Genomic DNA, 72,089 nt, shown 5'->3' on the forward strand with positions numbered 1-72,089 from the left:
TGACATGGTGGCATGCAGGCGGACATGGTGCTGGAGAAGGAGATGAGAGTTGTGCATCTTGACCCAGAGGCAACAGGAAGTGGTCTGAGTGTTAGATTGAGCGAAGCTTGAGCAAAGGAGAGCTCAAAGCCCACTCCAAAGTGATACACTTCCTCTAACAAGACCATACCCATTCCAACAAAGCCACACCTCCTAATAGTGCCACTCCCTATGAGCTTATGGGGGCCGATTACGTTCAAACTGCCACAGGTACCTTCAGCAATAGGTCAGTTTTGGAACCACTCATTCTGCAGAGTTCCTGTGGTCCCTTCAAAGCTCCCCAGGCACAGACACAGATGGGAATACTACTGACCACTGTAGGGGGGAGGTAATCAGGAACATCAGCAAACTGAGAACAGGAGATCTGTGCCCTTGTATTTAAAATGATTCAATGACTCCTCCTGTGGGTGTGGTGACACTTGGCCTCAAAGAGTGGACAGGTGGCCATACCTGTAATGCCTCCTTGGCTGAAGCCTCCTCTGAAGCCCCCAAGAACCAGCCCCTGGCTGCTTGGGAGCCACTAACATCACAGCCCAGTCAGTGTCTTTGCTGTCTACCCGGTTTGATAAAAGTCTGTGGCAGGAGTCAAAACAGATCCGCTGTTTTAAAATGTCATGATATGTGTTCCCCTAAAATGGAAAACACAAAGCAAGCAGGAGCACAGGCCCTAGCCAGCCACCTGTCAAGCTCACCTAGGACGAGAGAACTCTAACACACTTCATTTATGATGGGATGCCGACACTGTGACCATTCAAGGATAACCAGGGACACTGGATACTTAAAACTGCTCATAATCAGCAAGAAGATTCTTGGCAGGTAAAAGTACCCAGCACCAACTGTATAAGCTGAAGACCTGAGTTCAGTTCCTGGAGCCCCTACTCCAGTCACACACAAAAATAATAAACACAGTTATAAAAGCTGTTCCTGTGCAACTGCTTACTGGTGGGCTTGGTGAAGCTTGGTGACACAAAGCTTGTGATCTCTTGCCTGGGTTATAGCTCTGGGACAAAAGTTACTTGTAAGAAGATGCAGCAGCCCTGGGTAGCGGAGAAGAAAGCTATCTCCATCCTTTCCCGTGAGCCTCCTGCCCAATTCCAACATCATGGGTGTCTCTCAGACACGTGTGTGTGTGTGTGTGTGTGTGTGTGTGTGTGTGTGTGTGTACATGTTTGAGTGGTTTCTCTTTATGTTCCAATTGCATATGAACTGGCCTGTTATTTTTGCCATGTGACCTGGTTTCTACAATGCTTTTTGCCACTGGCTATTTTATTATTAGCAATATATAACTGCTGCATAAAAAGAGATCCTCTTCCCTAGCTCTTGTGGTTGTTGACCTCTATGTATTTCTTCTGGAACCTGGAGATCTATTTCACATTCTCACCCAAAGAATGGGCTCTTGTTCACAGAATAGCTCATCAGCTATGTAGGTGCGGTTGGGGTGACTCTCGAGGACCTGCCAACCACCCACAAGCTCCCGTATTCTTCTTCCTTAGTGACTGCTCCAAACCATGGTTATGATCACAAACGAAGAGAAAAGAATGGTAGTGAGTGGGGAACCATTGTTCCAGAAGGGGCAGGTGTGCATGACAGACTGGGGTATGGGCAGAGGCACTAAAGCCCATTACCATTCAGCCCAGGAAGTGAAAGTTTTATTCATGCTCAACAGGAACTAAAGCCTCCTCCTCCTCTTCCTCTTCCTCCTCTTTCTTCTCTTCCTTCTCCTCCTCTTTGAAAGAAGGTTTCACTGTTCAGCCTGGCTGACCTGGAACTTGCTCTGTAGAAAAGGATGGCTTTGATGAATTTAACAGAGATCCACCTGCCTCTGCCCAGTCCTGGGATTAAAGACATGTGCTCCCACTCCAGCCCAAGTGGTGACTTTGGAAGAACTCAACAGACAGCCCCTAGAAACAGCATGTTTATATGCTACCAAGGGAAGAACTGGATATTTTAAATTTTCAAAGTAAACTGCCTTGAATTCCTGGGTTAGTTTTCTCTACTATGTTTGGAACTTTCTCTTGGCAACCATCAAGATCATTTTTTTATCAAACTCGGGGACAGGAAGCACTAGCTTCACTGTGAGTTAAGTGGGATACAATTTGGTGTGAAGTTCTGGTCTCAATGCGTTTCCTTCTGCCTGGCTGGAAGAGTCACTGTCACCCCCGTAGATGCATTTTACCGAGTTCTTTTATGCCACCTCCAGCCATAACTCCTCCAAGGTCGTTGCCCTGCCTTAGGTAAGGTGTATGTATACTTCGTCTGCTGTGTGCTGTGGATCCTTGTTTGTGTCTCCAGAATAACACACCATAACCATGACAGCCCATCAGGCTTGTCTGATCTAACCCTCCCAGCCAGTGTCCTCACTGGCACATCCCTCCTCTGGCTCATAAACAGGCACCGGAAGCATGCAGCACCTCACACTCATGCCCACAATGCACTATTAGAAGTCAGTGGTGTTGAAATTTGCATGTAAGAGGAAAAGCAATCGAGCTGACTAGGGCCTAATGCCTTTTAAATTATTTTATTTATTATTTCATGGGGGGGGGCACATGCATACCACAGCACCTGTGTGGAGGTCTGAGAAACTGTGGGGTGTCAGTTCTCTCCTATCACCATGAGGGTTCCAGGGCTTGAATTCAGGTTGTCAGGCTTTTGCAGCAAATACCCGTGCTGGCTGAGTCATCACTCCTTGCCTAAACTAGTGTTTTTAAACTAATCGGATGATGGGTAGCACATGCTACTTCCAGCGTGTGCTTTCCCCTCAGAGGGCTCCACGGTCATAAGCAGCATCTACTGGGGTGCGAAAGGGGACCTCCAGGTAGTGCTCAGCAGATCTGTGTGGATCTGAAACAGGGAGGGAGGTGAGGTGGGGCAGGAGAATGTGCCGGAAGTCAAGAACTAGGGCTGATGTTCATGGCAGCCAAACACACGGCATCACGGCTTTCCCTTGACATTAACTGTTCTTAAAATCAGACATTGTAACAATAGAAACTGCTCCCTGCTGCTTTACACTGCCCTGGGCTAGTCTCCAGGCTGCTCCCACACAGGTAAGAGGGCAGAAAGTACAAAATTCCATCTCTCCCTGTTTCCCAGCTGTGACCTCCTGCTGTAGCAGGCCAACTCTACAGGCCTCCATATCTGGCACCAGCTTCAATTCCAGGAGGAATTCTTAGTTGACCTCCTGTGATGACAGCAGGGGTCAGAGGCAAGGTGAGCCCTGCCTGGACCCAAGCAGTCTGCCATACCTGTCCCCTGTCCCCCTAGATCTTAAGGTTGCAGCCCTATCTTTGGCCTCACACATGCATGCTGCACACACACGGGCCACATGCATCCATACACAGGGCTCATTTCTCTACCTGCTGAATTTGGCGCCCAAAGACGATTGCCATTCTACCTATGGGCTAGAGAGAAACCACCAGGGCACATGTCACTCATCAGTGTCTGTGGGCCAATCATAAAACAGATTCATGTCGTAGCAGTGTGCTTATATAAGACGTGGTGTGCTCTGCTGGGCAGCGGGTGGCGCATGCCTTTAATCCCAGCACTTGGGAGGCAGAGGTAGGCGGATCTCTGTGAGTTCGAGGACAGCCTGGGCTACAGAGTGAGTTCCAGGAAAGGCTCCAAAGCTACACAGAGAAACCCTGTCTCAAAAAACAAAAACAAAAACAAACAAACAAAAAAGACATGGTGTGCTCAGTCACATCCTCTCCGTGGTTAAGGATACTGTCTGCTCTTCTAGAAGAGCCCAGCATCCACATAGGGTGCTTCACTGTCACCGAACTCCAGCTTCAATGAATCTGATGCCATCTTCTGGCTTCTGGAGGTACACTCCAACACTTGGCAGACACAGACACATACACACATAAAAATAAAAGTAAATATTTCTTTTAATGTCCTCTGGGCAAATATTTACTAGCCAGGAGGGAGCATGTCTATGTTCCTAAACAATGTTTTTGCTGTTGTAGGGTTTTTTTTTTAATTTGTTTTTATTTTTAATTATGTGTATGCATGTGTGTATCTATATATACATATGTTCACATTCATGTGGATATCCACAGAGGCCAGAAGAGGGTGTTGGATCTCTCCAAGCCAGAGTTACAGGTTGTTTCGAGCCGCCTGGTGTGGGTGGCAATATTCCAACCCAGGTCCTCTGCAAGAACAGCAAGTGCTCTTAGTTGCTGAGCCAACTCTCCAGCCCAATTGTTGGGGGATTTTTATTTGTTTGGTTTGTTTTTTTGAGATGTGGTCTCATGTAGCATCGGCTGGCCTCAAATTCACTATGTACCCAAGAATGCTTGAACTCCTAATTGTTCGACCTCCTACTCCCAAGTGCCAGGATGACGGATGTGTGCCACCATGTTACCATACCTAGAAAAATAGCTTTTTGTTTATTTGTTTGGGTACTAGGGATTTAACCTGTGGCCTTGAGCTTGCTGGGAAAACACATTACAACTAAACTAAATTCCCAGCTCTCAATAAAACTCTTAGAGGGGGTTAATTGCCTGAAACACACACACACACACACACACACACACACACACACACACGAGAGAGAGAGAGAGAGAGAGAGAGAGAGAGAGAGAGAGAGAGAGAGAGAGAGAGAGAGAAAGGTAGGGTTCAAAGACATGTGCCTATAAGGATTCAGCTTTTGTCTGTCATAAAACACGTCCCCAAAACTGTGTGGGTTGTGAGGGTAGCAGGTGGGACTCCAGGAAACTTCAATGATGTCCTGGGTCAGGCAGGTACTGGTGGCTCTTGAACGCCCTTAATCTACCTGTGTTTTCCAGTTCTTTAGTGAGGGCAATGAGCAGGTGGGAGGAGCTGTAATTCAGGAACCTGCCTCCACTAGAAGGTTCTAGAAAACATCACTGTTGACAGAGACTGAAGAAAGCTTCAGATGGGGTTTTCAGAAGAACTAGAAGCTGGGCCCAGGTCAGCTTCAGTTGTCTGACCTTCCCTGTGGTCACCATTGGTGAAGAGCAGGGAGAGCGCCTCACTGACAGGCACCTCTTCCCTGGAGGTGGCCTTAGGAAGCAGAGCACAAGCAGCTTGGTTCGGCGGTGTCCCTGAGCAGGGTCTGGCAGCAACACTGAGCTGCCTCTTCCCAAAAAGACACGGAGCTAAAGGAAGTGATGTGATGTCTTCCCGCCAAAGGCACAAGGAGAGACCAATACCCAAAGCAGTTCTTTATCATGCCTCCCTTCTTTCTCCTTTTACCTCTTTTCTCTCCTCTTTCTTGTCTTTCCAATTCAACGCTGACATAGGACGGGATAAGCCCTTCATCTCTGGGCAGGTGACCCGGTCAGTCTCTCCTGAAAGACAGGCAGACACTGTGAGTCTAGAGACTGTTTCCACCCAATCGCAAGGCCGGTCAGCTCAAAGCACACAGCGAACAGGTCACTGACCTTCCCACAGAGAGCTTTCAGGGGTGTACAAAGGGGGAAGGCAGCCTTTAGTTCTCTCCAGCCAGAGAAGCTGAGAAAATGACCTTTAGCTCCTGGCTCTGCAGGGGGTAAGGTTAGAGAGGGGCCGAGAAGAAAAGCCTGCTCCTTACACTCTCCCCTGGGGCTGGGAACCAAGGGGAGGGGGAAACTAGAGGGACCTCAAACCTCTGAAAGACAGAACTTTGTGTCCCTCACCCCAAGAAAAATGACCCCCCACACAACCCATATTCCTGGAGCCCAGCTGGCTCCAATTGAGCAAGGATGTTTCTAACTCTATAACCTAGAAATCAGAAATAAGAGTGGAAAATTTTAAACCCAAAAACTCAAGGACAAGGGATAGAATCAGGGAGCTTGTGAGCAGGGACAATCAGGACTCAGAGCCACGAATCGTGATGGTTTTGATTAGAGAACAAATTGTATAGCCGTCTTCAGCTGCCTCTCTCCTGACAGCTCAGGACATAATAGAGTGGATTGGGGGGTGACAGGTGGAAGGGACTGCACCTGCCTTTGAGTGTTTATTTTCCAAAGAATTGCCCTCTATCCACACGTCCTCAGAATCAAGCAAGCTGTGGCCAGTGTAAGAAGCCAAGGACAGGCAAGGAACATACCAGCCTCTGCCCTGACAGTGACCAACTGAAGGACATCAGGGAAGTTCAGGCATTGTCCACAGAAAGGAAGCTGTACTTTGTCTACCACATGGGAGTTTATAAAGATCCCAGGACATCCCCTGTGCATGCTCCACGGCAGGGCTCCAAAGGGTGAAGGATCATATATAATAATACAAAAGAGCAATGGAGCACCCATTCAGCCCTGGGTGGGAGCAAACAGCATCTATCCAGCCTAGGGCGTGGAGTAGGGGGTTCTCATACTATCCGAGATAGTGCTGTCAAGCCCAGACTTCTCTGGAGCCATTAGTTACCCAAGCGATGTACTGGCTGTTGTACAGGCTGGTTGTGAGACCCTTCCCTACCAGAGTGCCACTCACCTTTATATCCCTTGAGGAACCCCTCTTCATGGTCCCCAGCCTTCTCTAGGACTTCCTAGCACCCCACAATATCACTCACACCATGTCTGCTATCTGAAGGGATTAGTATTGGCTCAGGACACACCAAGACCAAGTTCTCAACACAAAGGAGATTGATTTGGCCCAGAGGGACGAAGAGCAGGGAATAAGAGACAAAGACTGGAGATAGAGGACGAGGGAGAAGGGGAAGGGTACAAGGGAGAGGGGTCGGGGTATTTGTCCCAGAGTGGGACAAAGGACTGATTCTGGATAGAGAGGAGACAGATCTAGCCAATAGACAAGTGGTGATTTATAAAGGTAAAGGGGAAAACTCCATGTTAGGATGAGGTGTTAATTGGGCATATTAATTAGGTGAGCCAAAGGGGACTTTTGATTGCTGGACTTCAATACTTTGATAGTTGGACCCTGGTGATCAGCTTCAGGGGGAAGAAGTGGCCAAATAAAGGAATAGTCCTTGGTGGCTAGCTTTAGAAATATAATCTAATGGTTTTTAGCAAGGCAGAGGGAATGGGGGAGAGGACAAGGCCTGCCAGAGCCATGTTTGCGGTGCTCAGGCTGGCTAGAGTCCCTTCACTATCTGCTCCACCATTCAAGAGTCGGCTGAAGGCTAAACCCTTCTTCCTGGCCAATCAGCACTGCCTTTGGGCCAGTGTACCAGGTACTAAAATGGTGATTGGACCTGGAGCTTTACATACCATAGACCCTCAGGAAGTCCCAGAAGTTAGTACTACATCCATGCACCGAAGCATGGAGCCAGTAAGCCACTTCCCACTGATGGGGCTGGAATTCAAATTCCTATCCTCTGGGATACCCAAGCTGGTCCCAGGAGAGGAGAGCCTGGGCTAACTGAGACTTGTCTCAACAAAACAAAACATAAAAATGGCCCCTCAGGGAAAGAGTGCTCATGTGTCCCTACCTGGAAACATACAGGGACATCAGCATCTTTTCAACCGAGAATAAATCCCAACCCCCCAATTTTTTCCTTCTTGCAGTGGCCTCTTTGTCAAGAACAGAGTCAAAGATGACACCCACAGGGATAGACTGTGCCCGAGGACAAGGGTCATCAGTTTCTACTTGGAGCCAAGCGGCTCCCTGGCTGGGGACAGCTGTTGGCTCTGGGGCAGAGCCCATTCCTTGAACTCTAGAGTCCACAGAAAGAGACACTGCTCCAGGGGTCCACACGCTCGCAGGAGGCTCCCCCTGCAGGCCGGGAAGGCTCAGTGTGCCCCTGGTTTCCTGCTCCACAACAGCTTGCCGTAAATCCTTGTCAGTTTCACTGGACACTGAGCGAGAAAAGTGATGCTGGGAGGGGACGGGGAATGACACACACAGCCGCTCCGGAAGACATTAACTCAGAGCCCGATGCACATGAGAGGGTCGCAGGACCTCAAGAGCTGCCCTTTGTCTCATTAACACTGATAAATGACAGCCGAGCCCAGAAGGAATGGTGACCTCGCAGTGCGTCTGTCAAGGAGAGTATGATGGATGTGGAGATGCGGCCAGACAGCAGGGTCCACCGTGTAGACACAAAACTTGTTGCTCCAGGAACCAGGTCTGTCCTCGGTCCCCAGATCTTTGACACAATATTCCCTGTTCATGCAGGCTTTCCTCTTCAACCTGATGTTTTCTTAAAGAGATGGCTGTCGTGGAAGTACAGAACATCCAGGGAAAAGCAGGAACTAAGAGCCAATCTGGGAGGTAGACCACATATTTAAAGAACTGAGAATCCACCCTTCCCAGGAAACAGCTGCTACTTGCTGCAGGCAATGAAGGGGATGATTCTGCCCCACCCTCAACCTGTCTGTCAGGCCCTCACGTCACACAGTCAATGGGGATGGTATTAATGGGGGGGGAGGGTCAGATTGTCAGAACACACAGAGATGCAAGGTAGGCCTTGGACAGTGACCAGTACAGCCTGTGGGTGAGACTGTCTAGTTCTTGAAATGTCATGATAAAATGTCTTATACAATATCAGATGGACCGCCCTTAATATTATACGTCCCAGGGGCTCAGGAGAGAGAACTACAAACAGCGAGGACTATTTTCAGGAAATAGAATCTCAGCACACAGAGCTCTTAGTCCAGTCATTTATTCTTTCAAATCTTCTTTGTCCTCCTGTGCCCTGGGAGCCCCAGTATATACACACTTACAAGCAGTAATCCCTTGGCAGTGCAAAGCCAGGCTTCCAGGGTCAAACGGAGGGGTGATAAGAATCACATAGAGGGATAATAATTGTTAATTATCATTTGCAACCTTAAAGGGAAGTGACTAATGAATTACTAAAGGCTAAATTCAGGTAATATCTAAGAAGAGGAATCTTATGTGCTCAACTATCTTAAACGTGATTGGTAGAAAATGTTAAGAATCTATAAGTTGCTAGGTCAATGGGAGAAAATAAAACTGCCTTCTTTTTTTCTGTGGCTCCTATCTATCTGTCCAAGCTGTCTGCCGTTTTTCTGCAGGGTGGGAGAAAGTGTGCTCGGTCGCTAGGCAACCTGTGTACAGCTAGATGCCTCTGGTGATAGTTAAAGGGAGATCTGGAATTGGAGGTAAGATTTGGGAAAGGAGGAAGTTAAGCTTAATTGACACATCCGCCAGGCTTCTCAAACAAGTAGTCTGGACGCTTAAGTCTGTTCTAGAGAGTACAGAGGTATCTCTGATAAGGTACTTTCCTCCATCTGGGAATGGACCTGGCCGGATGCTGTCAATGACGATAATTACAGGGAGGCTTGAACTGGGGTTCTGGCTGTGCATACCTGTCAGCGCACAAGGTTATCTAAATATTCCTTTAGTAGAGTGGAAATGGTGCCCAATAAATGATGGAAAAGCTACAATAGCACACAAGAAACTCATAGCAGGAAACGGCTGATAATCAAAAGCCAAATATCACCAAGGATCCTTGAGCCTCAGCTTGACTTCTGGAAGGTCCTTGACTTCTTCCAGGTATTAGCTTTATCATAATCAGCTGAAATTCTACTTTGTATATTTTCACAGCTTGTAGCAAAAATGAGCGGTTTAAGATCGTCCTACACCCAGCCCTGGTAGCCTCACACCTGAAGTCAAGGTACCCTCACTACCTCTAGCAGAAAGAGGGCTCTGAAGAGAGCCCCTCCCCACCCCCCACACTCCTCTTCTAGTTTCTGGTGTTGCCAGAGACTCTTGGAGTCTTTAGCTGGTAGAGAGACCACTCTGGTCTGCTTCTGTTTCCATGTGGCCTCTGTCTCCGTGAGGCCTCCACGTGGCCTCCTCCTGTCTCCATGTGGTTCTTTCTCCTTTGTCTCCATGGCTTCCTCCATGTCTCTATATGGCTCCTCTTCTCTACACAGCTTCTTCCTGTCTCCATACAGCCTCTTCTTCCTTCTCCTCCTCCTCCTCCTCCTCCTCCTCTTCCACACAACTTCACACAGATGACTTATAAGGAGAGCAGCCATTGGATGCTGGGGCCCTGGCCCTGGATAGTCTCACCTGAACTGGACTGCACTATAAAGATCCTTCGCAGGTATTGATGTGGGGATGGCTTCCAGATGTCTTTAGGTGGCAAACCTAGCCCACAGTCTTAAACTTTTGATCTTCCTTCTTCTTCCTCCCTAGTACTGGGATGGCAGGCATGTACCACCACACCCTGTTTTATGTGATGCTGGAGTCAAACACTGAGCCTTGTGTGTATTTGGCAGGCAATGTACCAGCTGAGCTACAACCCAGCCCTGACCTCCTAATTCTAAACTACGCTTTGGGACCATCAAGTACCTCTGGATCAGCTGTCAGCAGCACAGATGGAGATGGGGAGCAGGAGTTATCCTGAAGACTCCCCACCCTCCGTGAGCTAGAGGGTATCACTGGAAAGGACACATCTAAGAACAGCTAATGTCGCCACGCTTGGATTGGAGGCTTTCTTCCAATAAAAAGTTTGGCTAAGATAGACCAGTAGCCAGATACAATATTATGTTGTACGATATTTTGTTTGTGTTCTGACAAATAAAGCTTGCCTGGAGATCAGAGGGCAAAGCTAGCCACTAGTTAACCATAGAGGCCAGGCAGTGGTGGCTCACATCTTTAATCCCAGCACTTGGGAGGAGGAAGCAGGAAGATCAGGAGTTCAAGGCCACCCTGGGCTACACAAGATTGAATCAGTCTAAAAGAGAAACAAAGCCTAATGGTTGTGGTATTACATTCCTTTAATCCCAGACTAGGAGGTGGAGACAGGATTATAAAGTGGGTGGAGACAGGATCTCAGGCAGGGGTGGGATGGGGTAGGGATGTAGGGGGGCATTCGATCTGAGATTTTGCAGAGGTAAGAACTCTAGTGGTTGGCTGCTCTACTTCTCTGATCTTTCAGCTTTCACCCTGATATCTGACTCCAGGTTTTTATTGTTAAGACTAATTAGGGTCATGCTTCAATATTATACATCCTAACACCAGCTATTCAAGGCTGGAGCAAGGTGTGAGCATGGAGTCAGAATCCTTTCTCATGTACTGTCTTTGGAAAACCCAGTCTAATCCGTGAGTAGGCTAAAGCTAAATTCAGCCAGGCCTTGTGGCTCACGCCTTTAATCCCAGTACTCAGGAGGCAGAGGCAGGCAGTTATCTGTGAGTTCAAATCCAGCCTTGTCTACATAGTGAGTTCTAGGACAATCAGGGCTCTGTATAGAGACCCTGCCTCAAAAACAACCACAAAAAGCCGGGTCCAGTGTCCCTTTCTCACTCAGTGCCCCCAATAGTACAGGGCAAATCATCCCACTGTAATTGCTCTGTGTTTACAGATGTGACCAGCACCAGCGGTGGGGTCCTGCAGTGCAAGGACCCCTGTTGCCCCACCCCACCCACCAATCTCACCTCCCAGCAGCCTCAGCTTGTCCTGAAAGACCTCAGGTTTAAAATTCTGTCTGCTTGCCTTCAGGGATTGTCCCCACCCCAGCAGCTCTCTTGAGGAGAAGTACACTGAAGGGTTGTACTTAGTCCTAAATCCTTGGCCGTGACTCTGGGGTCATGGCATGTGTGACCTGAAGCTCATGTAACTAGGGCACCTGTAGGCACGTGTCCATGCTCGGCATGACACGTGACACAGCCTCTAGGGAATGGAGGAACTGCTCTCCAGGACCAGCCACCTCTGCACACCCACACTAGACCTTCTACCAGCGATGGAGCAGCTGGCAGGTTCCCTGGGCCTGCTGAGCCAGCTTGACCTACTTCCTCGCTAGCACCTCACCGGTGGCCTGCCCCTGGCAGGGGCCTGCACAGCACCTTCTGCTTGGGAGTCTTCCCTCTGGTGCCCTGCACACATACATTGCTGCTTCCCTGTGCTGCTGGGCTTGGGGCTACATAGGACACCTGAGCAGGGCAAGGCTGCTATTCTTGAAGCAACATCGAAATTCTCAGCTGCTGGGCTGGCTCTGTTGTGTGGGTCGGGTGGATGGGTTTAGAGTCCGTGGAAAGGTCTGCTGTGATTGTGCCGTGAGAAGGTCTGTGTCTATCAGAAGGGTGCTTCCCAGCCTCGGCACAGGCTCTACACCCATGTGTGAGCACGGGTCACCTGTGGATGAGTGTCTAACTCTGGTGACAGCTGCCAGCCACCCAAATCCTGGATGGTGTGGCTTAACACCTGGAAAGGAGGCGCTTCCCTGAGTGCTTATTTCTTATACCTGCTCCAAAGACTCCCTCTGCACTGAAAGAAAAGCGTTTTCTTTTCTTTTTCTTTCTTTTTTTTTTTTTTTTTTGGTTTTTTGAGACAGGGTTTCTCTGTGTAGCTTTGCGCCTTTCCTGGAACTCACTTGGTAGCCCAGGCTGGCCTCGAACTCACAGAGATCCGCCTGGCTCTGCCTCCCGAGTGCTGGGATTAAAGGCGTGCGCCACCACCGCCCGGCAAGAAAAGCGTTTTCAACTGAAAAAGATGGTGGAAAAGGAAACTTTCAAACTCTTCCTTTAAGAGTTCCCAATTTGCCGCACGGAGCTCAGTGTGAGTCACAGCCACCAACAGAATGGGCTGCGTCTGTGCCATCGGCCCCCACAGAATGAGATGAGGTCCACGGCCTCTGGAAACTTCTGAAATTGTTGGTAACCATTTTCCTCATTAGAGGCCACAGATGGTGTGTGACAAAGGAACGTCTAGCCAAGGCTGTCACTCGGTGTTGGCTGCAACCGGTGACTCCATCCCAGTTTGATCTTTCAATTCAAAGAAGAGTCTACCTTTTTTTAACTTGGGCTTTCAATATTGTCTCATATCTACCATTTGGACTCTTTGTAAGCGGTTCCTAAAATTCAAAGAACTGGCTTGTGTTAAGTGCATACCCATTCCTTTGGCAATACTGTATTTTATTTATTGAATCAGCCTTTGGTAATGTTTTAGGCTCAAGTTCCACAGTCTTACTACTGCAATTCATATCAAATTTGAAGCTTTCTTATTATTAGTGTGTGTTCTTGAAAGTGGTAACAAAAGTATCTCTTTTAGAGCAACTATTGTTCGATCCAAGGGGGGGGGGGTGTCATATTTTATGATGGCAATTTACTTTTTACACTTTTGTTTAATGATCTTACATTTGAGCCGCACCCTAATTAGCTCCAACTCTGCCTAAACTGGCTGTAATAAACAGAGCCAGCACTGAAGAGAGATACCAGAGGCTGTCAGAGGTGAGGTATCCACAGGAAAGTCTCCTTATGCAGGGCACAGCCTGACCCTGATGTTAGTTAGCATCTGGATGGATACATAACCCTGTTTAAACTACAGAGATCCAAACCAGCATGCCAGCAACCTCTGTCAAAGTACTGTTGCCTCCACTGTGTGAAATCATCCCAGCCTTGACTCTGTCTCGGATTTATGCTCTCCAAGGTGTACGGTGCTTAGAGCTAAGTGTTTATCAATGCAGCTAAAAATTAAGGAGCAGGGTGTAAGAACACCTAAAAAGAGGAGAAAGTGAGTCTCCCTCTAGCTGTACCCTTCCTGGTCCCACACCAACCACCGTGTGTGTTGAGCCTGTTCCTGGAGTTACACAGAAAGACGCCAGAGAGTCCACTGCTACTGTCCTACTGTCCTGTGTTGCTACGTCCAGGTCTAGCAAGAAACAACCTGAGTTTGTTCCCTGGGACCAAATTGGTGGAAGAGAACCAGTTCTCAGTTATCCACCAATCTCTATACTCTCACTTTGTACACCAGCCCACCATACACATACACACACACACACACACACACACACACACACACACACACACACACTAAAATATTCTAAGATTTTGTTGTTGTTGTTGTTATTTTAATAGAAACCTGGGGCTAAGTGTGGTAGCATATGGAAGCAGAGGCAGGCAAATCTCTGAGTTTGAGACCAGCCTGATCTACATAGCAAGTTTCAGGCCAGTCAGGGCTACATAATGAAACCCTATATTTTAAAAAGGTTTTTTTTTTTTTAATGTAATTTAAGTTAAAAATTGGAGGCCGGAGTTAGTCATAGTGTATACACACGCAATCCCCAAACTGGAAAAGCACGTCTAGGGTTGAGAGTTCAAGGCCAGTCTGAGCCACATAAAGAGACTGATAGAAAAGCAAAGGTGAAGTCCTGCAGCCGGTCTACACTGGCTGCTCTCGTTTCCTGTGTTGCTGCTGTGGGGCAGAGGCAGGAGCTGTGAGTCTGCCTCATGTCTCCTAACTCCTGGTTTGTAGAGTCATTGCCCCATCATATGAGGGGCTACGACTTTTGGTTGGACTATTTGGGGGTTCTTATTTTATGCTACAGCTCAAGTTTTTCCTGATTTCCAATACATCACAATCTATAGGAAATCAGGGATGCAGGTGGCACACACCGGGCTCACTCTGGACAAATCAGGAAGATGGAGACTCCCATCTCACACATCAGCCACGTTCCTCAGGCTGCTGACTGCACCCCGGAGAATCAGAATCGAGAAAAGTTCAGGAGAGCACGATTCTGAGCCTCAGGGCAGCCCCCTAAGCACTTCCTCAACCACGCTGAAACCAGTTTTGTGGCACAGGAAGGTAAATGTCACCCCTGTCCCTGAAGTCAGTGGCTGACTCCAGCAGCTCTGTGGACACTGGTCAGTCTCCTGTCGGTGTTCAGGACAGAGCAGAACTCAGCAGGTGACAGGATTATTTTAGCTAGAAAGGGCTGGAAATATTAACGATGGACTTTATTTTTCTTTATTAACCAGGAAAACACAAATCGCTATTTGTCACGAGTGTGGGAGAATGACCCCGACGTTGGCGCTCCTTTGATGTACCACTTGTAGGGTTCTAATGCTGAGCAGTGAGTGTTAGATGCAAACCTCCCACTGCTCAGGAAAATTGCAAGGAGCCAGCACAAGGGCTGTCATCCTCTCACTCAGCAACTCAATTTTAACCTCAGTAACCTAAGCATAATTAAAGTAAGACGAAACAATTTCCTTCCGTATGCATGTGTGCGAATGTTCATGTGTATGTGTGTATTGTGAGAATACAAGTGTGTGTGTGTCTTTGTGTGAGCGTGTGCATGTATGATTGTGTGAACATGTGTGTGAACTGCATGTGCATGCATGTGTTTCTGTGTGTGAGCATGCACATGTGAGTAGAGGTATTGGTGTGCACAGACACATCCATGTGAGCATGCTTGTGTGCATTTCAGAAGCAGATGATCTGTGTGGTCCTGTTATCTTTTGTTGCGGCGCCCTCTTGTGACTGCTGAAAATGTTGCATCAGAAAATTGCTGTGGGACGAGATTGTGGAGTTTTGGAGATGCTAGTACCATGGGATGACAGTCAAGAACAGCAGCAGCAGTGGGGTGGAGCCAGCCGGGGCCTAGAAGATGAGCTGTGTGTGCTGCAGAGGGCAGAGCTGGAGAAATGACCCAAGCCCTTGGAGGAGCCCAGGAGACTGTGAGTGAATCCCAGGCAATTGGACGTTGTTATTTACACTGAGTTTGCTTTTGCTTTGATCTGATTGTGACTGAGCCCTGGTTCATCCCTCTTAAAGAAAGTGTTTATCATAATTTTTATTTTATAGGAGCCCACAGCTGAAAGACTTTGACCTTTGGATTTTTAAAGAACTTGAATATTTTAAAGAGACTGAGCATTTAATATGTTTGAATTTGTAAGGACTTTTAAAGTTATTTATGTTTTATATTGATATCAATATTAATATTCCATCTTGGGGATAAATGAGAAAGGAAAGGTTCTAAATGAAAATTGATGTGTGTGTGTCAGGGGGTCAGTGGTACCAGCTATCAGTGGTGCCAGCGAGATTTATGTTAACTTGACACAAGCTAAAGTCATCAGAGAGGAGAGAGCCTCAACTGGGAAAATGCCTCCATAAGATTAACACAGTGACTCTCAGTCTGTGTCCTAGTGACTCTGTCTGTCTGTTTCCTGTGTGACTCTCTGTCTGTCTGTGTCCTGTGTGACTCTGTCTGTCTGTGTCCTGTGTGACTCTCTGTCTGTCTGTGTCCTGTGTGACTCTCTGTCTGTCTATGTCCTGTGGGACTCTCTGTCTGTCTGTCTCCTGTGGGACTCTCTGTCTGTCTGTGTCCTGTGTGACTCTCTGTCTGTCTGTCTGTGTCCTGTGTGACTCTCTGTCTGTCTGTCTCCTGTGTGACTCTGTCTGTCTGTGTCCTGTGTGACTCTGTCTGTCTGTGTCCTGTGTGACTGTGTCTGTCTGTGTCCTGTGTGACTCTGTCTGTCTGTCTCCTGTGTGACTCTGTCTGTCTGTTTCCTGTGTGACTCTCTGTCTGTCTCCTGTGTGACTCTCTGTCTGTCTGTCTCCTGTGTTTGTCTTGGGGAAGCTGAATGTTTTCAGAGGGCTCAGTCCTCAGCAAGAGTCTTTGTTGTGCCCTGCAGTGGGTTGATTGTTCCAGGGATTGAAGCCCCTTCAGTTTATGGTAATTTCTTCTGTTCTTGTATTCCCCACTGTTCTTCAGTGTGACGGACAGAGGCAGAGGAGGCCCATGGGTGACACACTCAAGCCTTTCAAGTCTTCATTTTCCTCTGGTATGCCTTGTATCTTTTCCAAAAAATATGTTCAAACACCCAAATACTTTCCTTCCCTAATATTTCTCCATTTCTGTTTTCTAATCTTGAAAAAGATTTCCAGCCGGGCATGGTGGCTCATGCCTTTAATCCCAACACTTAGGAGGCAGAGGCAGGTGGATTTTGGTGAATTTCAGGCCAACCTGATCTACACAGCAAATTCCGGGACATCCAGGGCTATGCAGACACTGTCAAACAAACAAAAAGATTTCTGACAACTAAGGCAAAGTAGTGTAATAGTTTAGTGTTTCACCTTAGAATCTTTACCACTTTGCATTGAATTATATGACGGTTAATTGGACTACCCAGTGAATCCCCGGGAGCTGGTGTTGTGTCTGAACGTGCAGTGCACCCTCCAGGCATCTGCTGAAGCACCTGCTCTGCAGCTGATGGTCCTGTTTAGGGAGATCGTGAAATCTCTGGGACTGTGGCCTAATAGACAGAAGTGGGTCAGTCTTGGTGGTCTCGAGAGTGATTTCTGGCTCTTGGTTCCTATTTCCTGTGCTTTCTACCCCACCAACTACTGCCACGGACTGACTGCTCCAACCGCCTTGTCTTCCGCCATGATGGACTGTGCTCTCCACCATGAGCCCCGCCCGACAGACCTCCTGTAAGTCGCTCGGGTATTGTTGCCACGGCTACTTCAAAAGTAACTAACACACCCACAGTTTCTGCATCTGTGAGGATGCTTCTGGAGTGGATATCCACCCCACCCTCACCACCCTCACCACCATCACCACCACCACCATCACCATCACCACCATTACCATCACCACCCTCACCACCATCACCACCACCACCATCACCACCATCACCACCATGACCATCACCATCACCACCATCACCATCACCACCATCACCACCCTCACCACCATCACCATCACCATCATCACCATCATCACCACTATCACCATCACCATCACCACCATCACCACCCTCACCATCATCACCATCATCACCACCATCATCACCATCACCACCATCACCACCCTCACCACCATCACCATCATTATCACCACCATCACCACCCTCACCATCATCACCATCATCACCACCATCATCACCATCACCACCATCACCACCCTCACCACCATCACCATCACCACCATCACCACCCTCACCACCATCACCATCACCACCCTCACCGCCATCACCATCATCATCACCACCATCACCACCACCACCATCACCATCACCATCACCACCATCACCACCCTCACCACCATCACCATCGCCATCACCCTCACCATCATCACCACCACCACCATCACCATCACCACCATCACCATCACCATCACCACCATCACCACCATCACCACCCTCACCACCCTCACCACCATCACCATCACCACCCTCACCACCATCACCACCCTCACCATCATCACCACCATCATCACCATCACCACCATCACCATCATCACCACCATCACCACCATCACCACCCTCACCATCATCACCACCATCATCACCATCATCACCATCACCACCATCATCATCACCACCACCACCATCACCACCATCACCCTCACCACCATCACCACCCTCACCATCACCACCATCACCACCATCACCACCTGATATCACCACCATCACCACCGTCACCACCATCACCACCGTCACCACCATCACCACCAACACCCCGTCCTCATCACTGTCACCCCCACTCTGGCCAGTCACCCCACCTCCACCGCCCTCCGACAGCATTCCAACCATCACGTACCATCACATACCTGGCCTGGGTAGAACACAACAGAGGGAGAAAGGGAAACCAGCTCTCTCCCTGGAGCTGGGGTTCCCACCTTCTCCCACCTCAGAGGGCAGAGCGCCAGGCTCCTGGATCTTTGGCTCCAGCCAACAACCCCCCCACCCCCCACCCCCACCCCCGCAGCTTCTCAGACCTCCAGGTGCAGAGGAATCACACCACTGGTTTCCATGACAACGTATTGGTTCCATGACACCTCTTGGCCTCCACACAAGTAAGACAATCTCATAATAAATCCTGTCTTATGGATCACAGCTACCTTTTCTCCCCCTCTCCTATTGGTCCATTCCTTGGTTAAGCCCAGATGAATATTCTACATATATTCACAGAAGTTAATATTTGTACTAATAAATTTTTCATAACAAAATTGCTTTAATGTATCTAGTGGATTGTTATGTGATAATCTTTAGAAAACATCTTTGGAACATTTAATGCATTATTAATGAAAAATTACTTTTTTTCATTGGTGACGCTCTTGTGAAAGCACTACACAGTCAAGCTGCTAGCTCACACTTCACTTAGTTAAAATGATGAGTAGAGAAAACTTGGCAGGACTACAGTACCAAAGGAGGTTCTTCAAAAAGTTAATATATTCACCAATCACGGTTACAGAAAGCATTTGAAAGTAATGCCCAGTGCAATAGGAATGTTAACACAGCAAAGTCCAGCCGGGGGTTGTAGTAAGCTTTCTCAAATGTAGTCAGTCTTTCCTTTGTGGGACTTCCAGCTCCCCAATAATGACACTGAGACCTAATATTAATTATGAAAACTTAGCCTTAGCTAATCCTTATGACTCTCCTTATAATATGCTCTAGATATCAACACATCTCTGGAGATGAGCAGCTTGCAAATATGTGGCATCAGGAAGGAACTCCACCAGTGAAGTGAACATGTGTGGCAGGGAAGTCAAGCTACAATCTCTTTTTTTTTTTTAGTGGTTCCAGATTTAATGGAAGATGCATGGGCGCTGCGTCACACCCTGAGGCTGAGTTGCTGCATCACCAGGTGTGGAGCGTCTGCTTTTTGCAACTGAACAGAGAAACGGAGCATATAACTAACAAGAAACAAGGCCCTCCTGCCTGCCTCTGGGATCTGGGGAGTCAGGTCACTTCTGACTCCCTGAGCCTGGGGGCCTTCATACCCCCATTGCCCGTATGAAGTTAATCTCCTCAGAAGGAGCCTGGCTAGGACAGCCCCAACTGGGGTCAAACAGGGAGCAGGAAGCTCAGAGTCCCTATCTCAGAGCCCCTCTCCCAGCCATTTAGGAACAATAAATACTGTGTGACAGTAGCAGGAAGGGCGTCCATGGGCTGCTTGGCAGCCCGAGCAGGCTGGCCAGGTGCCTGCCCTCATTCTGTGCGCAGGATGATATGGATGCCCGAATCTGTGAACACTGGCCCACTCATCTCCCCTGTCCGTAGAGCAAATGATGCATCTTCAAACGGTTTCTGCATCTGACCTCTGCTGAAGGCACCCAGGTCTCCTCTGGCTTTGGCAGAGCTGCAATCGCTGAACTGTGAGGCCAGAGATTCAAAGTCTTCTTCTCCTGACTTAATCTTCTGGATGTAGCCATTGATCAGTTCCAGTGCCTCTCCTTGCTCCTGGTAATCTTTTCCTGCCGCCAGGATGAGGGCCTCCGAGATTGACTGTGCTTTACCAGCAGGTGCGAGCAGCGCACCCTGGCCGGCTCCCCCTGGCCATTCTTGCTACTGCCTCCAACACTGCTGCCGCCGCTGGGCCGCTCCCACTGGCTGGCATTGGTGATGTGATTGAAGTAGTATACTCGGCCTGAGCTGCGACTCATGCGCTTCTCCTAGCCCGGCGGCAGCTTCTCCTCGTCCGCCATCTTCCCTCCTACAATCTCATTTTTTAAGTGTGACTGTGCAGCTGGGGACATGGTTCAGTTGGCAACATGCTTGCCACACAAGCATGAGTACCTGAGTTCAATCCCCAGCACCCATTGAAGCCTGTGTGCAGCCCTGGCATGCCTGTAGTCTAGTCCCAGGGAGGTGGAGACAGGAGGATCTCAGGGGCTCACTGGCCAGCCAGCCCAGCTAAATTGGTGAGCTTCAGGTTTAGTGGGAGACACTGACCCAGAGCAGTCAGATGGAGGTGGACAGCAATGCTTACAAAAGAAAGCATTTAATGTGGGTTACGGTTTCAGAGGGCTAGCGCCCATGAGAGTGGAACAGAGGAAAACTAAGAGCTCACATCTCGATCTTCAAGCTAGAGGCTAAAAGAGAGAGGCACACTGAGAATGGCTTTAAAAACCTCAAAGTCCAACCCAAGGACACACCTCCTACAATAAGGCCACACCTCCAAATCCTTCCCAAGCAGTTCCACCAACTGCAGACTGGGTATTCAAATATATGAGCCTCTGGGGCCATTCTCATTCAAACTGCCACACTCAGACCCCACCGCTTCACTGCCAGGCCACTTAGCAGGTCTCTCTGGTACAGCTGGTCAGCTCCTCATTAGCCTGCTCAGTATCCAGCCATTCTCTGACCTTCCAGGGTTTTGTAAGTATCTTATGTCTAGGTATCATCAGAAATATCTAACATCCTTAGGAGTGCACAGAAGCTCCGTGATCTCTCCTCTCCTTCCTCTCCTCCTTCATTCTCCCCTTTGTCATACCCTGCTCAGCAGGCTCAGGTCTCCTGGGGAGAACAGGCAAACTGACTCTGTTTTCAGAGAGCATACTGCACAGTAACACCTTTCTCTAAACATCTTCCTTATGGGGTGATTTGTATCCCCCTGTATTCATAAGCCAAAGCAACAATCATCAGTACCTCAGAAGGTATCTGTATTGGGAGGTTAACTTGCAATGAGGTCAAGAGAATGGGCCCCAATGCAACATGACTTTTCCTTGGGAGAAGAGAAAAGTTGGGCACAGGCACAGAGAAAGGATGCCATGGAGACATGAAGACAGCCATCTACCAGCTACTGAAAGGTATCCTTCACTTTGGACTTCTAGCCTCCAGACTGCATGCAATAAATGAGTGTGGCTTACTTCACCTAGTCTGTGGTGTTGTTTTGGCAGTCCTACAAATACATCTCCATCATTTGGGTTAATTTTGTTCTGACCCATGCAACCGTCACTAGTAAAAAGAAGCATCTAAATTGAAGGGAACTCCTGCACAACTAGGAAGAACTCCATCCCAGGCCCTGGATTAGACACAAACCACACCCCAACACCTGTTTTCACACACAGATCCTTTATTAAGTGGGGAAGAAAAGTTAAAATGGCTGCTTTCTGACTCAGGCAGAAAACAGCAGCAAATGACCTGCAGGTGTCATTCTTAAGAAGAGAGAAAAGGGGAAGGTCTGTGTCAGAGTGGGCTAGGATGCTGTGGTAGAGGAGACGGAGGAGGGGGAAGGGGACAGGAGAAGGGGACAGGGGAAAGGGGTATTTGTTCTAGAGGACAAAGGACTGTCTCTGGATAGAGAGGAGAGCAACGTGACACATAGACAGATGATGGTTTATAAAGGTGAAGGGGAAACCCTGGGTTAGGATGGGGTATTTATTTTAATTGGGCATGTTAATCTGGTGAGCCTAAGGGGGCTTCTGATACCTGGACTTTGGTCGTCAGCTTCAGGAGGAGGAAGTAGCCAAGTAAGGGAGCAAACCTTGGTGGCTAGCTTTAGGGATGTACTCTAACGGTTTTTAGCAAGGCAGAGGGAATGGGGGAGAAGGGCGAGGACTGCCAGCGCCACACGCTCTAGTTGGCTGCTGCCCTTCAGATATGACAGAAAGAAAACATAAAGAAGCAGAATCTTCCTTGTAGCATCCAGGTGGCTAGTGTAGGACATGTCCTTCGGGAACTACAAAGCAATCTGAAATAGGAAAGACTAAATGGGAGGAATGGTAGGGACTAACAAGACTCTAACGAGCAGAAGCGGGGGATGCCTCTCAGTGGCAGAGCGCATGCACCCGGCCCTTGGTTTCCCAGCACCACCCGCCTCCATAAAGGAACAGCAGACTAGGATGCAACTTAGGGAGATAGTTCCCTCAGGGAAGGAAGCAACTTGGCGGGGAACTTGTGTTGGACAGGATGCAGTGGAGGGCCAATAAATGATGGGGGTGCAGAGGTGGGGGGGGAGCTTTTGATGTCTGCTGGTGCTTTCAGCCAGGAGCATCTGTCTGCTGGGCTGCGGTTGGAACTGCATGAGAAGCTGAAGCCGGCATACAGCCGGAGGTTGCGGGCTGAGGTTCCTCGTGCTGCTGGCCCACACAGGCCTGGGCAGTGCAGCAGTGTTCCCCCCAAATTAAGAGATATTAATTTTTTTTTTTGTTTTCATTTCAGGTTCCAACAGGAAACAACACACTTGGGGTAGAGACAGGATCTCGCCCCTTCCTAAAATTCCTGAAGCCAGGAAGAAGCAACAAGAATCCAAAGAGGCAAGAGCAGTGCCCACTGGGACACCTAGCTGGATCTACTGAGGCAGGTCTCCTGGCTTCTGGCCATCCCTTCAGTAAACACTGCTGTGGGGAAGACAGAGGCAGGCTAGAGTGGCCCTCCACCCTCCACACCCCCCATTCTGACCCAAACTTTAAGCAAAGCCCTTTCTCTGTTTTATATATTTTGCATTGATATCTCTTAATGCGGCCAAATGACTGGACCCAGGAGCAGGCCCTTTGGGCAGGAACTTAGGTAACCGAATTTGTCAAACATTGAGGGACAACACAACTACAGGGTTTTCACTCGCTCACTGACCCTGAACAAAAGAGGAGAACGAAAGTCACCCCTGCAGCTTTGGAATCTAGTTTTGTTTGGGGGCATGCCTTCTTTCTGTGCCAACATGGATGGCCCTTTGCAGTGTGTGATACCACAGGAAAAAATAAGTGTTTTGAAAACTGAGAGCCCAAAGTCTGTTTCCTGGGTGTCTTCTCAGGGGTGGGCATGTCAAGTCCCCTCTTGTGCGTGTGTCCTAGTGCATGCACGCGTCTATATGTGTGCATGCACACATGTGTGTGTGTGTGTTGTGTGTGTGTATGTGTGCCTGTGTGTGCATGCATGTGTACACGCGTGTGTGCGTATGTGCATGCACGCATGTCTGTTTGTATTTGAGGATTCCTTTGAGGTAAGTTGGGGATTATTTATTGGGTCAATTTGGGGTTCCCTTTGAACTATCTGAAAGGAAGTTTGGGTTGTTTAAGGTCCGTGGTGTTCCCACCAAACATCGAACAGGGACCCAGAGAGTTTAGAGAGCCCTGTGGTTGGCATGAGAAGGGACTCCCTAGAGAAATCATGATGAGCCCTGCAGCATGCTGTGTGTCTGAGAGAGTACTCCTATGTGACGGACTGACTGTGTCTCAGAAGTGTCTGGCTGCCACAGCTACAAAAGTTTCTGACTTTGTGAACTTAAGCTTTTTTTTCCCCTGGTGAATTCACCTTTTTAGGTCTGTGCACTCAGATTTATTTATTTATAAATATGAGATGTACTTAGTGTATCTTATCTATATTGACATGTAATTTATATGTGTTTGTTTTTGGTTTTGGTGGTTGGAAGTTTTGGCTCCCTATCTGGTTTTTAATTCTCTGCTAAAATAATCTGTTGTTCAGTCACTTGGTAACTGTTACTTAGCCATTCCTGGCTAGAATGAAAATATCCAAAGAATTAACTCAGCCTGTTTGTAACTAGAAAAAAAAAGATGAAAGTTGTGGAGTTTTGCTTTGTTTGTTTTATTTTTAAGCCAAGTTATTGTACATAAAATTTTACTATGTTGCTTTGTCTTATGACTGAAATTTAAACTTAAGAAAATCTCTGAAAAATGGGTTAATTTAAATTTGTTGGCAAATAAAAGGAATATGTTAACACCTGCCAAAAATAAATATAAGATGTGATAGATATTCATATATATTATAAGTAAAACCTCTGAGTCATTTATAAACATGACTCAGAGTATGGGCCCATTAGTAAAATAGTAAAACATCATTTGTTAAGTATGTACCCAAGTCTTTTGGTGTCTTAAAAATCCATGAGATGATAATACATTTAGGTCTACTATGTTTCATAGGCTATCAAAAAACATTGTGACATAATATCAAGAAACAGCTGTGATCTTTGTAACAGTAAACAGCTATTCCAGATTCCAGAGGCATTATGTATCTCTCGAAATAGAGGCTGTATTTAAAGATCACTTGCGCCGGGCGGTGGTGGCGCACGCCTTTAATCCCAGCACTCGGGAGGCAGAGCCAGGCGGATCTCTGTGAGTTCGAGGCCGGCCTGGGCTACCAAGTGAGTTCCAGGAAAGGCGCAAAGCTACACAGAGAAACCCTGTCTCGAAAAACCAAAAAAAAAAAAAAAAAAAAAAAAAAAAAAGATCACTTGCATCCAATATAAGCTAGAGCAATGCAGTTTAAAAATAACTGTCATGTTTGTTTGCCGTTCTTAACTACCCTAGCTTTAATAATTATGCAAGGGCAACTCATTTGCACTTAAGTTGTGAAATACAACTGTCTATTTTAGGTAGCAGTCGATTTTAGAAAAATTTCTTTCTGTTTTCATGTAGAGGCCCATTAGTAAAGACTGCTTTAAACTATTCTAAGGAGAATTAATAACTGAACTCAACTGGCCTCTTAATGAAGCAGGTTCATTTGTGTTCCCTGGTAGCGATAGACAATAGGGCCCAGAGAGAATTGCCATAAGGGGCTCACCTCTCAGCAGCAGGTAGGTGGCTGCTGTTTTCCTGGGTAGTCTTTTCTTAGATTAGAGACAAAGTCTCTAAAACAATCATCTTCATAATGTACAAAAAACGTGCAAATTTCAAAAACAAAAATCTTGAGCTTTTCACACCCTGTAGATGTTACGTTTTTAATGAACATGCCATGTTTGCATCAGTAATGGTACAATTGTCTGGAGCACAGATGTAAGCATAAGTAAATATTAACCAGTTAATCAATATTTAGAAGTCCTTAAGTGAAACTATATACTAACTGTAAGCATAGACTAAATTATAAAAAGTTTGTAACTAACTAGTATGCATGACTATCAGAATTCATTTTTAAAGATTTATTCTATTTTTAATTATGCGAGAGAGAGTGTGTGTGTGTGTGTGTGTGTGTGTGTGTGTGTGTGGTGTTTGTGTATGTGTGAATACAGATGCCCACAGAATCCAGAAGAGGGTGTTGGATTTCTTGGAGTTGGAGTTACAGGCAGTTGTGAGCTGCCCAGCATGGGTGCTAGGAATCAAACTCAGCCCCTCTGCAAGAACAGTATATGCTCAACCACTGAGCCATTTATCCAGCCTCTTATCAGAATTCTTAAACTCAAGAAATATAATTTTGTTTGGTCTTCCTTTCTTTGTCCTAAGCCTAAAGTTGGCCAAGAGAAAAAAAAAGATTTTATTTATTTGTTTGTTTGTTTGTTTTGATAGTGCTGAGGATTGGGTGAGTCTTCTGCAGGGCGAGCACTCTGTCACTCAGCTCTCTCTCCATCCCTGTGACAAATGATTTTAAGTATTGATAGTATACATGTGGTTTCTGATTTCTAGAATGGTATTATTTTATAACAATTTAAGGATTACATTTTGTTGTAATTAAGAAGCTAAGTAAGTTCTGACCCATTTTAGGAGATTTATCAAAGATTAAATGAAAAGATTTATGTTGAGAAGTTGATGACAACACGCACAAGCTAGAGCCATCTGGAAAGAGGGAACTCAGTTGAGAAAACATCCCCACCTGACTGGCCTGTGTTGCACTTGTTAAATTAGTGGTTGATGCGGGAGGGCCCAGGCCATTGTGGTTGATGCCAGCTCTGCAGTGATGGTCCTGGATTCTATAAGAAAGCAGGCTGAACAAGCCATGAGGAGCAAGCCAGTAAGCAGCTCCCCTCCATGGCCTCTGCATCAGTTCCTGCCTCCAGGTTCCTGTCTCATCTTCTCTGGATAAGGGACTACAAGCGATAAGATGAAATAAACCCTTTCTTCCCCCAAGTTGCTCTTGGCCATGGTGATTTTTATCACTGCAATAAAAACCCTAAGTAAAATAAATTTTATAGTAATTATACAGCCAGGAAGTTGTTTTTAGAGGGTTTAAGGTAAAATTTTAATATGTAGATAAAAAACAAGAATCAAGTTGTTTCTTTTTAATATAACAAGCCTTCCTTAGAATGTTGGTCTGCTCTTAGTAAAGTTTGCAGAACAACTTCTTATATATGGAGATATTTTCCCATTAGGTTTTTGTGTGGTTGTTTGTTAGTTTGTTTTGCTTTAGGGAATGAAATCTTAAGAGACTTGATGTCTATTTAAGCATCCATTTGCTTTAAAACCTTTGCAGTGATATTTGGTTTACAATGACGGTTACAGGAGCTGCTGTCATGTAGTAATCATATTTGATACGTCCCACTGACACAGATTTTATACTCTTTTTGTGGGAAGCCAGCTCCCACCTTTTGAAGGGTTCTTATACGAGAGAAAATATTAGATAGAGAGACCTGGCTGACAAGAAGAAAGACAGAAACACAGGACAGCTTCAGGAGGGCCTGGATCAATACCCAGTGGCCTCAAAGACTTACTCAAAAGGCTTTTTATAACATACCAAGGGACAAGGCAAAAGATCTCCTCCCCAGATCAAAGCACAGTGTACAGCCAAGTGTAGACCCTTCCAAACAGCTGGTAAACACACCCGTGTTCAAATCATCTCTATATGCAGCCCTGTTGGGTAAAGCAAGCTCAGATTCTCAGACCATGAGTAAGTTCTCACTAGGAAACCTCTATGGGTCTCTACATCTTTTAAAAGCCTGAGGATCCTAATACAATGCTGTCTATTGTGAATGTCCTCTTAATATGCTATAAAAAGAACACAAATCAGGCTGCTAAGTCACCAGGCTTTGCTGTATGTACTGTTTAGAGTCATTTTAAATAATTTGAGCCACTTGTGTAGTCAATAAGGAGCTATATTGCTTTATTTGTCCTCATTTCAAAACAAACTTATAATTAAAAGAGTTTAATACAAGATACATTACTAATACTATTTGAAAGAGGCTTTCAACTGTCCTGTTTATAAACACTTGAAAACTAAGTTATTAGCAGAAGGTACATTTGATAGACAAGCAATAATTCTTATCACATGGATTTAAAATCTTTGCAGTCCTCTGCTATCCACCTAAGTGTTGTGGTTTGAAAGTGAAATGCCCTCAAACAGGCTCAAGTTGAACACTTGCTCCCTCTTAGGTGGCTCTGTCTGGGGAGGTGGTGGGAGTCTGGGGACGTAGGGCCAGGCTAGGAGAACTAGATCACTGGGGTATGCTTTTTAGGGCCCCTGGTTCCTCTCTGCATCTGTGTCCACCAGCTTCTGAGCTGTTCTGCCTCACTACAGCCCCAGAATCAACACAGCTGCAAGCTGTGGGCTGAAACCTCTGAAATCATGGACAAAAATAAATCCTTCCTCCTTTCAAGATGTTCGGCCATGTGATTTGTCATAGTGGCAGACAACCTAACAAAACCCACTAGGCAAGCCTTTCCCCAACTGACCTGTCCCATACCTTCCCAGCTGAGTAAGGGGGTTCTTAAGGGCATTGGCTTAAAAGCCAATGTCCTGCCACTAGGTGGAGCTACAGGTTAGCTTCTGATGTTGTCTCCCCTTGTCTAGACTGTTTTTCCTCAGCAAGCATGTCTCTTTTTACATCTGCTTTCCAGTGGCCTTGATGGAATCTATGCAAAATCTGCAGTAGATGGCCAACTAGACAAAACAGCATGCCAAATCCCCACTGAGTTAATGGACAAAAAAGGGATGTAGTGATGGCCTCCCTAGAAATTGGAATTAGACAAAACAATAATTGTCCTTTTCAGTCCCAAAGCCATACAAGAAATATGCCAAGGACAGAGACACCTCTCTGGGACCCTTTCCCATGGCACTAGAAAATGCAACAAGAACCCAAAGGCCGGATTTATGATTTTTATGACTTATCTCCTAGCTCAAGTCAATGGGACCCTCAGCTGAATCCACACATGCAGGTTTCCTGGTTTCTGCCCCATCCCTCCCATAAACTGTACCACTGTTATGAGGAAGGAGGAGGCCAGCTGAGAACACTCTCCAGTTTGGTCAAAGCTGTGAAGAATCCATTTTATGCCGTTCTTCATAGTGTTTTACAGAGGTCAGAAGAGGACTTTGGATCCCCTGGAACTGGAATTAATGAGGGTTGTGACACACCATGTGGTCCTGGGAACAGAACTCAAGCTCTCTGCAAGCACAGGAAGTGTTCTTAACTGCTGAACCATCGCTCTGGCTCCTGTATTTTGTTGTTTGTTTGTTTGTTTGTTTGTTTGTTTGTTTGTTTTTGAGACAGGGACTCACATAGCCCAGACTAGTATGGAATTTGTAGGTTAGCCAAGGCTGGCCACGAACCCCTGGTCTTCAGTCTCCAGACCCCAGGTACTGGATATTTGTGCACCATTGCATCTAGACTAATACATGATTTAATTTTTTTTTTAAATTTTTTTTTAAGATTTATTTGTTTTATGTATATGGTGCTCTATGCCAGAAGAGGGCACCAGATCTCATTACAGGTGGCTGTGAGCCACCATGTGGTTGCTGGGAATTGAACTCTGAACCACTGGAAGAGCAGCCAGTGCTCTTAACCGCTGAGCCATCTCTCCAGCTGCCCATGATTTAATTTTTAAAAAATGGGTCTCACAGACTCAGAAGGACAAACATAGTATGTACTCACTCATAATTGGATACTAAATGTGAGGGAAGGGATGGCCAGACTGCAACCCACAGCTCCAGAGAGTCTAGCTAGCAGGGAAAGACCCTAGGAGGGACACATGCATGACCCTGTGAAGGAGAAGCAGATGAGATCTACATGAGCGGACTGGGGGGGAGGGTGGCAGAGAGCGAGGAGTGGGGGATGAGAACATAGGGAAATGGGAGGGTCTAGCTGGAACAGGGACAGAGTGAGAGGGCAGGGAGGAAGATACCATGATAGATGAGGACATCATGGGAATAGGAAGAGGCAGGGTGCCGGAGAGGCTCTCAGGAATCCACAAGGATGACCCCACCTGGGAGTGCTGGCAGTGGTCCAGAGAGTGCCTGGACTGGTCTACTCTGGTGACCATTCTAGAGAATAATCTAGCTGTCATCATAGAGCCTTTGTCCAGTGACTAATGGAGGCAGATGCAGAGACCCATGGCCAGGCACCAGGCTGAGCTCTGGGAATCCAATTGATGAGAGAGAGGAGGGATTCTGCAGGTGAGGGACGTTGAGATCATGATGGGAGGATGTGCAGAGATGACCGGCCACAGTAGTGGAAGCCCATGAACTGTGGATTGGTGGCTGTGGAGCCCCCATGGGACTGGACTAGGCCCTCTGGATACGGAAGACGGTTGTTTGGCTCGAACTGTTTGGGGGGCACCCAGGCAGGGGGATTAGGATCTGTCCCTGGTGCATGGGCAGACTTCTGGGAATCCGGTGCCTGTGGTGTGATGCCTTGCACAGCCTTGGTGCAGTGGGAAGGGCCTTGGACCTGCCTAGGCTCAGTGTGCTGAGCTCTGCTGACTCCCCATGGGAGACCTTGATTTGGGGGATGTGGGGATGCGGGTTGGCTTGGGAGAGAGGGCTTGGGGTGGGTGGGAGAGGGAGGAGGGGGGATCTGTGGATGGTACGTGAAGTGAGTAAAAAATTTCTTAATAAAGAAAAATGAAAAAACAATTAACAACTTGTAAAAATAAATGGGTCTCAGCCATGTGTGGTGGTGCATGCCTTTATTCCCAGCACTTGGAAGGCAGAGGCAGGTGAATCTCCATGAATTCCAAGCCAGCCTGGTTTACATAGCAAGATACAGGCCAGCCAGGGTGGTCAAACAACAATAACAATAAAATTTAAAAACAAATAAATAAAAAGTAAGGTTTCGTGTATCCCAGGCTAGCCTATGCAGCCAAGGATGGCCTTGAACTTTTCTGCTCCTTCCCTCCTGCCTCTACTTCCCCAGTGTGGGGATTACAGGTGTGGCCACCTCGCCTGATCACACTGGTGGAGAGCAGCTTCGTGTCAACTACTTCCCTGTGTTGTTTTCAGCCAATGCTGGAAGCTCCGGGAAAAGGGGCAAACCAAAGCGTTCCGGGAGATCCCAAAGCCCCTTCCTCCTCTGGGGCTCTCCACCTCCTCTACTGACAAGGCTCAAGACTGTGCCTTCTGGCAAGGAAACATTCACAGAGCAGCATTATGTCCGGCATAACCCAGGACAGCAAAGGGGGTGAAGTTGGAGCTATGAGATAACACAAAGCCTATTGTCCCCAAGATGAGCAGTGAATGCATGCTTGGCAAGGCTCTGAAAATGCTTCTTTTTCTTTTTCTGAGGAAGAGGGAAAAAAGCACTAAGTACTTAAAGGAAGACATTCCATCACCAGCTCCTTTAGTTCCCTTGGGTTAGATAGGGACGTCTGCTAGAACATTCCCTGAGTTTATCAGTAATGCTTTAGCTCCCACCATGAGGATGTCTGAGGAATACTTGCTAGACTATTAACAAAGCTTGCTAAACTACTCTCTGGTCCCTCACAGCCCCTAAGAAAGGCAAGGTCTCCTGGAGTAAGGGGTGAAGCAGGCATTATACACAGATGGGATGAAGGTCTGATGTTACCGTCTCTTGACCTGAGGGCAAAGGACATGGCCTTCCTGGACTGCTCTCTCATGACTGGTAGACTCTAGCTGCCCACTGAGCCTGAGACAGGAACTCTGACTTCCAGACTTCAGGGTCGAGCAAGCACTTGTAGTTACACAGGTTGAGAAGGGCCAATGGTTGGGTAGAAGGAGCACGTAGTCTGAGATTTTCATGGAGTCTCTCAGAAGGAATTGAATGGATAAAAGGGATCCAACAATGGATGAGTCACATTTAAATTATAAAAAAGCCACAGAAGAACACACCTGAAAGTGTCTTTGCTTTTCTGAGCAATGTGTGTCCACCTCAGCTTTCCCTGACTTTCACTAGCATCCAGACATTCTGACTGTCTGCCCCTGATTTCATAATGGGCATGACACAACATACCTGTAAGAGCTCAGGGCGACAAGTCACTTCCTATTTATTCACCTGCTATCAAGTGAGATGCCCCTGCACTCTGGTCTTCAGTGCTTTGCCTAGGCCATCATGGTACTTCCTGATATTCTGTGTATGGATACAGCTGGGAACTGCGTTAGGAGAGACTGTCACCACTGAAAGCATGGCATGGGTTCTGAAGGGAGATACAGACCTTCCAGTTCCAGAGAAACAAAGGGAATCCCATGCTTGTATAGGTCTCAAGGTGTTTGGGAGAGTTCCACACCATGTGACCTTGCCTACCATGCCATAAATCACAAGGCAGTTCAAGGCAGTCTTTAGTCTGGGTATGGAGATGAGGCTGGGCTTGCAGCTTTGGAGCAGAGGATGGAGTGGAGCACTGTAAGGCCACAGCAGCTTTCCTCAACTCTGTGCCGAGGGAGCTGCAGTAGGGACATGGCCTGATTTGGAGGGAAAAAAGGGGCCAGGCAGAGGATGACCCGACAAGAAGGAAGGAAAGGAAGAAGAGAAGTCCCAGACAAATGAGAGACTTTGTCACCAGTAAATGGTGAAAGAGGCCCAATGATCACACCCATGGTTGTCTACAGACCTCCACAAGCACACCATGCACCAACACCTGGACCCTCCCCAACAAACTAGAAACATACATTACAAACTTTGCATCATCCCTAAGAAAATTTTCCATGAGGACGTAATGGCAACCACCAATCCTGGATCTTCTAAGACATGATGATGGTACTGATCTTGGCAACGCCCCAGAGGTGTGACATCACTTTTGATTTACCATTTTGACAGAGGCATTGGTCCCAGTAGAATCCACAAGGCCCTTTCAACCATGATAGGCTTTATCCCACAAGTCCAGGACCAGTGTGAACATTCTGCTGATTACAGAGTTGGTTTGTTTACCTACAACCAACTGCAGCGAGTGGGAGCGGGCCGGTGAGAATGGCCCATCCAAGTCCTCCACGAGCTTCCACGCAGTGACAAGTCGTGTCTCTGGCAATTCATGTCAGTTAAGGGCAGGAACTAACTCTGGGAGATTTTCATATTTCCCTTTCTCCCATCATTCTTATGATTAGTTCTGGGGAAGCATGAAGAAAATTCTCATACACTAGGGTTGCTTGCAAAGTCAATCTAGGACTCTAGTTCTATGTGAGAGGTCAAGCATTGCCCTGCAATGACTTGATTTGGGTTTACACCTAAAACTTACAAATTTTTCCTCCATAGATAACCCAAACTGCATTTTATTTGTTTTTTTGTTTTGTTTTGTTTTTGTTTTTCAAGACAGGGTTTCTCTGTGTAGCTTTACGCCTTTCCTGGAACTCACTCTGTAGCTCAGGCTGGCCTATGAACTCACAGAGATCCTCCTGGCTCTGCCTCCCGATTGTTGGGATTAAAGGTGTGCGCCACCACCACTACGCAGCCCCAAACTGCATTTTAGTTGTCTACTCACTGATTTCCCTTCAGAGAACACCTGTATCAATTACCCACCATCATGCCTCTGTATTTGCACTGATTGTGGCCACATTGTGTCTATTGATAGGATAAGGAGTGCCACCTGGCCTCTACCACGCCAGAATTAAGTTATTCTTCATGAAACCAGGGCCCTCATTCCATCACATGGCTTCTCAAAGAGCCCTGTGCAGTTGGCCCATCCCCAATATGTACTTCAAAGATTTTATTCATGACAGTTGTTTTAGGATTAATCATGGAGGTGTATGGACATGTTAGGGAACACTCAGGGGACTGAAAAGCCTGCACAGTCCATTCATTCCACCATTCTGATTCCCTTGAGCCTTTGCAGGGAGGTTCACTCTGACTGTAAGTTGCTGTGGTGGGCAGAACAGTTGCTGTGGAAGGACGGTTCCTAGTCAGCTGACTTTAGGGTGATTATCCTGGAAAATGCAGGTAGTCTCGGTGTATCATCACATCCCTTTAAATAGAGCAGACGGAAGGAGGAGAACCGGTGTCCTCTCACTAGATCCCACTAACCATTGCTGATGCTACTGGAAGTCCTAAAGAAGAAATGTGGATGGGACAGAGGTAAGAAAATGCTTTTCTTCAGGGTTCCCAAAAAGGGGTACTGTCTTGCCAGCACCTCGATTTTAACTCCATGAGATCCACTTCTAGACTTCTGATCTCCAGATCTGGAAACTCAATTTAAGTGGTTTTAAGTCACTTTGTGACTATTTGTCACAACAGCAATAGGAAGTTATAGGTCATATACTGATGAACCAACCTGCCTTCATCTCAGGCTTGAAAACCATTTTATAGTAAAGACAAAATGGGTTCATTCCTAGTTTATGATTTATGATTAGACCTCTGTTTCTCAAGCATTGGGCTGTGCCTCACCTGTAACCTGAACTGCAACTGGTTCTGTACTGCCTGTTCCAGGAAATGGCAACCATGTCTTTGTTTCAAAAAGTTATGACCATCTTGCAACCCTACCTTTGTTTCAAAAACTTATTATAATCATCTGTTGTTATGACTACCTTGTGATGACCACCTTGTTATGTTCTGCTTTTATAACTCCACCTATTTACCTGCCAAATCCTCACTTGGAAACCCTCATCTTGAGCACGTCCAATGCTGACCTATTGAACCCCACCCTAGGGAGAGGCAGCCCATCTACATGAATTAAAAATCCTGGTTTAATTAATTGCTTGCTTTAATTAAGTTGGCCATGATGATTTGGCTCGGTGGTCTTTCTTCTTACATCCTTGGGATTAACCATACCTACTGTATAGTCCAAGTTTTAAATCAATGTCACTCCTAGACTTTAGGGTTCACATATTAGATTCTAAATCTCAGATGCATTTTCCCATGAAAATAAATTTAGTCTCAGGTATTTAATAGTCAGCTAAAAATAATAATAATTTTTAAAAAGCCCTGAGCTACAGCAGTGGCTGCTGGTTGCTGGTTTCTAACTCGTGAATGTCCTCACTTGTGGCTCACTTCAAGCTGTACAAGTAGAGCATGGAATTTGAGGCAATCTAAAATCTGTTCTGTTCTGGGAGCATGGCCTCTCAAAATGGCTGCAGAATAAACTATCTTTTATTCCCTTCAAGATGAGTGCTGTGGGGTTTTTGTGTTGATAATTATGGCAATACAACCTGGGACTTCCAGAATGATCAGCTTTTCATCGGAAGAATCAACTGAGTGGAAGCCACATAATGTCTATTACGAATAAAGCTGCTATGAACATAGTTGAGCAAGTGTCCTTGTGGTAGGATTGAGCATCCTTTGGGTATATGCCCAAGAGTGGTATAGCTGGTCTTGAGGTAGATTGATTCCCAGTGTTCAGGTTATTGATGCGTTGTCCCAGCCCCTGTCTTCATGTCTGCATGGTGTTCTGTGCTGCCACCTGTCTGTGTATCCCAGTTGCTCCCTTCCATAAAGCCCACAAATGATGTCATATTGACTTAGTGACTTGCAAAGACCCTATTTCCCAGTAACAGCACAATTAAAGATACTGGGACTTGGGACTTTAACTTCTAGGAAAATATAATTCAGTACATAAATGTGCTGTAAACTCAGGCATAGCAGCTGTTTATTGAGGATCTGACACCTTCCTAGTGTAGGAACAATCAATTCAGTTTAGCACCATCATGTATACTTTGGTTGTATTGTATCCTCCTAAAACTAGTTACTAGGAGCTGGCTGGGTTCCTTTTGCTCATTCCAGACAGAAGTCACGGGTAGGAGATGAAACGTTCTTCCAACACTGGCTACCCCGAGCCCATGAATGCCCAAGTGAGCCAAACTGGCCAATCCAGAGGATTATAACTCCAGATGCTGAGAGCTCAGACCCTACTGCTTCATGCCTTAGAAGAGAGAGACACAGCTCTGAGTACTCAGACTGGACCCGCTGCTCTGGGCTCTAATCTCCAGTGACCTCAGCACTTGGTGGTGGTTGTCGTGAGCCGAGGCAGCAAACAGCAGAAAGTGGTACCTGCCAGGACTCTGAAGTGCCAGAACAGGCTTGAGTGCTGGTACTGAGCCCTACAGCAAGTGTTACAGCTCCCCTGTAGCTAGTGGCCCAGTCCTTAGGCCAGTGTTGTCTCTGAAGACCCTGTTCCCATCATGTCTGTTCTGGCTGCTCTCTGAAATTCTTCAGCTGCCTTCTTTAATTTTTTTTTTTTTTTGTTATTTTATGTGTATATGTATTTGACTCCATGTATGTCTATGCATCATGTGGGTGTGTGGTACCTGTGAAACTCAGAAGAGGGTGTCAGATCCCCTGCATCTGGAGTTATAGATAGTTGTGAGCCACCATGTAAGTGCTGAGTGTTAAACCCAGGTCCTCTTGGGGAGCAGTCAGTGCTCTTAACCACTGAGCCATCTCTCCAGCCCCTCGGCTGCCACTGCTCTCACATCAACATGCTCTCATAACAAAAGGTAGGCTGGAAAGGCCTTTTATTGGGCCTAATGTTGCAGTAGTTGGGAGACATAGGAGGTATCTCCCCGGGAATTCCAAAAGTGAGCTGAATAGCCCACTTAGGTAGTTAGGAATGAAGAATCAAGGGTGTTTGCTCCAGTCACGGCCTGGTGCTTCATGCAAATGAAAGACTCTATTTGAACTAATCACAGGTCTTCTTTGGGGCCACTCAGAGGAAAGCCCCCCTCCCGCTTCTGGCTGGGGGCAGAAAGGACTGCAGAGTCACGTAGAGTACAGAGCTTGTGACGGCAAAATGTCTGGTGCAGGCGTTCGAAACAGCAGTTACTGGAGCCAAAGAAGATTTCAAAGCAGCTTTTCACTCAAGGCATCTGGAGCGGAAGGGGAGGGTCTAACAGCTGTTAACCTGGGAGCAGAATGTCCCTGACACCCAGCCGTAGCTTATTTAAGGAAAAATTAAAATTAGTAGCAGAGGTTAACGGCTATAGCTAGCAGGAGGTTTAGCAATATCCGGTACTCAAACAAAGTTTAAATACTGTCCCTGCGCCTGAGGGAGAGGTGGGTCCCTCTAGTCTGTATCATCTGGTCCAAGAATGCTATGGTGATTACTAACCAGCTTATGTGAGTAGCTAAGAAAATGTCTTATGTGCTTGTTCTGTATTAAAAATAAAATCCCTCCATATCGCCTAGGAAGATAATCACGGATGCAGCATTCAGTTTCCGTGGAAACAGCCTGAGGGCGGGAGCCGGAGTTCTGCTTTCTCCTTGTCTGGTTTCAAGCAGTTCTGAACAGCAGATGTCGCTATTGCCTGCTCCAATTTTTCATGCCCAGCAAAGACATCCCGGGCAAAAGCAGCTGAAAAACTTCATCCGAGCCCAGACTTGGCAACTGCCCTTTCATTCACTCCACTCTTGTCTACTTGGATTTTTTTCCACTGCAAAATGTGAGGCTGTCTTGGCTAGTCTCTGGGTCCCTTCTCAACCTTCCCGCCGTTTCCAGTGTGTGCTGGCTCAGGAGACAACTGCTAAGGACCCTGTGATTAGGAATTTAGGGTCAGGGCCGAAATGCCGCTCAAGTCTGCATTTCCCTGTGTCTGGGTTGCTTCAGTCTGCACCGATCTCCTCTTGGAGGAGGGGTGCTGTTGGAACCACCATCTATAACATGTATCTCCAGTGAAGTCGTGGCCAGGCCTTCAAAGAACTTCAGTTTCTAATCTTTTGCTAGTGCTAAGGTCCGAACTCCCCACTGAGTCTGCTTTTCAAGTTGAATCTTTCCTTTTCAAAGAAGGGTATCCTGTGGCAGGAGAAGGTCAGAGAGAAGGTGCAGTTATTCAAATGCCCCTATTCCCACTGTCCCTGCCACACAGCCTGCTGGCATGAGGCATGAGGACTGACAGACGGGAGGGAGTCACACCCCTAAAGGCCATGGCTCAGATAATAAAGCCCCTTCTTTCTTTTCTCCCCCCTCAAACAGCCCCTCCGGAAATCTGAGAACTTACTCTCAGCTGGAGGAAGGATGGGTGGGACCAGAAGAGGAAATGGTATTAGTCTGGGTGAGGACCTTAAAAGTCAACATACAGGGCGGCACCTGTGGGGAGTGGAGGAAGGGCCAGACAGAAGGGAAGCAGAGGCCAGGGCCAGCAGCAGCCACCTGTTTCGGTTGTGGATTGAGGCATGTGCAGCTACAGCCATTTTTTTCTGTGGTGACCCTTGGGAGCAGATCTGTTCTCATGAACAGGTTAGAGTAATGCTAGCCTCGCAGGAGGAGGTGGCCTGGGACAGCCCTGACATCAGTTACTCACACAGATACTGTTATTAATAGAGTTTTCTCAGTTTTATATTTGTTTCACCTGTACTTTTTTCCCCTTTGAAGAATATTATGTGATGAGTGCCCAGCAAAATGTGCTCCAAGTCGTGCCGTTCTAAGTATTTGCAAACAAAATTCGTGTAACTGAAAGGACCCTCATATCAAGCTGGACCTACTGTGCACACACCTTAGGAAGCTCTCTCTGTGAATTCAGATGTAGATCCCTCAGAGCAGGATAATGCTTCCTGTTTGAGTCCATGTGGCTGAGAAACAAGTAACAGGCAATTAGCAGATAGTTCTTATTATCTGGGAGACTTTCCAACCCTTGGCCCCTTTCATTCTCGCATGTGTAGAAAAACAAGCCTACAGAGGTGAGTGAGTCTCATCCAGCCTTTGTACAGAGCAGCTCTTGAGATGAGGACAGAACCTTCCAGCATCTCCCTGGAAAAAGCTAAGCAGTGTCAGGATAGGATGCTCCCTGTCACTGAGGATCCTGTGTGAGCCTGCAAACAGGGACCCCCTCAGGAAGTACAAATGACCGCTGGCCAGAGAGAGATGGTGCTGCCCCCGAAGGAGCTGCATGAGAAGGGGTGGGAGGACCCACTGCTTCGACAGGACACACCCTGTCTGGGTGAGAGTGGACAGAGGGGACATGATCATTGCACAAAGGAGGCACTAGTGTAGGAGAACAGGGCCAAATGAAAACTGTGTAGGACTTGAGCAAGGGAGTGTGCTGGGTTGAAAAGAAGTGAGTGGATGCCTGAGAGATTGAGAGGGTAAACACCCTTGGGGACTAGCACTAGAGGTAGCAAGCCATCCCCTGGGACAGGGCGGGGGGTGGGGGAGGGTGGGGGGGATGCAGAGGGGAAGCTTGAGCTGTAAACTGTGAGAGATAATGAGAACCAGAGAACTATTTGTCCCTATACTACCAGAGGGTTGGAACAGGTGACAGGCTGCCACCAGGCCAGATAAACTCAAAAGAAGTGGAACCAAGGCAAGGGCAAGGTTCGTGGGGTCTGGTTTGGGACACACCTCTTCTGACATGTGACTCTCCTGTTCCTGCCCCTCTGCTGCAAGGCCAAGCAAGCATGCTTATTCCAGCCATCCAGCTACAGAAGCACCCCACAAGGCCAAGCAGGCATGCCTACTCCAGCCATCCAGCTACAGGAGTACCCCACAAGGCCAAGCAGGCATGCTTATTACTCCAGCCATCCAGCTACAGGAACACCCCACAAGGCCAAGCAGGCATGCTTATTACTCCAGCCATCCAGCTACAGGAACACCCGCAGTGGCAACATTATGACAGATCCTTTCCAGTTAGTTTCCCTATGTGGCTATTAGAAATTAGAATGTTCCATGTAGGTGAGCATCTTAGTCAGGGTTTCTAGTGCAGTGATAAGCACCATGACCAAAACAACTTAGGGAGAGAAGGATTCATTTGGCTTACACTTGCACATTGTAGTCCATCGTTGAAGGCAGTCAGGGCAGGAACTCAAACCGGGCAGAAACCTCAAGGCAGGCGCTGATGGCAAGGCCATGGAGGGGTGCTGCTTACTGGCTTGCCCACTATGGCTTGCTCAGCCTGCTTTCCTACAGCACCCAGGGCCACCTGTTCAGGGTGGTATCATCCACAGTGGGCTGGGCCCGCCTACATCAATTAAGAAAATGCCCTATAGGCTTGCCTGCCACTGGATCTTATAGAAGCATCTTCTCAACGGAAGTGAGTACCTCTCTAATCTACATCCACACCAGACTGTGCACAGAACTGCCTGAGCTTCCCAAAGCAGAGACAAGATACTCATCTCCTAGACTGTGCTCTGATTGGTTGGCTTGCGGTACACACTGAGCCTCGAGACTTAGATGGACTGCTCAGGTTATCATGTGATGCTGAGTCTGAGAACGAGTAAACATAGCAGGCGCACATGTGCGACCATGCTCACATTGCTCTAAGGCTCTGCCTCATCCAGGCCAGGAACTGTAGCTCTGAGACTCAGCTAGGGAGCTGTCAGATTCCTTCTGAATCAGAACTCCGGGGGCCCGGCAAGGCAATCTTCTCTCTAGAGTGGTTGGTGGATAAATCACCTCCAGGCTAGGACTAAGAGCATGATGGGAAAGTACAGCTCTCTAGAGTTGTAATGGAGGCATTAATTCTGTTAAAAATATGTTTAGGACAGGAACTCACTCAGAGCCCCTCAGATGACACTCCAAGAGTAGCTTCTACCCCTTTCCTGCTCTGATGGCTGGGGAGGAAGTGAATGTGTTCTGTGTCCCCTTATCCTCACATAGAATAAAAATGCACAGACACAGGACAGACAACGCCAGTGATTTCAGGCTGTGAGACGATTTTTCTCCAGATGCCAGAGTGAACAGGGTTGCCTGTGACTCTTCTCCACGGACGGTATTGAATTGATTGACAATTCTCCTTAGAAAGGCAGGAACCTGGTCTCCCAGCTCCTGACTCTGCCAGGACCCTTTGGCCTGTTTTCTTTGGTCATCAAGGGCTCCCCGAGGCGGCCATGTTCCAGGAATCTTTTTGGAATAGGCACTGAGACCAGTGAAAGTGGAGGAGAGACGTCACCTGCAGAGAGGAGCCAGGGCAGCTCCTGAAAGCTTCCAATCTGCGGTCCAGTTTGTACTCTCATTTTATACTCTAAACCACAAGGTGGGGCAGGCCAGCAAGCAAGATTTTACAGCAGGCCGCATGGCGGTCAGCAGGTTGTGAAGGGCAACAGCCCATTGTTTCCACTATTTCTCCAGGTCATTCTGTTCCAGATAGCAAGTGAAGTCGTGCAGTGCAAGCATGCTTTAAGTAAATCAGCAAGCCTGTGTGTAATAATTGGTATTTTCTACTTTATTCTACGTCAGTCGCTTCCAGAATAAGCTGGTGCTATTTTGGTCTCTTCATTTTTTTTTTTTTTTTTTTAAGGCAGAAGGTGGGTGTGATGTAAGCAGTATATTGGTGAGTGATTGAACAGCAGTGAGGGTCGCCCCTCCTGGTTCCAGTTTATCCTTCAACTGCTTTTCAAGTTTTTAATCTAGAAGAAACTGGTAATGAAGGACTGAAAAGGACCAAAGAGGACAGGCTGGTGTAGATGTTGGAGAAGCCTTCTCTCAGGGAATTGCTCCTTGCTTTCCTGACCTCTCTCCTCTGCATGGTGAGTCTTGTTCAGCACTTCTTACAGAATTCCTGGTGTTTCCACAAGCAAGTAGATTTGCTAAAAAAAAAGCTGACTTTTTGCACAGTGGAACTTCTCAGGACCTTCATAGTAGAGGAGCTCCTATAAGGCTCCAAAGAAATAGCTTCAGCCTGCAGCATTTTCAAACCCCTTTAAGCCCAGATGCTCACCACCAAGGAGCATGTACAAGCACACAACTTTTTGCACTTTTGCTGAAGCTGGCAAGGAACTGGTGACAGTCAACCATGGCAGTAGGGGCCATCAGATTCTAAGATATGACAATATTGCCCCATCGCCCAGACAGGAGCACAGTTAACCTTTTCCTGTGGGCAGGATGTTTTAAGAGCTAAGCTATGAAAAGTTTACCTAAAATACATGTCTTGAAGGCTTCATGTGCAGAACAGTGTTCAGAGGTGGAGCTTTTAGCAAGTGATCATGTAGGCTCTGACCTAATTGATGGATTAATCAACTGGTAGATACATAATCTGATGCTATTTGAAAGGAGTGGGCTATTTATTGCCAGCATGCCTGGAAAGGATACTCCATGTCCCTGGTACCTCCTCACTCTCTGCTTCCTGGCCACCATGAAGTGAGCTGCCCGGCTACCCCATGCTCTCTACCATAACAGTCTGTTTCATCACAGCCCACGGACAATGGTTCCAGGTGACCGTGGCCTGAAACCTCAGGAACAGTGAGCCTTCCTTGAGGTTGTTGGTCCTAGGCATTGGGTCATTGTGATGCAGAGTGATGATGGTGTGGTGAAGACTGATGGCTGCAATCCCAAGGACTTCTGTCCATTTCTGGTTTCCTGCTGGACTTTGCACAGGCAAGTGCAGATACAGCCTTCGCTGGAATCCATTTGTACCTTGTGACCCATCTATAAACCACTGTAGGTATTTCATAGTCCTAAAGAGACATCACCCGAGCCAGTCAGAGGAGACTGCCAAGACCTCACTGTCTGGAAGGCAGAGGCATGGGCTAGAATCTCTCTCAATCCCTCTTTCCCATCCTGGTGAAAGTGTCCCCAAAAGCGTCATGGAAGAAAAGAGTTTGTCAGAGCTGCTGGGATGCTCGCAATGAACTAGAGCTGACAGGACAGTACGCTGAGGGCAGATCTGGCAGCTGATGCACAAGGTGGACGTGGTTATGTTTCTAAAAGCCTACTCATGGATCATTCCTGGTGAGATGAGATCAACGGGGATAATCAGTTCAGAGATGCTCCACAGTTCAAAACCACCATGGAAGCATCTCTGACCTCTTGCCATCTGGAGACTGGCCAGTGAGAAAGTGTTTGGAGGGGATATTGTAGCTGTTTGCAGCGCCCCCTAGTCTTTCTTCTGGAGAGCTGCTTTTGGCCTAATGGAGTCAACCTCACTTGCTTATGAGCAATCCTCTCCTCCTAATCTAGAGCACACTGGCCTATGAGAGCATGGGATACTAGCCCTCTGGCTCCACCCATCACATAAGAGCATGGGATACTAGCCCTCTGGCTCCACCCACCACATACTACGTGGTGCTGTGCTATCATGGCTTAGACAAAAGCCAGGCTTATCCCTTGGGAGAGGTAAATAATTCCTGCACCCCAAATTATTCACCAGCTCTCTGAAATCTAAATTTAACCAGACCTCTTGTGATTTGGCTCACAAATCTACTTGTACCCCTGTTCCCAAAGCGTACCTGCAATGAGTTATGTGAATGAGATGCCTATCTCAAGCTCTACATTGGGAGTACCCTCAGAAAGGGGGTGTGGTGGCAGGAGAGAGACCGTTTGGTAGACTAGAAACTCTCTGTTCAAAGCTACTTAATGAGGGACCTGCAGGCAGAACTCCGAGGGTCACTTGAGGCCTCACATTAGGAAACACAGTGCCCTGTCTCCCCAGAGCAGGCTTTTCTGTGAACAGACTTTGAGGGGACCTCATGGCAACAGCTTTTGTGTGACTTAGAAGAAGCGCTTCTTCCCAGCCCTGTGGACCACAGGAAACATGCTGCTTTGTTCTGAACATTGTTGACTTTGTTCTGAACAGCATCGATTTCCCAGCATTCCCTAGTCTTGCAACACAACCCTCTTGCTCTGCACATCGTGTTCATCTTAGTGCTGCTAATGGCAGAGCCTCCAAGTGCAACTCAGCTTGTGGTATAATCTGGCCTTAAAAACAGACCCACATGGGAGCCTCAGGCGTCTGACAAATACTGATGTACTATGTTATAGCATAGGAGTGCACATCAACCTGAGATCTTTGTATGCTTGGGCCTGATCCTCTCTCTCTGTCTCTCTGTCTTTCTCTGTCTCTCTGTCTGTCTCTCTCTCTCTGTGTCTCTCTCTCTGTCTCTGTCTGTCTCTGTCTCTTTCTGTCTCTCTCTCTCTCCACCTCTCTCCCCCTCCACCCTTTCTCCTCCTTCTCCTTCTCATTATTATTATTGTTATTGTTATTGTTGTTTTTGAGACAGGGTCTCTCTACGTAGTCCTGGCTGTCCTGGAGTTGCTATGTAGACCAACCTGGCCTGGAATCTCACTGATATTTTCCTGCCTCTGCCTCCCGAGTGCTGGAATTAAAGGGGTGCACCATTCCGCCTGACCCTGGTCTTGATTTCTTATAGCTCTCAGTGGGTGCCAAACAGCAAAACAACTTCGTTCATAGAATAGATAGGAGGGTTTTATATAGACACACGGGTAACAGCAGAGCTGGTCTTTGTATGGTGGAGCCCATGCCCTTCAGTACTATATCAGGAAAGCAGGGAGATTGAGGAAGTGACTAGGGGATAGGCAGATAAACACATAAATTGATAAGACACTGGGCCAGGAGACTCAGATCACCTTGCTTCAAAGCAGGCTACCACTGCATGAGTTTGTAATGTCACCTTGCTTTGACATTGCTGTGAGATGGATGGTAGTGACCCTCTTTATGGGGCTGTGGCCCTGTTCCACGGTGTGAGGCATAGTAAGTGCTTAACAGCAAGCCTGTCAGGAAACACCTAACAATTAGAAACCATAATTAATGTAAACTTAGGGACAATTGTCCTTATGTAGAAAGGCAACACACTGTGAAGGACTTGCTGCATCTTATGAACAAGCAGTTGGCCCTGGGCCAGGCCAGGATGGGAACAAGGGCCTTCCTTCTTCCTGTTTGCTTCTACCCATTGTCATGTGGCAGCTCCTGTGTCTTTAAGGCGGAGCTTAAATGATTCTGTTCTGGTCCTGCAGCATCTAGAAGTCTGTGTGGGCATGCTGCAGCTGGCTCCTATTAAAGAGGATAATGGCTTCTAATGGTGGCGGCATCATACTCAAAGCTCAAATGTAGCAGCACCCCCTCCATGTGCCATCTAAAGGAATGTCATTGCTGGGAAAATGAAGGGGAGCAGCAGCCCATTATCAGGATAATCCATCGGTGTAGACTCTACCCAGGCGGCTCAGCCCCAAGTTCATTTTCCTTCAATAGAGTAAGCAGCTTAACATCTCTATTACCTGCACCCTTACTGTGACTCCTCCTCCTCACTGCCTTCTGCAGACCAAGTCTTCCTGAGGCAAGCTGTAATTGCCCTAAATTTAGTCCATTTTGGCAAAAAGGCATTGCCAGTCCCCACCTTGAGCACAGATCCCCGAGTTCTGTCGCCCATGGGCAACGGCCAATCTCAGAATACAAAAGACACTGCTGCTCTACTGTGACTAAGCTCTGAGAATGTCATCAGTGCTCCCGGGAAGGGACACTCAAAGCTTTCCAAAGAGACATCAAGGCTGGGTGTATGGGAAGACTCTACTTTTCGTTGTTGTTTTTTTTTTTTTTTTTTTTTTTTTTTGGTTTTTCGAGACAAGGTTTCTCTGTGTAGCTTTGCGCCTTTCCTGGAGCTCACTTGGTAGCCCAGGCTGGCCTCGAACTCACAGAGATCCGCCTGCCTCTGCCTCCCGAGTGCTGGGATTAAAGGCGTGCGCCACCACCGCCCGGCTACTTTTCGTTTTTAATTGTGGGTAATATGGAACATTCGGTGACATTTGTGTTTCTGTAGGATTGGGAATGGAGTAAAGTTGGTTCTGGTTCCTCAGGTACAACTTACGGTGCTCAAAGAAAGCACTTTCTTATACATGCTACACTAACACTCTTGTCCAGAGCAACACTGTATGAAAAAAGGTACCATAGTGACAGATATGCCCTCTGCAGGTGCATGGCTGGCCCCATGTGCCCAGTGTGACTTGGGATAGAATTTTCAATTTTAACCGATTCTAATTATTTTTAAACATAACATTTAAGTAGCCTCATGAGGCTTGTGGCTGTTATCTTGTAGAGGATAGTTTTGAATCGAGAACTTCATGCATCAGGCCCTCCAGAGACTTACAGTCAGTGTATGGATGATCCGGGAAGCCTGGTGTCAGCAAGTTAAATATAAAATATTGGCCAACCAGCAAGTGCTTCCCCTACTTGCCTGCTCCATATGGGGGGGGGGGGGTTATCCACAAGCATAATAATGTAATGAATAAAATCTGTCTTCCTTTCTACTTACCTAGCAGAAAGAATTAGTTGTTGTAGTTCAAGGGTTACTAATGAGCAAGGCTGCAAACTGTAAACCTCTGTCCACGTAATGGGATTGTCTTCAGGGTAGGCAGAGAGAATTCTCAATTGGACTATCCTTCTGTAGCATGAGCATAGTGCTTTGTTTTCCTCCACTCATTCCTTGTTTCTACCCAGCCTCTGCTGCTGTGTCCTCCAGTCATGTCTCTCATCTCCCCTCTGCCACCCTGGTTTACGATTCCATCCCACTCTTGAAGCAGTTCCGTTTTGAGTGGGGATGGTGGTGATAATATAGCACGATGATTCTTATTCCCCTTGGGTGTGTGCAAAGACAGTTCTTTATTTTCTTCAAATCAAATCATCACACTGGTGGGAAGTTTGGTTTCAGATGCCTTGGCAGCCATCCCAGGAGTAGACTCGCTGAGATCTGCTTTCTCCACTGAAGTTCTACTATTCCCAGGGTGCACTGGGGAGTTGGGTGGGGCTTCTGGAGCTGAGGGACTTGCTCTCTACTCTACCACAGCTTCCCCTGCCCTTGCAGGGTGACCCCCCACTCTGTGAGGATCATGTTCCCGAAACCACGTCGCCTCTGTGCCTGAGAAAACATTCAAATATCAAGACCCAAGGTCTTAGTGATTAGTGGGCACATGTGGTTGGTGCTGCTGCCCTGGACAGTGCAGCTGGACCTCCATCTTTCTGGGACATCCTGCTGGTCAGTGCTGTCTAGGCCAGGTCCTGTGGCAATGTTTACATGCATCCATTCATTTAATTTTCAGGAGGCACAAGAGATAAGTAGTTACATTGCTCTCATTCTAGAGAGGAGCAGACAAACACAGGAAGTTCCAAATTAACTGTTGTGCCCGCATTGTGAGACCCCTGAGCAAGACCACCACAGAACCAATATCCAATGCAAAACACACAGGGGTTTATTGATTACAAGCTCAGGCTTGGTCTGTGTTCCAGCACTCCAACACAGCGGGTGGAGGAGGACAGCCCTGAGGTCTCAGAATGAGGGGTTTTTAAAGGGAAAAAAACTCAAACAGGGTGGTACAAGCCTTTACATCATATGATTGGGTGAGGGTGTGTAACCTTTGAATTTACTGGCTGGAGGTTACAGTTATCATTTTTGGGCAGGCCTGGACAAGTCCCAGGCTCTGTCCTTGAGCTACCATGGAGGCTGGCTGGCCTTGCACATTCACATTGACCCACACACGTAGCTCTAAGTTGGTGAGGGGTCCCAGACAGTAAATAATTGACTGAACCTTGAGCGGTCAGAGTACGTGCAGAAAGGAAGCCATTGCAAGGACTTGTCTTTTGTTCATGGCCCTCCTAGAAACTGCTTGCTGAAGTCTCAGGAGACTGAAATTGAGGCCTGGTCTCTGAGAGAGGAATAAGCAGCCCGTTATGGTATCCACTTGGTCCTTTCAAACCACCTGGTTAACCGGGAGCCAATTAGGCTTCTAGTCCAGGTCTCTGATCATAGTAGATCATAGTGCTCCACTTTGAGAAGGTGCATGCTTCTGTGACAGTGCAGAACATCCTGTGAGAACATTGTGATTAGAGCCCTGAGGCAGTGACGGGAGGAACGGCTGCTTCTCTGTAAGTACTAGGCTGTGGGAAGGAGCAGGAATCCCTGCGTTGTGAGCCCCAAGTCTCAGTGCCACAGGTGTGGGAATCTCCGTTCTCACTGCCTTAAGTAATCAGAGATAAACCCCAGGTTTCTCGACAATGGTGCAACTGTTCACTGTCCTGAGAACAGTGCTAGTTATGCAGCAAGCAGGAGACTGCCCGTGAGCAGGATCAGGTCTTGTCTGCTGCTACAGTGGGGACCCGTGGGAGCCTGAGTCCTGGCAACCTCTGCCTTCACCTGCAGTCATTTCCAGTGGCCTGAGCTACCCAATGTTCTTAATAAAAGCTGGAGAGGGTGCTGAGCAGGGTTGAGGGGGGTGGGGGGGAGTGGGGGAGTGGGGTGTGTGCGTGCTAGGGTGAAGAGGGAAGGAAGCTTGCTTTGCCCTGTGCTTTTGGAAACTAAAGGGGTCTGCTTCTTCCAAGGTCAGTGACATGTTCATGGAAATCACAGGTCTAACTAGGAATCATGCAGAGAAAGCAGAAAAGAACAAAGGGAGATTAAAGATTTTTTTCCCCGTTGGTTACTTTCCTTGCATTTACGCTTGGCGTGCTGCACATTGGATTGTACACGGAATATTTTTAAAGGTTTAACTCTTGGTAATGTGCCACAAAGCTATGTAAACAGGATTTTGCCTCAATGTGGGCTTTTGAAAGGGCAAATGCAAGTGAGGATATATTTGCTGGAAAACTAAGAATCGGTGATTTTAACGAGCAAAATGCTTAATGTTTACACAGTAGCCTTCCATTTACAAAGCGCTTTTCCGCAGACTGCTTTACTGCTGGTCTGATGCGTGGGCAGGACGATCAGCAGGGCAATGAGAGCTGAGCAGACTCAGAATCTGAGACCTAGATGAAACATGTCACCTTTCTTAGTATCTGTTTCCTGGGGTGTTAGAGGGTATGTGCTTATCAAGGCTGCATGCCTGACAACAAATCCGTAGGCAAGGTCATCTGCAGTGGGCAGAGCAGGACGCATAGCAAGAAGCCATCTGGGATCAGCGACAAAAGTTTAGGGCTAGCCCAGTCCTGACCAGAAGCAGTGAGGAGGAAATTCTGAGTTCAGTGTCAAATACAGAAAGGAAGTTGCTGAGTGTGGCAGGCACACCCTGATGTGACACCCTGGACACTCAACGGCCACACTCTTCACAGTCTCCTCCCTTTGGAGACACATGGAGCCTGGATCTGCCTCTCGCCAACAGAGGATGACAAGGACTGCTATGTCACCCCCTTGGTTGGGTTGCATTATGGGACAAAGGCTGCTGATACTGTTCTGTCTATTAGGTAGATGTCATGCCCTTGATTGGGTCATTTAGCAAGAGAAGGAAGGTTATCCCTGTGTTGATGTGAGGAGATGAGCTGCAATGTATAAAGGGGACCCTATGGCAGGGCCCTGTGGGTAACCTCAGGAGCTGAGTGCCAACAGGGTCCTTGGGCATGGTCACTAGGAAAGGAATTCTGCCAATCTCGAGCAAGCTTGGAAGGAGATTCCTCCATTAGCAAGTCTCTCAGTGAGATCATGGTCCCGCTGGCCTTGATATGTCCTCACAGAGCCTGCACAGACAACCCAGCTGGGCTGTGTCTGGATTCCTTCTGTAAAGACTGAGATAAACGGACATTGTTTGAATAACTACATTTCTGGTCATTTATTTTATAGCAATGGAAAACTAATACACAGAGGCTTGAGGAAGAGTCTCTCTTGCCAGCTGCCTGAAGGGATGTGAAGATTCAGCTAGTCAAGGGCCGAATGCCATCAGCCAGGCCAGGCACAGGAATATGCCCCAGGAATGCAGCAGGGCCGTTGCAGGAATGTGTACAGCTTGTATCTTTGCTCCGGCCGAGTGTGACTAGTAAGTCATGTTGTCTGAAAGGCAGCAGCTGTTGTTGAATCCACCAACATGCACTCACTGCCTGACAGAGAGATGTCCAGGTACCTGCTCAGAGCACATGGGCCTAGAGAAGCCATATATTAGTCTATAATTGTAAAGTCTCTGTTATCCTTTTAGGGAAAAAACTCACACACTGCCTGTCTGGGAAATGAGCAGGCCATGGGAGGTATTCAGAGCTCTACAGCCCAGTAAAGGAATGCTCAGATACTACAAACAATGTAAAGTTCGCAGCTATCTACAGCAGCTTTGTTAGCTCCATGGAGCTGGTTAGCAAAACTTCCTACCCTGGAATCTCACCAGGGAAGCTCAAAAACAGCTTACCCTGCACAGAAAACGGTTTTAGCTCTCTTGGATAAACACCAGGGCAAGAGAACCTTGGTGCAAGAGTTCTTCCTGTGTCAACTGCCAACAGACCATATTAATCCTTGTTGCTGCTCTTGCTGGCCACACAGGAATCTGAGTCTTGCTGGTTTCCCAGAGAAAGCCACAGGACTACACTGGAAGCCTTTAGACTCTAAATAAAACTGATTTTCAGCCTGGGATTACCTTACAATGTCTTACCAATACTTCAGGGAGTAATACCAGAATATCTATGAGTAGGCACCAGGCAAAGTATTGGTTTTTAAACTCCTGTGATTCTAGGGAACAGCCAAGACTGTGACCCATTGAAATAAAGGGTCCTTGGTACATTGTCATCTCCAGCATGTAAGCCTAAGGTTATTGATGGATCCCTGGATACTCACATACATTTAAATATGCTAAGATGTGTGCATGGAAACCCATTAAAGAGATAGCTTTATGTCTACATGTTTGCATCTATCTACCTTTTATACGCACGTATTTTTGTTGGTCTCTTCAAAGTCTTGGGCACTATGCTAGACATAGAGCTGGACCTGCACCAACAGAGGATTCAGTGAATGTTGGCATCCCCCAGTGCTAAAGTTCTTTGGCAATCCATGCATTAATCCACCTGTCTTCTCCCTTTGGAGTAGGTTCTGGGCATGGATACTTTCTAGTAGGGCCTTGGTGGGCTTTTAGTAGTGAAGCATGGCTCTGTTTTCTCTCTATTGCTCATTTGCTGTCACAGCTATTATAATTCCAGACTAGAACTCAGGACACAGGTGTGCATAGACATGGGGGAGATCACCAAAAAAAAAAAAAAAAAAAAAACAAAACTGGAGTGATACAGAAACCTTGCCATGGGTCTGTACTCTGATTTTGCTTCACATCAGTCTGTGGAGCAAAACCATCCTAAAACTGTAGAATTCGAGCTTCATCCCCTAAGTGGTCCTCTGTAGGGCTGGAATCCAGACAGTGAACCAACAGCAGTTCAGGTTCTGGAAAAAAAACAAAAACCCAAATGCTATCTCCTGCACAGATGTTTTACAGCTGTATCAGCATGACTGTGGTGTGGAAGATGCAGATTCCATGTTCTTGTTCCCATTGCTCAGAGTGTTGGAAGGCAGAGGTGGCTTTGGAAATTAACAGACTACACCCACATCCTGCACAGCTTCTCAGATTTCCTTGATGGCCTCTCTCCCCCTCTGAGTTGTGGTCCTTCTGGATGAGGGTTAACAGAAAATGTAAAACTTGGGGTACAGCCTCTGGCTTTCTGAAAGGTCATGTGGGGGCTGGAGGACACAGCCCTCAGACAGAACCATTGTTCCCCTCTGGAGACTTCTCCAAGTGTGTGTGTGTGTGTGTGTGTGTGTGTGTGTGTGTGTGTGTGTGTGTGTTTTCTCTTCTTTGTAAACCTTCCAGAGGAAGTGCCAGTGTGTTCACAGAGCATGTCCTGCTCTTATGCCGTGTGTCTTCTCACCTGCCTTTCCCCCTCCTCTGCTTCGCTCTCATTCTCATGGTTCTGCTTTCTCTCTGGCCTGAGTAAAAACCACCTGCAGTGTGCAGAAGTTCATTTGCTCCAGGCCACTGTATTCTTCTTGTCCTCTTCTGGGGTAGCTCATCCCCATCACCTCCATTCTATGAATGAGGAAACATCACTTCCAGGAGCTCCACATCTTTGATGCCTCTTTCCATCTGTTGCAGAGCCTTGGGAAAGCCTGACAAAGAAGAAAGAGGAAGTCAAGTTGGGATGCCACATATGACTGTTTTGGTAGGAAAACCTTTGGGTGCAGAGATGTCCAGGCAGAGGAGAAAGAGTGTGTACAGAGAGAAGGAGGACTCCTCCCACCCTAGGACATCTGACAAAGCCACATATATTACACACAAAAGTTAGGGACCAGGAACTGGAGATGGCTCAGCAGTTAAAAGCAAACAGTGCAGCCTGGCAGTGGTTGCACACGCCTTTAATCCCAACACTCTGGGAAGCAGAGGCAGTGGATCTCTGTGAGTTTGAGGCCAGCCTGGTCTACAGAGTGAGATCCAGGACAGCCAAGGTTGCACAGAGAAAACCCTGTCTTGAAAAAAAAATAAAAATAAAGTGCAGAGGACTTGAGTTTGGTTCCCAGCACTTACCTGGGTGAGTAACAATTGTCTATAATTCCAGCTCCATGGAATCTGATGCCCTCTTCTGGACTCCTATGCACATACACACACACACCCTACATACACACAACTTTTAAAACAATAAAAATAAGTCAAGGGACACTAGCTTTAAGCAGAGGAAAAAGGGTTTCTTTTCAATCAGTGTGTGTGTGTGTGTGTGTGTGTGTGTGTGTGTGTGTGTGTGTGTGTGTAGTATATGGACATATTTGTGTACTGGTACACGTGGGAGGACACACATGTGGCATGTGTGCACATGAGTATGGAGGCCAGAGATTTGTTTTGGGTATCATTTTCTACCTTATATCTTTTGAGACAGGGTCTATCCACTGTACTCAGAGCTCACCAGCAGGCTAAACTGCCTGGCAGCAAGCTCTGGGGATCTGCCTGTCTCTGCCCCAGCACTAGGATTATAGATGTGCGTGACCTGTCTGGCTTTAACTTGGATTCTGACCTCTGTTCCTCACACTTTGTGTAATGGGTTCTGTATCCACTGAGCCATCTGCCCAGGAAATAAAGGTGGTTTTATAATTAGATTCAGCATTGTGTCACTCTACCAAGTTGATATAAACTTTCCAAGCACTGACTCTCAATCTTTGTTAGAACATCATCCTGCACAGACAGTACATAATTGCCAATCACAGTTTTTCATGCACCTCAAATCTATTAAAGGGATTGCCCCTGGGTGGTGTCTTCCTAAGTACCTGGTTTATGTCGGTGGTAATGCTTTTTTGGTAGGGAGCTTATTCCATTATCTAGAAGGGCATTCTCTTGAGGTAGTTCTCTCTGGCTGGGCATGGTGGCTCCTTCCAACAGCCTAGGACTGAGGCAAGAAGAGTGAGTTAAAGACCAACCATGGCTACAAAGTGAGTTTAAGGCCAACCTGGGCTTCAGGGTTATAACCTGTCTCAAAAAGCCAATAACAACTAAATGGTAATTATCATAAATGATTAAATGTTTTCCAATTGGACACAAAGTCAGGGACTAGTCTACTACTCCTCATAAAGCATCTAATAGTACATGTGAGTTATGATATCTGTTGATAGGATGAAGAGAAGAAACTCTGGGGTTCAGAAGATGGCTCAATGGCTAAGTTCCTGTCAAGTAAATCTGAGGACTGAGCTTAGATCCCCGGACACACACACAGCTGGACGTGGCAGCGAGCGTCTCTAATTGAGGTGCTCCTATGGGGAGATGGGTGGTGGAGTCAGAAGTGGCTGAAGCTCACAGGCCAGTTGGTCTGGAGTGTACAGTGGGTGGCAACAAGATGGAAGGTGAGGGTGGTGTGACACTCGAGGTTATCTTCTGACCACCACATTGACAGTGACACAGGCACTCACATTTGCAAAAGGTACACATGAACACATGCATATACACAAATGTTTTTATCTTTTTAAAGTTTTTCAAATTCCTTATTTTATGTGTGTGTGTGTGTGTGTGTGTGTGTGTGTGTGTGTGTGTGTGTGTACCACATGCATGCCCAGTGCCTTTGGAGCCCAGAAGAGGGTGACAGATCCCCTGAGACTAGAGTTACAAGAGGTTGTAAACCACCATGTGAGTTCTGGGAATTGAACCCAGGTTCTCTGGAAGAGAAGCCAGTGTTCTTAACCACGGAGCCATTGCTCCAGCTCTGTTGGTTTTGTTATTGCTGCTGTTGATTTATTTTTAAGTAGAAACTCTTAGTGGAAAGATGGAAAAAGCATACATCCCTATGAAATGCTAGTTTGGCAGCATCTTTGGAAGGAAGGTGGATTTTACTTTCTTGTTCACTATTCTGAGATGGCAGTTATTTCCTCAAACAATAAAGTGAGTGAGACCCCCTGAGACCAGGCCTCGAGACTCTCACACAGGGTGAGATTCCTTGGCAGCAACTTGCTCAGAGAGTTCTACAAGGCTCTGCAGATGTTCTGAGAGCAGGTGGTACCTCTGGGAGTCCATTTTCTCTGAACCAAATGCAGAAAAGGTAAGTTCAGTGCTGAGTAGGGCACAGCCCAGCTGCCCCAGCGGCTCCCTCGGGCTCTAGCTCAGTAGTCATTGCAGCTAGAACCCCAGCTACACTCCGTGGGAAACCCTCACTTAGGAATTTGAAGAAGGGTTGGAGTGAGCAGGGCTCTTCAGAATTCCTGACCCAACTTAAGATGAAAGGAAGGCCAGGGAAATCATGTATTAATCCAAACCGTGAAATCCTGACCCTGTTCTTACAGACCAGAATTTTCACTTTAGCATTTTTCCCTTTTACTGAAATAAAGGATTAGGTGAATGGAATGATGGTTTGGGGGGTAGTATTTTAGTTTCAGATACTTTAGACTCAGAAGTTGTTCCCCTTATGTTAATATATTAAATGACCATAGAATAGTTAGGAAAACTAAGGGCTGGTAAAGTGCTATGAGTACCTGGGTTCAGATCCCCAGAACCCACATTGAAAAGCTGTCATCCTCAGGTTGGAGAAGAGTAGACAGGAGGATTCCTGGGGCTCACTCACCAGCCAGTCTAGCCAATCAGTGAGCTCCGGGTTCAGTGAGAGACCTCTTCCCCAAAAGTAAGATAGAGGACGACACCGAACATCTGACCTACACACACACACACACACACACACACACACACACACACACACTCCACCCAGTTCTGCCCACCAGGAGAGAGTGGAAGCATATCACTCCAGCCTGTGAGGACATGTACTGGTCAGATCATAGCTTCTATCTGTCCTCTCCTTAGGAGGAGGAAAGGCTTCAGAGAGCTGGTTGGTTCTGGGTTTGGAACAGAGAAACCACTAATTGAGCATGAAGTACCTGTGGTGCCAGGAAGTGAAGATGTGATTTAAGAAGGAAAGATGGCGCCACATCAAAGGGGCACTGGGACCACCCGAAGGTGTTACCCGACCGGAAGCAGCTTGAGTGTCAAGACAGGTGATCAGACAGACTGCAATCGGAAGAATAGGGCAAGCGTCCGTGAGTCCACACTGACGCACACTGAATAAACAAGAGAGTTGACAAGAATTCCAGCGAAAAACGTGGAAGAAATGAAGGAAGCAAAAGTCACCGTCAGGACAGCACAGGGACGATGGCCTGAAGCCAGAGGCAGGCATAGAAAACGGGAGGGTCAAGCCGAAACAGTCTCCAAGCCTCTCACTCGGCGTTTGATGACTGTGGGGAAACAGCAAGTTTATACTGGGGAATCTGGCAGCTCCTCTCTTTGCCGAGTGATCTGAGGTTAACGTCACCAGTAGTACACACTGAAACCATGAAGTCCCAGGGGGTTGTCCTGAGATCGGGCCTTTCCCAAACTCCCTAACCTCATTCTAGTGAGGATTCATCGGTTAAATCCAGCCTGAGGGCCATTCTACAAGTAACCAATCAGACATGTGCAAAAAATGCTCACATCATTAAGACAAGGAAAGAATGAGGCATGTCACCAATGAGAGGAAACTGAGGAACCAAGACAACTAAATACAACACAGGATCCTGGAACAGAAGGCATCTGGGAGCGGGGAAGTGGGATGCAAATAAAATCCAAAGTTTACATAGTATTATACCAGGGTTAATATTCTGTGTGTGTGTGTGTGTGTGTGTGTGTGTGTGTGTGTGTGTGTGTGTGTGACTCACACAAAGGGGAAGCTCTGCTTCCACTGAGTTTTTCTGTATGTGTGTACCTTGTGTGTGTACCTGTGAGAATCTACAGAGACTAAAAGGTGTCAGATTCCCTTGAGTTGGAGTTATAAGCAGTTGTGAGCTGCCCAAAGTAGATGCCGGGATCTGAACAATAGTCCTCCGAAAGAGAAGCAAGTGTTCCTAACTGCTGAGCCCTCTCTCCAGCCCTGTGAAGGTGTATCTTTTATAAAACATGAGTCAATATTGTTATCTCTGACTCCAACCCAGCACCTGAGAGTTCATTCCAGACTTTCTCCTTTCGCTGTGCATGACTTCCTTCTCCAGCTTTCTGAATGGGTTCAGAAGTGTACTTCCTTGTTCCTCTATGGTATACAAATGATTGTTAACTCCTAACCTGCCTGTCTGTAGAGTCATGCCTTGATAAACTTAAGAACTGTGTTCATGTGCAGCCCTCTGTCTTTAGCCTCATGGTGCCCAATCAAAGCACCTTCCCGAAGTTTGCCAGCTTCCATAGGACATGGGATACGCAGTAGATAGGACCAAATGGTAGGTGTACATTTCCCTTTTTAACAAGCCACCAAAGCATCTTCCAAAGCAGTTATAGCAATTTCCCATCCAGCCAGTTGTGCTCCAGCTGCTCCACATTGCACCAGCTCCTGATACCGACGGCGTTGTGAATAAACTACTTAGCTTCCTTCCCTTGGTTTCCTCACTATGAATGAGAGGTAATGACAGTACTTACTTGTTGAGCTATGTGAAGTTGGAATGAGGCCATATGTATAAAGCAGACAAAATAGGTTGAATAAAATATAGGATACTGGGCTAAATTTGAATTTCATGTTAACAAAATTGCATTGCAAACACATTTCACTCAATATTTGGAACAAGCTTATAACTATGAAAGTTTTGTTTTCTAAATTTTTAATTTAGAAAATAAAAAATTCAGGATGTTCATGCTGTTTGAATTTCAGATAGTTAACAGATACTCTCTAGTATGCAGATGTCCCAATTGTGATGTGAGATGTTTTTATAGAAGAACTTTCGTTTCTCTGATGCTCTAGGGTTACTTGTTTTCAGGCCTCAGCTTCATTCCAAGATCAGAGTTCATTTGAATACCCATGAAAAAGATGTAGAAAGAATTCAAAGGTTTTGTGTGAGTAGTGACTATATATTTCAGTAAGGTACTGCTTTAATTAAAGTTCCTATTGAAATTGAATGTGTGTGTGCATGTCCATCTGATCTCTGTGCATATTTATCCCAATTTTACAAATGAGAAGACTGAGATCCCATCAATCAACATATGATTTACACACACACACACACACACACACACACACACACACACACACACACAAAGAGCATAGCCAGAATCTAATGCTAGACCCATGCTCAGTCTATTCCTGCTTCCATGTCCCTTCCTGACCTGTGATGCAGTAGGCTCTGTTGGAGCTGGCCACCCTTTAGGTAGACTTAAGAAACACATGTTTTTTCCCCAGCAGATTCCTTGAGAGTTTTCTGAGAACTGTCCTTTCATAACGGCTGCTTCCTTGGAGCTTTCTACTTAAGAATGGGCCATGACCCTTTTGGATAAAATGGACAGAGGGGCAAGTCTGAACTAAAGGAGTGTTCTGGAGTGCAGGCAAGAGCTTAATTGATTGAAAGAACCTGTAATTAGATCTCAAGTCCTTTTCAGAGATCAGATAACCGCAACATCTTCCACCTCATTTATCATGTCCCAGGTCCTGGAAGCTTCCCCCTGCATTCACCTTAGCTTTTATGGTCCTTATAGCCATTCTGTGAGGGAAGTGCTGTTCCAGCATGTTCCACCTCAGGACATCGCAACATATAAAGGTGAAGCAAGTTGCTCAGGATCTCATTGCCAGCAAGTGCAGGGCCTGAGCCAGGCTGTGTGGCTCCAGAGTCTGCACCTCTAACCAGCACACTGTCGAATCCCTCCATGGCTCTGCCCTCAGTTACTTTGTTTCTGGAATGTGTCATGTATTTCCCATAACCTAGGTCTTGACATTTGTGCTTTGCTAGACAGTATCAGTTTGCTAAGGTGGCTATAACAAATGCTAGGCTAGGAGGCTTAAACAGCAGATTCCTTTCAGAAGTTCAAGATCAAGATACAGGCAGGCTTTGTTTCCTCAGAGGGCCACAGGGAGGGATCTGTGCCAGGCTTGCAAAGGCTGTCATTTCGCTGCCTCTTTCCAGCTCATCTGCCACACACCCATATCTGTGTACTTCAGTGTCCACTTCTTGTAAGTATTCCTGTCATACTTATAAGATGAGATTAGAGTGCACTGCAATGGGTCAATGTTTATCATAGCTGTCACTATCTACGTCCTAGATTCCATGTCTTTATGTCCAAATGCAGCAGCCTCTGTGGTACTGGGAGTTTGGATGTTATCATGTGAGTTTAGAAGGGCACACAGTTCAACTCAGGCCATAGTACCTGTACTGTTCGTCGGCATGGCTCACTGGCTGATAATATTAAAGAGGACACAACTGGACGCAGGTGTCTGAACCAACATGTGAGTTAGTGTAGCAAGCCCTCAGTAAGCCCAAGAACAGATGTCCAGACAGCAGTCTGGGGACAGAAAGGGGAAGAGGGGCCAGGGTAATAATCTGAGCTGGGGTCTCCAAACTTCCTGGGGAGGTTCTGGAGCTAATGGAGCACTGAGCTCTTGTTGCAGGTGATAAATCTTCCTAATAGCATTTCGGATACTTTGCTCTACATTTAAATATTTTAATATTAATTTATTCTAATGACACCTCAAGTGGATAATGAACACCACCATCCACTGAATTAAAAAGGAAAAAGAAAAATCATAGGCAAATTCTCATGAATTCTCTGCTCCAGGAGTGAATCCAGGCAAGAGTGAACGCCAGTCCACCCACACTCATTTCTCCTTTAAGTTGGTGATAAATGGCAGTTGAAACAACTCCGAACAGGCTAGTATTGTGAAGAGGGCAACAGCTTAGCTGGCAGCTTCTTTGGGAGTTTGAGCTTGGGCCACCAACATAGCATAACATGGTAACTATTACCAAATATTTAACATGCATCTGGTACAGCCCAACACTATACACAGATTATTTCATTTAATGCTTCTAATAGTCCCAGGAGCAAGTGATTGCAGTCCCCATTTAACAACCAAAAAGACTGAGGTCCCAATAACACAGGATTTAACTAACTATTGCAAGTTTGAGAATCTGTGCTCTTAACTATGATCTCTCACAATAACTGCTTGTTTGCACCATCAAGAAAATAGAGCATTCCTGCAGCGGAGAGCCTATCACGGCCTATAGCGGAGCCTGCGGGAGGGAACCTATAACAGGTAGGCTATAGCGGAGCCTGCGGGAGGGAACCTATAACAGATAGGCTATAGCGGAGCCTGCAGGAGGGCATGTGGCAGAGAGCTCGCAGCAGATCCTGCTGTTCTCGCAGTGGGAAGCAGAGCATGTGGGCTAGACCTTCAGAATAATGAACAGTGACAAAGCTAGGAAGGCCAGTCGAAGGCCTGTGCACTCAGGGACAGAGCAGTCTCCTCTCAACACTGCTTTGGAGGGCTACAGCTGTGGCTCAGTGAGTGCAGGCAGAGGCGGGGTGCTTGCCAAGCATACATGAGGCCCTAGCTTCAATCCCCATCATCACCACAACAGAACACAAGGAAACTGCTGACATGACCTTCTTCAGAGCTACAGTGCACAGCCAACACCCATGTTGACATCTACATTGGGTGGGGATCAGTTCCTTGAAGTCCAGGGAGAGTATGAACTTCCTCACAGCTGGGTGTGCTGCCTCCCAGGTCCGGATGCACTTTTTATATACGGTCTGGATAAAGAACAGGGTTCTTCTAAAGATTCCTTCTTTAAAATGAACAAGAAAATGTATTGGCCAGGTGTGGTAATGCACATTTATAATCCAGGTAGTCAGGAGGAATAGGCAGGAGAATTACCACACATTCAAGGCCAGCTCGTTATATACACACAGCGAGATTCAGGGCCACTGGGGCTACATGGTGAGTCTCTCTCTCAAAAAAATTGTATTTTATTTATAATATGTGGATACATGCAGTACTGAACAAAAAACAAGCGAGCAGAAGTAATAATCTTTTTTCCAGTAGAGGGCACTCTTCCACTGCCAGGGGAAGAGGCTAAACTCTTCAGCTTCTCCTGGGTGGCCCAGAGATTGGTGGTCCAGGTAGGTGGAAAACCTGTGGAACCTCCGCAGCTTCGCAACCTCAGGTGGCAGTAACCTCTCTGCAGCTGTCCCTAATGAAGACCAGAGTCCCTAACCCCTTGCCCACCAGTGGGATCCCACGGTGTGCTCATGCCACCAGCCAATGCTGCTCCTCAGCCTGCACTCTTGAAGGTGGCTCCAGATAAGCCCCACAGAAAACCTCTCTGGTCTGGAGGCTGAGCCACTTCCTAACTAATAATGCTCACCAGCCTGAGAGTGCCATGCAGGATTTTATTCTAGGTCAATAATCCTTAAATTAAACTCCCCAAGAAAACAATTGGAGCCAGAGTGGTACAAACGTCATGGGCCACTACCTGGACAAAAATTGTGCTATCTTGGTGGGTAATCTGAGTGCTGACTTAGAGCTTTTTTTATGTATTCCCTCTAATTTGCTTTCTGCTTTTGAGAGTAGTTTAGATGGAATTCTCTGCAATATAATCTCAGGCCTGATTATACGTCTATGATACTTTTGATGAAGATTTGAAAGCAATGGAGCCAACCAGCACCTGTCTTAGTTTGTTCTCTGTTGCTGTGACAAAGAGCACTACCAAAAGCAGCCAGCCAAGGGTGGGGTCGGGTGTTCTGTGGCTTACAGGTTAGGTATAGTCAGTCCAACAGGGGAAGCCGAGGTAGGAACTGAAGCCAGGAGGAGTGCAGCTTACTGTCCTGCTCCCCATGGCTTGTTCAACCTGCTTTCTTATACAACCCAAGACAACCAGCTCAGAAGTGGCACCATCCACAGTGGGCTGGTCCATCCCACCATCAGTCACTAGTTCAGAACATGCCCCACGGGCTTGCCTACAGGCCATCCTGTGGAGGCATTTTTCTCAACTGAGGTTTCTCTTCCAGATAATTCTAATTTGTGTCAAGTTGGGAAATACCAAAACAAAAACAAAAAAGGAAACAAACCTCACCCAGGACTGTATCCAGGAAGCAAAGGCAGGGGAGTTACAATTTTGAGAACAGTTAGGATGAAGCAGTGAGATTCTATCAAAAAGAACAAGAAAAACAACAACAACAACAAAACAGCAAAACCACTAGAAATGAACTCAAAATGAAAAGAGCTTTGCAAAGAAGAGCTCCCTGAGGATGTGGGGCTGCGTTTGATGAGTGAGCATGGAAGGGCATGGTTCGGGGCTCAAGAACAGAGAGGGCATGGCTTCAAAGAGGACAGCAGTCGAAGAACTGGGCCCAACATGGAGAGTGTGACACAGCCTGTCCCGATTCCTCAGTGACAGGAATGTGTGGAGAGCTTCAGAACCAGAAGGCACATACAAGTCACTTGCACTTTTTGTCACATTTTGCCATTTTTGTTGAAATGGGCATTTTCATAATAAGAGGAAAAAATGAAAAGACTTCTTTATTCAGGTCCATTGTCATGCCACCTAACCAGAACCTGGGGCATTTTGCTAACACAACGGGGTCAAGTTTTGAAGTGATTCCTTTAGATCTGAACTGAAAACTTGAAGCTGTGTTCAAAACACAAAAGAAATCCAGTGACTGTTTCTGGCCTGTCAGGTGTTCCCAACTTTCTCTGACTCTACCAGTCACAAAATTAGAGAAGTTCTCAAAATGAGTGGGCAATAGTCTAAAACTTGCAAGCTGCAGTCCCATCAGTAGAGTCAGTAGACGACGGGAAGCAAGGTGCTGTGTGGAGGGATGTTCCACAGTGTTTCATCTGCCACACTGCTGAGTGTGCTTCAGAGCAAACAACAGGTTCAGCCGACGGGAACTGGGGCTGGAGGAACAGGGAGGTCAGAGACAGCCCCTCACATGTGATTTCTCTCTCTGCCGCTTTCTGCTTCAGTGTTAGCTTTGTGGTGATACTAGAAACCAGTTATCTTCAGTCTCAGTTTCAGTTGTGTGAGATGTCCTTGGGGTTTAAACAGCAAGGACTAGATTCAGAGGCTGTAATTTCCAAGAGCAGAGTCTCCACCTAACTTTTCCTATGCGTCTCCTGCAGGATGGCCGTTGAAATTGTGTGGCATGACACACAGCACCCTCCATGACTAACTTCTTGGCTATGCTTTTTTATTCATTTGCTGAATATTCATTCATATTTTATTCCATTGCTGTTATGCATTTACCTAATGTGTCTGTCTGTGCACACACGTGTATGTGCATGCCTGTGCCTATGGAAGATAGAGGACAATCTTCTATCATTCCTCAGAAGCCATTTGCCTTGTTTGTTTTTTTAAAGATATATTCATTTCGTGGGGGACCAGCCCCCACACTTATTGACCCCAGGAACTCTTGAGGAATTAGGGATAAGAGACTTAGTTAGAAATAGAGGAGAGATGTGGTAGTATTGTGTTCCCCAAAATATTGTGCACCCTAATAAACTTATCTGGGGTCAGAGAACAGAACAACCACAAAATTAAACATAGAGGTTAGGCAGTGGTAGCATACGCCTTTAATCCTAGCATTCCAGAGGCAGAAATCCGTCTGGATCTCTGTGAGTTCAAGGCCACATTGGAAACAGTCAGGCATTGTGACACACACCTTTAATCCCAAGAAATGATGGCAGATAGCAGAAAGGTATATAAGGTGTCAAGACCAGGAACTAGAAGCATTTGGCTGTTTAAGCTTTAAGGCTTTCGAGCAGCAGTTCAGCTGAGATTCATTCTGGATGAGGACTCAGATGCTTCCAGTCTGTGGAAACAGGATCAGCTGAGGAATTGACAAGGTAAGGTAGCTGTGGCTTGTTTTGCTTCTCTGATCTTCCAGCATTTCACCCCAATAACTGGCCTCAGGTTTGATTTTATTAATAAGACCTTCTAAGATTCCTGCTACATCTGGCGCCCAACATTTGTGGTATGAATTCACGAAAAAGCTGCTTGCCTGTGGTCTTGTGGGCCCCTGCTCAGACCCGAGCTACCCTCAGCCTGTTGTGGTGAAGCACATGGGTTGGATTTGCTGAAGGAGGCAGAGGCAGGAGGATCCTGAGTTTGAGGGCGGCCTAGGAGGCTTGCTAAGGAGAAGCTTTGGCCAGGGCCCAGGTACAAACGGTGGCAACAGGACCATGGAGGCAGCAGCTGCTGCTCCGAATTGCTGGCTCCTTCTCATCCTGTTGGTGACTGCGGTGATGCTGCTACCTGGGACAAAAGGCTTACTGCTGCTTGTTCAGAGAAGAATTGCCAGGACCATCGTGTTACAAGAAAGTATCGGCAAAGGTCAGTTTGGAAAAGTTTGGCAAGAGAAATTGCTGTGAAGATATTCTCTTCTGGGGAAGAACATTCATGGTTCTGAGAGACAGACATTTATCAGACTGTGATTGCTCCAAACCACAGAGGAGGCACACACACACACACACACACACACACACACACAAATCTGCAGGGAACCATGACCACGCCTAACAGTGACTTTGAAATCTTCAAAAAGATGACAGGATCCCACAATGATGATTCCACATGGACTATGGTAAAGCCATTAAGCTGATTAACACCACAGAAAGATCGACTCTGGACTACAAACTGCTCAGGGCAATTTTGAGATGGCTAGCTGAGAGGATCCAGCCTGACAGATTACTTGAACAAGGACTTGAGACAAACCTTGCACTTTCTCATTATGCAGAGACTGGACAAATGATATAAGACTTGACAATTAACCCAAAAAAAGAATTCTTTTCAGGATTCCTTAAAGATGTCTTTGCCCCTAGAAAGCAGGAAGTAATTTTAAGAAAACGACGCCCATATTCCCAAGAGGTGGGATGGGAGGCATTTGGTTGTTTAATGAGTTACGGATATTGTCATTGTTTATGATGGTTGGTTACAAGTTGTTAATTGTTAATGGTTAGGAAAAAAGCTGAACAAGGAGATTATATTCAGAGGTTTTGTTTTTAAAAAAGAAAAAGAAAGAAGAGAATATAGATATGAGGTAGATCATTGACTCTACTCTGAGAAAAAAGATAAAGAAATAATAGGATAAATGGGTAAATCACTGAATCTACTCTAAAAAGAAAAAGAGGAAGATATAAAAATGACAAAAAGGAAGATTAATGAATCTATTATGAAAAGAAAAAGAGAATATGATAAGATAAAAAGGTCAATTATTAAATCTACTTTTAAAAAGGAACTACTTGTTTTAAATAGGATAAGTAATGAAATTATTTTTGTCTGAGTTTATCAAATGTTACTAGACTGGACATTGTTAATATATATAATGGAGTTTTTATCTGAATCTGTCAAATGTTAATGGACTAGACATCCTTAATGTAATTCTTGAATGTATATATTATATATACTTACTGGATAGTTTTTCTTGTATTAGTTATAAGCTTTTTTAATTTTAGACAAAAAAGGGGAAATGTGGTGGTATTGTGTTCCCCAAAATATTGTGCATCCTAATAAACTTATCTGGGGTCAGAGAACAGAACAACCACAAAATTATACATAGAGGTTAGGCAGTGGTACCACACGCCTTTAATCCTAGCATTCCAGAGGCAGAAATCCGTCTGGATCTCTATGAGTTCAAGGCCACATTGGAAACAGCCAGGCATGGTGACACACAACTTTAATCCCAAGAAGTGAGCCTTTAATCCCAGGGAGTGATGGCAGATAGCAGAAAGGTATATAAGGTATGAAGACCAGGAACTAGAAGCATTTGGCTAGTTGAGCTTTCAGGCTTTCGAGCAGCAGTTCAGTTGAGATTCATTCTGGATGAGGGCTGAGAAGCGTCCAGTCTGAGGAAACAGGATCAGCTGAGGAATTGACAAGGTGAGGTAGCTGTGGCTTGTTCTGCTTCTCTTATTTTCCAGCATTCACCCTAATAACTGGCCTCAGGTTTGATTTTATTAATAAGACCTTCTAAGATTCCTGCTACAGGGAGAGAAACAGAGAGAACACACAGGATAGACTCAGGTGGGCCTGGATCCTTATCCACCAGCCCAGAACTTTATTCCAGAGGTCTATTTATAACAATGCCAAGGGGTGGAGCAATAGACCTCCCCCTTGCTAAGTTATAGTCACCTGGTACCCAGGCCCGTGGTCCAGTCAACCTCTTATGCAGTCCTGCTGGGTACAGCCACTAGGAAACCTAGTGTGCTACAACATCATTTTATTTTTATTTATATGTATGGGGAATGGGTGTTGGTGGAGGTCAGATCCCCTGGAGCTGGAGTTACAGATGGTTGTGAGTGAGCCACTTAAAGTGGAAGAGGATGTTTGGAACTAAACTCTGGTCTGCTGCAAGAGCAGTTAATGTTCCTAACTGCTGAGCCATCTTTCAAGGCTCCCACTACATTTTTTTGAGTATCAGATAAAAAGTACAGCATCTCTTGCTGATAAATGTGGGAGTCCACAGAGGTTTCCTACTGAGATCTGAGCTTGCTTTACCAGGTGTTTGGAAGGGTCTACATGTGGCTGTATCTAGCAAGGGGGAGCTCTTTTGCCTTACCCCTTGGCATTGTTATAAAAGCCTTTTGAATAAAGTTCTGGGCCATTGGATAAGGATCCAGGCCCTCCTGAGGCTATTCTGTGTTTCTGTCTTTTTCTCTCCCCTCTATCCTATCTAAATCTCTTATTCCTCACTCCTCAAGAGTACCCAGGAAAAGGTGGGTGCTGGTCCCCCACAGACAAGGAACTGTCCAAGTAGGCTAGGCTAGCTACCAGGGAGTCCTGGGCATGTACCTGTCTCTGCCTGTCTTAGCACAGGGATTACAAACTTGTTTCATTGCACCCACTTTTCTCCATGGGGTCCAAGGATCAAAACTCGGCAGACTAAGCCACCTTCCCAAGCCCTGTTGTTTGCCTCATAACCTAGACTCCTAGACTATTAAAGTCTGAGTCAGTCTACCTCGGGGACTGTTCTCCTAGTCTCCGTGTCTCTGCTTCTGGTGTTCATATTGCCTGAAATGCTTTCCCTTCATTTTGGCTGGCTGGGATCTACCCAGCAGTGTGCTAGTAAATGTATAACCACAGGCTCTCCCGAAGGGAAAGTCTTGATTTTCAGCTTCTCTATGAAGCTATCAAGCTAGCCAATGAATGCAGAGTTGGGAAGAGGTGTACGCAATCGCTTCTTGCCTGCCAGTCTGCATGGCTTCTGGTTTTCCTTGGCTCCACATCTCCTTAAAAATTCCTTAATTGAGCCTGAGATGGTGGCACACGCCTTTAATACCAGCACTCCGAAGGCAGAGGCAGGCGAATCTCTGTGAGTTCAATGCCAGCCTGGTCTCCAAAGTGAGTTCCAGGACAGCCAGGGTTGCAAAAATTCCCTAATTGCAACTTTCTCTGGCCCCTAACACTAGGTCGGGAGCTCTGCTTTTTCATTTCTCTGCCGTTGTATTTTAGAACCCTAACTTAGGCCTTTCTGTTTCTAAGACTGTCCTCCATGAAGACAGGATCATGTGCTGTGTGTGTGTGTGTGTGTGTGTGTGTGTGTGTGAGTTTTGGCTTCTAAGCTATGGATAGTCTGGCCTGGCATATAGCTGTCACCTGATAGATGTTTACTGGATGAGTAAGTTTAGTCCTCCCTTGCCAAGATGATGTAACTTTTAGTCTTCAGTTAGATTTCATTGTCTCCTGTTCTTAGAAGTAAGCCTTCTCCAAACAACCCCTCAGAACACGTCATCCAGACATGTTACAAACTGAGACCCTGACTGGCTGGATGAGTATGACTATGGGGGAAGTGGCTGCAGAGCTGGTTTCTCTAGCTCTTTCTTTGGATCCCAGATCCCCAAAATGTTGGTGGAAGACAATAGCGACAGCTACATGTCTTTTAACCTCATCTGTTTTCTTCTTAGACCATGTCATTGTCCGGTGCAGATGAGGGCCTTGAAATCAACTCTGCATTTTTTTTTAAATGAACTTCAGGTTCACAGGGTGTAAAAGTCTCCCATACCCTGCAACCCAAGCCTCATGAAACACATGACTTCCTCAGGCATATTGGTATCAGAAAGATAGATTTTCAGAGAACTGCAAAACTAACTATCCTTTTATATTTTGCAAATAGTATAAATCAAGGAAGCATGTAGTTTCAGAGTTGAGGTGGGGCCAGCAAGATGACCAAACCTGATAACCCTGAGCTGGAACCACAAAACCCATGTAATAAAAGGAGAGAGCCACAGCAGATTCTGATCTTCCTCTGTGTGTTGCGGCATGTACACATCTCCCCTAGTAAACACATATGTCAATGCAATTTTGAAAATTTTCTAGTTGGGCTGGATTAACCAGTGATAGCAGCTACTCCAGGAATGAATTCCCTAGTCTGTGTGGTGGTGCCCAATGGGTCACCCTCTGATGTGAACATTCCACTCTCAACATCTCATTGTGGTAGTCATGGGGCACAAGACAGGTGTAGTGACTAATGGCTGTGACTGTAGCAGAGAGGCACACTGTTGGCTTGTGGCTTTTTACTTAAAGCTAGTTACCTTTTCTGTTTCTTGATGCCTTATTTATATCCTTGCTTCAAACCAGAACTCCCTGCAGCTGATTTTCTGTCTACGGTGGAAGAGAGTTCTCAGTACAGGAGCCTAACCCAGGATAAACCTAGGACCTCTGTCGGTGGATCCTCTGATTCCCCAAGAGAACTTAGGTGAGTCAGACTTTTCTTCACATACACCACAGGCTTAGGTGGAGAGCAGCCCTCCCAACCCTCAGCCTGACTTGTCAAACTCACCTGGTGTATTTAGAAATATTTAGAAAAAAATATATAGCATAGCTGCCTGGCCCACTCCATTCTGAGCCAGCAAGTCAGAAGTGACACCTGTACACATAGGGGTGTGTGTGTGTGTGTGTGTGTGTGTGTGTGTGTGTGAGAGAGAGAGAGAGAGAGAGAGAGAGAGAGAGAGAGAGAGAGAGAGAGAGAGAGAGTGTGTTTTGGGTAAGGTCCAATGCCTTTGGAGCTGGCCAGCTCAAGGGCACCAGGCTGCTACCCTGCACTCAACTTTCCCTGTCTGCTTATCATTACTCATCATTATTGCTCTGCATTATCAGCCCCCCTGAACCCTCCTTGGTTAAGCCAGACAATCCCCTGTCTGGCCAGTCCTCACCTCCAAAGCTTGGTGCTGGGACTTCTATTTCACAAATAGCTTTCATGCCTCAGGGGATTGGACTTTCTTCCCTTATCCACATCAACTTCAACAAACATAAACAAACCTCCCCAACATACTTTTTTTTTTTTTATTAAGTCACTCTCAAACTAAAATAATTACTGTGATTCAGTCAAGAAACAAATTCAGGGACACTCACTGGGTACACGGTGCACACTAGTTGCTGTTAGGCAAGAAAATACCATGATAAGAAAGGACAGGTGCCATCTCTATGCTAAGAAGTGCCATTATCTTCCCGTCAGTTTTTAAGGCTGTCTTTCTGGGAACGGAAGGTGACAATCTGATTCCATCGAAGAGGAGTTTCTATAAGCAAACCGGAGACTGCATCTTTTCCTTGTCTTCAGAAAGACCTAGACTTCAGTAGCTGAGCTGAGAGCAGAGAAGGACAAATGCTTTAATTGGTCAGATGGTTCTTAGCAATGCTTACAAGGCTTGCTTGTTTTGTGTCAACTTGACATGGCTAGTGTCATCTGAGAGGAAGGAACCCCAATTGAGAAACTGCCTCTGAAAGATCAGGCTGTAGGCAAACCTATACGGCATTTTCTTTATTAGTGGTTGGTGTGGGAGGGCCCAGACCGTTGTGGGTGGTGCCAGTCCCTGGGCTGGTGGTCCTGGGTTCTATAAGAAAACAAGCTGACAAGCCATGGGGGGAAAGCCAGTCAGCAGCACTCCTCCATGGCCTCTGCCCCAGTCTCTGCCTCCAGGTCCCTGCCCTGTTTGAGTGCCTGTCCTGACTTCCTTTGATGATGAACAGTGATGTGGAAGCAGGAGCCAACAACCCTCTCCTCCCCAGGATACTTTGGTCACAATGTTTCATCACAGCAATAGTGACCCTGAGACAGTTCTTAAGAAGGTGCACAGGGCAATTTCAAAAGATTAATTTACTCTACTCCACCTTGACTGTGTGGTCTTGGGAAAACAGGGTTGCAATTTTCTGTCTCTAAAAACATCTTTTAAATAATTAGGCAATACTACTTGGGAAAATATATTTACAATGTGTATATCTGATGTATGAGAGCAAATATTTCCTTCTATTCAACTACTTATAAGTAACAAAAATGATAGTTTTTTTTAATTAACAGCAAGCAGACTGAAACACACTTTGTGCTAAAGGAAATATCCAAATGCCCAATAACCATATGAAAATATGATCAGCATCTTGGCTCATCCAGGAAATGTCAAATAAAGCAACGCATCCTATTTTCCGGAATGTCTAAAACGAGAAAAGCTGACAATTTGGCATTGGCAAGCAGACAAAGCAGCTGGGGTTCTCATGTGTTGCTGTGCACGTTTGCTAATTGGGACAACCCTTTGGAAAATCCACCAAGGCCAACTCTGCAGTCACTCTGTGACTGCTGATGCCACACCAGGTACCCCCCTGTCCCGGCTACTAATGTCTCCCTGCAATAAGCCGACTCTTTCTGACTGCTCTGGGAGGATGAATATTGTCCCTTTAAATGCCCTTCCCTTGCCAGCTGGTCCTGAAGCTTGGTCAGCACAGACGGTTGATGCAACTCTGGAGGAAGAGGCCTGGTTCCCAGTTACTGTGTGCTCACCAGCCAGAGCCTTGCAGTATGCCTGTCCAGCGTGCAGCCCCTACAACAGGGGCAGCTGTTCTGAGGACCAGCTCCCACAGCGCACGCGGCCTCTGTGGTTTTCACCTCTGCAGGGCCTGCTCAACGCCATTATTCAGTTTTGTGGTGAGTCTGTCCAGTAAGACACTGTCCTAGGATACTTTCTCAAGGAGGATGATTTCCAGAAGGTTCTGCCAGTACAGCACCATAGTGACTTCTCCGTTCCTCTGTGAGCCATGCCCATACCCTTTCAAATAAGATCTGTATCTCAGCCCCAAGGCGGCTATAGAAGACGATCTTCTCTCCTCCCCTGGCTGGGTGACTGCTCTTTGTGTGCGCTTGTTTGATACATCGTCTGTATTCTTTAGACTTCTCCTTACTCCTTCCTAGTCGTTTTTTTTTTTTTTTAAATTTCTCCTGTTATAAACATTCTTCACCTTGAACTTTTCCTGCTCAAATTATGATGCAGCTTTGTTCTTATATTGGGGCTAATACAATACTCAAGGTTGGGAAGTGTGTGTGTGTGTGTGTGTGTGTGTGTGTGTGTGTGTGTGTGTGTGTATAATATGTATTATGTATAGTATATATACCCCAAAAGTGCACAGGAGTGTTCATAGACACTCCATATATAATCACTGTCTTTGTCACTTGTATGTGACAATGTAACTGAAGAAAGCCACTTGAGGGAGAAAAGGTTTATCTTGGCTCAGTTCCAGGATACAGTCCATCGTGGCAGGAGCTGGAGGCAGCTGCTCATATTACATCCAGCGTCAGTTGATCTGGATAGTTTTATGACAACTTGACACACTAGAGTCATTGGAGAGGAGGGAGCCTCGACTGAGAAAATGCCTCCATAAGATCAGGCTGCAGGCAGGCCTGTAAGGCATTTTCTTAATAAGTGATTGATTGGGAAGGGTCCACCCCATGGTGGGTGCTGCCATCCCTGGGCTGGTGGTCCTGGGTTCTATAAGAAAGCAGGTTGAGCAAGCCAGTAAGCAGTGATCCTCCACGGCCTCTTCATCAGCTCCTGCCCTGAGCTCCTGTCCCTGCCTTCCTTTGACGATGGACAGTGCTATGGGAATGCAAACCAAAACCCTGTCCTCTCTAAATTGCTTTGGTCATGGTGTTTATTCAGAGCAACAGCAACCCTAACTAGGACAGTCAGGATGCAGAGAAAGAGGAATGCTCATGCTTAGCTCACTTCTTGTTTGTATTTAGTACAGGTCCCCCAGCCCATGGAACCATGTGGCCCACATTTAAGGTGGGTCTCTTCATCATGGTTAACCTAATCTTAAAGTGTCTCACAGATGTGCCTACGAGTTTGTCTCTGGTGTAATTCTAGATCCTGTCAAGTGGGTAATCAAAATTAACTATCGCAATAGTCAAAACTGGGAACCACCCAAATGGCCAGTGGAATACTACTAAGCAATGAAGAAGACAGGGCTCCTTGGGGGTGAATCTCATGGACAGTGTTGAGGGAAAGAAGCCAGATGCAATAGAGCATATGCTGTAAGATTTCACTATGTGAAGTACATGAATAGACAAATCCATCATGACAGAAGTCAGAGGGAGGGAAAGATACTAAGACAGAACACAGGGGTGTTTGGGGGTATATTTGACATGTTATGTTTTGATCAAGGGTAAGTACATAGGCATACATTTATGCAAGATGGGACATGACTTAGTGGTAAAGTGAAGACCCAAGGTTCCTAACATTCATGCAAAAGCCGGACATGACAGCACAGGTCTGAAATCTCAGCACCGGGGCAGAAGGAGGAGATAGGCCTATCGCTGGGGCTTGCTGCCCAGATAGTTCAGCCATACAGTGAGCTGAAATCTCAGTACCGGGGCAGAAGGAGGCCTGTCGCTGGGGCTTGCTGACCAGATAGTTCAGCCATACAGTGAGCTGAAATCTCAGCACGGGGCAGAAGGAGGCCTGTCGCTGGGGCTTGCTGACCAGATAGTTCAGCCATACAGTGAGCTCTGGGTTCCGTGAGAATCCCTGGCTCAAATGAGGTGGGGAGAGCTGGAGGAAGACGTGGCATGGACCTCTGGCCCACACAAGGACATGCAGAGGTGCACACACTTGCACATATGTGCACACACCAAGTGACCAGTGTGTGCATGTTTGCTGTATTTGATACTCTAATAAAAACTGGCTTTAAAAGGCAGTGTAAATAAAATTGCTAGAGAAGAGCTGTGGGGGTGAGCTGTGCAGACAGGATCCCATAACTGTTTTCCCTGGTCTGGTCCACATCACAGTGTTGAGCAGTGGATGGAGCAGTTTACATTTCCCCTTGAGGCTGGTGACTGGAACCACGGTCTCTGCACTATGAGTGTGCGATATGTGGGAAGGAAGTGATGACGACCAAGTGATTTTTCCCACATGCTTAGTGTTGGTGATGGATACAACTCAGTTGTCTCTTCCTGGCTGGGACACTGTCTGCACATCACGTATTCAGAGGCTCCTTCAAACCTGTCTGAGATGAGTAATGGAGTGTTTTATAGAACAGGGCAGAGAGTTTCATTTGAGAAAGCCAACAGAGGATGATTCTGAAATAATCCTGTCACAGTTGGTTGGCAGTGACACAAATTTCTCCATCCAGTGTCTTCTTACTGCTGTGCTGAAGACTGCCGGGGAGTGACAGAGGGGCACGTGAGCCCTCCAGGCGGCTGTCTGCAATCACTGCACACCCAAACCGAAGAAATATGAAAATCAGAATGCTTCGCTCCTCCCACCAGCCCCCCACTTCCCACTCCTCATGAACAGGTACCTAAGGAAGCATGATCTGTCGCCAAGGACTGGTGTCGGGATGAGCAACTGGCACCAAATGGAAGAAGCGACTCTCACCTCCAGAGTCCCTCCTGCCTCTTCAGCACCTGAGCAGGTGCGCCCCAGGAGCCACGGAGGCAGCCAGGACCCAGTGCAGGGGAGCATTTAGTTTCAGTTTGGTCACACTGAGTCCCAAGGAGTTAACAGGGGACCCGGTGTAGAGTCTCCCATCTACTTACTCATTTGGAGAAAAGGCAAAGTAAAAGTAATATATCTTTCTTCACGCCTTAATCCTTTAACTAATTTTCTCTTGACATGCGTTCCCGGTGTCAGTTTCTCTCCTTGTAACTAGCTGCACCTTTCTGTTCTTTTGGGTCCTGAAGCCTGAGTGTCTCTTTTGGTGGCGGCTCCGTGTTGGGCTCTGCCAGTAGAGGGCGCTGCAGGGAGCCCTTAAGCGGCAGAGAAAGGGAGGCAAGTTTTGCTTCTCAGCAAAGGGATGCAGAAGGTCTCGGGTTGGTCGTCTCAGTGGATTGACAGATCTCACAGAGCTGCGGCCAGTGATCCCCAGAGGTCAATTACTTCTTTCTTGTCAATCCGACCTTCTTTTTGAGGACCAGCCTGCCAGCTATGCTTTCCGCCGAATTTCCCTTCTGCCTTATAAGTGCTAGGCGTTCTCCAGGCAGTCTGGCCAA

At 46.7% G+C, this 72,089-nt stretch overlaps 1 pseudogene; it reads right to left on the reverse strand.

Annotated features, from left to right (window-relative positions):
- Positions 1 to 19,592: 19,592 nt before the first annotated feature.
- On the reverse strand, positions 19,593 to 20,108 carry LOC131924232 (peptidyl-prolyl cis-trans isomerase NIMA-interacting 1-like; annotated as a pseudogene).
- Between the last annotated feature and the right edge of the window lie 51,981 nt (positions 20,109 to 72,089).

The sequence above is a fragment of the Peromyscus eremicus genome, chromosome 14 (assembly GCF_949786415.1).
Source record: "Peromyscus eremicus chromosome 14, PerEre_H2_v1, whole genome shotgun sequence".
Taxonomy (NCBI): Eukaryota; Metazoa; Chordata; class Mammalia; order Rodentia; family Cricetidae; genus Peromyscus; species Peromyscus eremicus.